At 48.4% G+C, this 71,038-nt stretch overlaps 1 protein-coding gene across 3 annotated transcripts; it reads left to right on the top strand.

Moving 5' to 3' along the window:
• Positions 1-20,552: 20,552 nt before the first annotated feature.
• Akap1 (A-kinase anchoring protein 1) lies at positions 20,553-53,582 on the top strand. 3 transcript variants are annotated; one of them, XM_041665000.1, is made up of 11 exons: positions 20,553-20,709; positions 38,864-40,455; positions 43,024-43,160; positions 44,513-44,639; positions 45,160-45,287; positions 46,964-47,141; positions 48,982-49,132; positions 49,516-49,583; positions 51,524-51,597; positions 51,912-51,974; positions 52,443-53,582. In XM_041665000.1, the coding sequence occupies exons 2-11, from the start codon at positions 38,895-38,897 to the stop codon at positions 52,515-52,517; spliced, it is 2,562 nt and encodes an 853-aa protein (XP_041520934.1). In that variant the 5' UTR covers positions 20,553-20,709; positions 38,864-38,894; the 3' UTR covers positions 52,518-53,582. The 3 variants fall into 3 exon arrangements, with proteins under 3 accessions (XP_041520934.1, XP_041520936.1, XP_041520935.1); XM_041665002.1 differs by having other exon boundaries at positions 43,027-43,160; XM_041665001.1 differs by lacking the exon at positions 20,553-20,709 and adding an exon at positions 21,229-21,365.
• Positions 53,583-71,038: the final 17,456 nt, after the last annotated feature.

Genomic DNA, 71,038 nt, shown 5'->3' on the forward strand with positions numbered 1-71,038 from the left:
GGGGACCCTGTCTAAAACACATAGTGAGCAGGCTGATGAGACGGCGCAGCAGGGAAAGGTTCTTATCTGAGGAGCCTATAAACCCGAGTCTGATCTCCAGGACTTACATGATGGAAGGAGGAAAATGACCCCTGCAACTTATTCTTTAATCTCTACACGTATGCTGTAGTATGTTTCCCCATCCCCAATAATAAAGAAGAGAAATATATTTAGAATAGATAATTATCTGTTGTGTTTGTTATATATGGGGATCTCTGAAGCTTGAGAGTTCTGTTTACCAAGGGCAATGGTACCTTGGAGTCAGGCATGTCCAACCTTTTAAAAAAATGTTATTATTTACTCTCTCTCTCTCTCTCTCTCTCTGTGAGTGTGGGTGCCTGTGTGACAGAGTCTTTCCTTATGGAGGTTAGAGGACAACTTTCAGGAGTCTGTCTTCTCCTCCAGTGTATGTTCTAGGGGATTGAACTCAGGTCAGCAGGATTTTTGCAGCAAGCACTTCTACCATCTAAGCCACCTCGAAAACCCCTGTCCAATCTTTTGACACTGCAACCCAAAGCTATCGTCGACAATGTTCACACTCCAATTGCTCAGCCAAGTCACAAAGAGAAAAACAAATCCTATCATGTTTTAGATAAGTTTATATATACTTTTGGGTTGGGTTGTATTCATAGCTATTTTGAACCACAGGTTGGACATGCTGCAAGTTGTCTTAGGGGCTGGTGAGAGATCTCTGAAGAGTAAGAACCCTGACAGAATGGAGTTGGGGGAAGGAGCTGCCAGGTGAGATCTAGGGACAGAGTAGAGGTTGACGAACACCCAGTTTCAACATCCTTTGTTTCCAGAGATTGCTCTGTGGCTCATGTGAAATTCCATGCTCCCCCCCCCCCACCTCTTTTAAAAGACGGCTCTCAAGTTACAAAATTTGTTTGAAAAACATAAAGCAGGCTACTAGGACCGAGTCCATCAGGCTCAATGTATCTTGCTTCAACTGTCTAATAGCGACACAGGACTAGTGGCTGCCGCGGTGAGCATTACAGTTCTAGATAATCTCAATCTCCACCTTCCAGTAGATGCAGACTAGAAGGCTGTATTAGTTTCCTATTGCTGCTGTAACAAATCAGCCCAAAATTCATGTCATAAAACATTGACTTATGCCAGGTGGTGGCAATGCATACCTTTAATCCCAGCACTCAAGAGGCAGAGACAGACAGATCTCTCTGTGAGGTCAAGGCTAGCCTAGTCTATAGAGGGAGTTCCAGGACAGCCAGGGCTATGCAGAGAAACCCTGTCTTAAAAAAAAAAATCAACATTGACTTAGAATTGGACACATGATGGCTCCCCTAGGAAAGCACTTGCTTCATAAGTGTGAAGACCTGAGTTGAAGGAGCAGAATCCACATGAAAATGCCTGGATAGTAGCATTGTAATATGCTTATAATTCCAGCCCTGAGAAAAGGGAGACCACAGGGTCCCTGGGGCTCACTGGCCAGCCTAGTTGGTGAGCTCCAAGTCACTGTCTCAAAGGAGATGGTTTGCTTTTTTTGTTTTGTTTTGCTTTTGTTTTGTTTGTTTTTTGAGACAGGGTTTCTCTGCATAGCCTTGGCTGTCCTGGGACTCACTATGTAGACCAGGCTGACCTCGAACTCACAGAGATCTGCCTGCTTTGCTTCCTGTGTGCAGGGATAACACATGTGCCACCACTGCTTGGCATGATGGATTGCCTTTCTGAAGAAGACTCTTGAAGTTGTTCTCTGGTATCTACATACACACACACACAAATGCATACACACATATAAACACATACACACACATACAAACACACATGAATACACACACAAATGCATTCACACATATGAATACACATACACAAATGCATACACACATATGAAACACACACAAATTCATACATACACATGAACACATACACACACAAATGCATACACACATGCGAATGCATACACACACATACAAATGCATAGACATATATGAATACACACACACACACACAAGAATAAGAGCAAAGAAGGAATTCAAATTCCATAAGAAGCTTAGGGGAAGCTGAAGATGCCATGTCTTGTATCATCCATAACTTTGCTGGTAGCTGGACCAGATACCTGACAGGAACAGGTGAAGGGAGACCAGGTTTCCCTTGGTGCAGCCTCTCATGACAAGGTGGGCAAGACAGAAAAGAGAAGTTCATGCCCTAGCCCTTAGGAAGGGGGGGGGGGCACTGCACTCACTCTCTCCATTGAGTTTCCCTGGGTCCCCAGCCCAGGGCTCAGTGCCAAGCATGTTCAGAGCATAGTTCATCTTCTCTGGGAACACCCCCACACGCACACCCACGGGTGCACCTCACTGATCCCCTAGGCGGTTTTAAATCCAGCCAAGCTAACAATAAAGCCTCACACTGTCACGGGGGGGGGGGGGGGGGGGGGATGGCGGGAAAGAGCCTGGCCAGAGTCACCTGAGCCATCAGACTCCCCACCCCCCCCCCCTTCCCCTGCTGTTGGGAAACCTGTCACAATCCTAGATTGAGCTTTTTCAGAAGTGACACCTCCACCCAGGCATTCAGACCCCTCTTCCTGTCCTTTACACATTACTGAGACCACAGAACACTGCCGGAGGCTACACTCTCCTAGTGTGCTTATCAGTAAAGAATGGAGCGTTTAACCATTAAAATGGTCGTGGAATAGAGAAATAAGGATAAATCAGGCAGAGTGGCTCATGCCTGTAAACCCAGTGCTTGGGAGTGAGGCAGGAGGATTATGACAAATTCTAGGCCAGCCTGGGATAGATACATTGAGACCAGGTCAGCCAAGGCTAACAGCAAAACTGTTTCAACTTCCCCTCCCCAAAAGAGGGAGGATTGAAAAGCCAACAAGATGTCTCAGCGGATAAATGTGTTTGCCTTGCAATCTTGGCAAGCTGAATTGGATCACGGGAACCCACATAAGGTGGGTGGAGAGAACCAATTCCACAAAGTTATCCACCTCCCAACATCAAGTGCACACAATAACAACATTTTTTTTAAGGGAAAATTGGGGCTAACACAGTAGAGTGCTTACCTAGTATGCGCAAAGTCCTGAGTTCTGTCCCCAGAACTACATAAACCAGGCATTACAGCCCTGAGGAGGTGGAGGCAGGAGGATCAGAAGTTCAAGAACATTGTTGGCAAGTTGGAGATCAACCTGGAATACATAAGGTCTTGTCTCAAACACACACACACACACACACACACACACACACACACACACACATGCATGCACATGCACACGCGTGTGTGCGCGCACACACACATACAGGAGTGGGGAAGCCATTAATAGCAACAATAAGTAAATAAACCAAAACAAAAAGATATAGCATTCTCTTGTAGTAATCCTAGTGAAATCAAACAGCATGTCTCTGACCAAAAGAATGAGCACTGAATGAGCAAAAACTACATTTGAATAAAAAAAAAGATTATAAAATCAACAATCACCTACAACAATAAAGGTCTCCTGGTCCAACTTCCATAAAACGGGCTTGAATGTGTTGTAAACCATGATCACGCAGAGAGTCCAGTGAACCACAGAGCACAGCAAAGTCTCATTGGGTTGTACACTGGAGTTAAAGCCTGATTTGAAGGGCCATAATGTGACCAATAATAATCTTGTCTGACTTGTTAGACTTCAGCACGGCTCATAGGAGATGGTTTAATGATCCAAGGCTATCTCACTGGTACCTTTATTATCTCTTAATATATGTCCTCGGAGCAAGGTGGGGGGTGTCTAAAAATGGTTCAGCACATCCAGGCCTCAGTGTTACTAGGAATGAAAGCCATGATCATCTGAGACAACCCGGCCAAGAGCACTGTCAATACAAGACACTTGACATGCTCACTGCTGTGGGATGTGCCCTCCGTGGGAAGACAGCCCACAGTGTGGGTGCTGCTGGGCTGTCTGGCTGGCAGGGAGAGCACAGAATCTGAGAAAGCAGAATAGCTGATGGTGATGAATTCATTGTTTAGTTACTAGGAGGCATGAAATGCATCTGGCGTGATGAGTCGCCAGGGGCAGGACAGATTAGTTATTAGCACCCAGGACATAGCTGAGTGGTACAGTCACCATTCAAAATGCCTTTGGGTGAGCATGGCGGTGCACACCTTCAGTCTCAGCACTCAGGAGACAAAGGCATGTGAATCTCGGTGAATTCCAGGCCAGCCAAGGTAACACCTAACACCTTGTTTTAAAAAAGAGAGCTGGGCGGTGGTGGTACACACCCTTAATCCCAGGACTCTGGAGGTAGTGGTAGGCAGATCTCTGTGAGTTCGAGGCCAGCCTGGTCTACAGAGTGAGTTCCAGGGCAGCCAGGGCTGTTATACAGAGAAACCCTGTCTTGAAAAACCAAAACCAAACAACAACAACAAAGGCAATAAAACCTTTTAGAGGGCTTGGGAGATGACTCAGTGGGTCAGTGCTTTCTGTGAAAGCAGAGGACCTGAGTTCAGATCCCTAGTTAGAATCCACATAGAAACTGAGCTGGCAGCACATGTCTGTAATACCACTGACTACTGGAGAGTCAGAGACAAGTAGACCCCAGGGGCTCCCTGGCCAGCCAGCTCACCAAAAATGGTGACCTCCAAGATCAGTTAGAGATGCTATCTCCAAAAATAAGGCAGAGAATGACTGATAAAGACACACCCAAATTATGCCCAAGTGCTCATACCACATGCATATACTCACCGCTCCCGCACAAACAAAAAAATTTCTGAACGATGCCAAAGATCTAAGATATGTGCCATTGGTCATAGAAGTGCTTCATGCTAACGGATTGCGCCACATTGTAGCCATTTGTAATCCTGCCAAGCCAAGTCTGTGAAACCCCTGAGTATGTTGGAACTTGTACGTGAGTGACCAATATTCCATCTCAGTGTGACTGTGGGACTTTGGTCATGGTTGGGAATGCAGACACCTTCCTTTGTAATGGGGACATTTGCCATCAAGTCTGATGACTTGAGTTTAATCCTCAGGACCCACAGGGTGGAAAGAGAGAACCATCCGCTGTAGGTTATCTTCTGACCTAGCACACACACACACACACACACACACACACACACACACACACACACTTTCATTAAATAACTGTAATAAAATTAAACTGTGGGGGGAATACTGAGAGTTAAAAGCATGAAGGGGAATGAGATGGGGGTAATTCAGGAAAGAGCAGAGGTTAAAGTAAAAAACATATGCAAAGGCCTTAGAAACTCATCAGCCTGGTCTACAAAGCAAGTTCCAGGACAGCCAGGTCTACACAGAGAAACCCTGTCTTGAACCATTGCCTCATTCCAAAACAAATAATAGAAAGGAAAAAGAAACTCACTAATTTGTAAGCTAATTAGAAATTTTATTTCTTTTCTTTCTTTCTTTCTTTTTTTTTTTTTTTAAAGCAAAGAATTTGATGCCACGGATGATGGTACATACTTTTCATCTCAGGATTTGGGAGGCAGAGAAAGCTGAATCTGAGTTCAAGGCTAGCCTGGTCTAAATAATGAGTTCTAGGCCAGCCAGCCTGACATGGTGAGAATCTGTCTTTAAAAACAAAACAAAACAAAAACAACTATAAACAACCACTAAAAGGAATTTGAAAGCCCCACATTCTTGACCAACAATATAGGGATGTATCCATTAACCAACACTAAGTTTTTCAACTTCATAGCTCATGTCTTCGGAAAGAATCATTGTCTCCGCATGCAGGGTAGTACTCCTTTCAAATCACCATTGTGCTTAGTTGGTCACCATAACTAGATGGTAAAACTTTATTGTTAAAGATATCACATGTTGCAAGACAAAGAAATCAGACTGAACTGGCTGGAAAATTTGTTTCTTCCTAGCTAGCTTTCACGGGGCTGGAAAGATGCTCCACAGGTCACTGGAGCAGAAAAGCCATTAATGGTTTTTTATAGCAGGAGAGCCTTCATCCTACTAACCTGCAGACAAGATGTACTCACTGGTGCATTCGTGCCATGAAGGTAATGGGTTTCTCTGTAGCTTTGAAGCCCGTCCTGGAACTAGCTCTTGTAGACCAGGCTGACCTCGAATTTACAGAGATCTGTCTGCCTCGGCCTCCTGAGTGCTGGGAGTATGCCACCACCATCCGGCTTGTCTAACTTCCGGATCTGATATTATTCTATTTATAGCTAAAGTCAATCTTTGCAAAAAATCAGCAAAGGCTGGTTTTTTTTGTATAATTTTAGTAAATGACTGAGTCCTCTTTCCTGATTCTTCAACCCTGTCCCAAGCATTCAAAGCTGCTATATGACACAGTGCCAAGGTATAATCATGAAACCCAAATTGTCTTTGCAAACCAGCATACTAATCCTCACTGAGAAGCTGGTCTTAGAAAATTTCAATACCTCTAGCCCTACTTCATTGTTCTATGACCCTAGCTTCCTCTCTCCACAATGTTCTTCTTTGTAACTGAGAACCAACTTCCAATATTGCTGTAGCTAAATATTTCCAGTCTTGTGGAATAATTCTTTTCTGAATTGCCCACTAATTTAACAGCTGCTTTGCAAAAAGGTGAATGCATACCATTTGAAACAACTGCTTCCTTAAATCTCCTCAAATCTAACATTTCTACAGGGTTCCAGTTAACTTCTGTATAACCTTGAGGGTGCATATCATCTGATGGTCATTCTTGAATGGTAACTGGATAAATTAAGGTTGGTTTTCTAACAACCTCGCTAACATCAACATCAACATCATAGCCATAAAGGCCTACTCTTTTTTTCCCCCCAGTGCTGAAGATGTAACTCAGAGTCTTTCACACACCAGGCAAGTACTTTCCTGAGCTACACCCCTAGTCCAATACAGACAACAATTTTGTATAAGTTAATTTTTTTTAAAAAAGGTAACTCTCTGTAGGCTAATTCCTGCATTCCTAAGGAAGGATAAATCTGCATCTTCACTCTCCAGTCACTGCCACCTGCTCCTGTCCCTCCAGCAGGTCACAATGGGAGAATCCCATCAGTCTCTTCTGACTAAGATGGAGATGAGATTCTGCTTCTCCCGCTGAGCCCAGGTCTTTGGTTCTTATGCCAGGCTGTTGTTTCCTTACATACATGTGTCTGGAAAGCTCTTCTTTCTGTTTCCGCATCCTATATTAAACAAGTCTACAACTTAGAATCAGACTCAGGAGAAATGGAAAAGCCCTGTGAGCAGGCACAGGATCCGTCAGGGGTGGAGTCCTGATGTGTACATTTCCCTTGCATTGCAGTTTCTGACCAGAGCATATTTACTCTGGAGCTTATCTGCAGGGATTAACGCTGAGTGTTTCGCTTAGTAGATCTCACCCTGCAGTTCATCTGACTTCTGTGTGGAACTTGGAATAAATACAGGTGTGTCCCATCGGGGACAGAGAGAAGTTCTGCAAGCCACTCTGTCAGCGTTGATCTTCTAATGCTTCCCCTTCCCGACCCTCACTTCCCCAGAGTCTCATGCTACTTCCCTGAACTAAAATTTCCTACCTAATTAAAAACGACCTTGAAATCCTTATCCTCCTACCTCTACTTCCCAAATGCTGGGATTACAGGTACGCACCTCCGCGCCCAATGTATGGTGTGCTGGAGATCAAACTCAGGACTTCCTGCATTCTAGGTAACCTCTCTACCAACTGAGATATAGCCCACATTTTTTTTTTTTTGCAAACCGTTTTCTTTTTTTCTCCCCTAAGCCCTTGTGCTGAGGATCACATCAGAGTCTTTTTTTTTAAAGATTTATTTATTAAGTATACAACATTCTGTATACATTCTGTATACAACATTCTGTATACATTCTGCCTCCATGTATGCCCACACATCAGAAGAGGGTGCCAGATCTCATTACAGATGGTTGTAAGCCACCATGTGGTTGCTGGGAATTGAACTCAGGACCTCTGGAAGAATAGTCAGTGCTCTTAACCACTGAGCCATCTCTCCAGCCCCCCTAATGTACAGTTTTTGAACTGCCATTCTCCCATCGTACAGGCTAGGTAACCACTCTGTCACTGAGATGCATTCCCCAGCCCCAATAAATCATTTTTCCTATATGCCCTTGCCTAATTGTCTTTTCTGAATTTGGTTTAAAAACAATAAGGAACATTTTTAATGGAAAAATAATAATTCTAAATCAATTGTCCAAATAAAAACATCTTATTTCTTTAGTTCTGGTCCTTGTTCATGTATAGAGACTTTAAAACTTGGACATTTAGCATTTCTGTCTTTCTAAAAATGTTCATGCAACCACATAGTGATGGCAATTGCACAGTATCCCATCAAGTACTTACGCATACCACAAGTCAGCTAACCAACCCCCCTCCTGAGGGGCATTTAAGCTGTCTCTTTATATTTAGCTGCTATAAAGAAAATGGCAAGAAGCTCAACATGCATGGATTTGGGTTTCCTTTCGCGTCAGTTCCCTTGGGCAGTTTTGTGGGAATCTGGTTATTGGGTCAAAGGATATGAACGTTTTTTTTATGACTCTTGTTAATGATTACTAAATTGCTTCCCCAAAGATTGAACAGATTTGTAGAGCACCAGCTCCCTGGCATAACCCCTGAGATTTCAAGCACGGAGGGCCAGATCTTATGATCTAGTCTGCTTCCCCATGGCAAACAACAAAGGGCTCCATTTTGTCAGTCACTGCCTTACTGGGAAGTCAAGAAACCTAGTCACGATAGAGCAAATCGTAGCACTGCCTGGCTGACTCAAGGACCCGTCTCCAGTAGTGTCCTTGCATCCCCTCTATTTCTCAAAGAATCCTGAGAAGTTAGAGCTTTTTGAGGAAATTATTAGTGGGGAAGGAGAGGGGGGAGAGGGAGAGTAGGAATGGGAGTGTAGATGCACATGCGCCATGGCCATGGCCCACATGTGGAGGCACTGCTGTTGCTAAACCCGGCCGTTAGGCCGGCTTGACCAGTGCCTTTACCCACCCCACAGACCATCTTGCTGGCTCTTATCTTACAGGTGAGGACAGGATGGGGAGAAAGACCTAGTAACTCCTAGTAACTTTTCCCAAGGTCACACAGCGCAGTGGTATTGAAGTGTGTGGTTTGAACTCTGTCACCTGCTGACTTAAATTTCTCACCACTGATTTCTGAAGTAGCCAGATACTTCCAAAGTCATAGCTATGTTGGCTGAAAATGAAATGTAACAGATTTGGGAGGTTGAAGATGACCACAGTGCTCTCCAGTCACTCCCACTAAGAGGTAGAGTTTGCCTTAGTGTGGGGAGTAAGAGCATTTGCTAGCATCCATGGTATAAAGTCACCATGGCCACATATATAGGTAGGACAGAGACAGGAGGATTGCTGGGGCTGCTGGCTGCTAGCCTAGTTCCAGGCTCAGTGAGAGACTCTGTCTCAATAAAATCAAGTGGAGAATGATACAGGACACCTAATGGTTTCTGCAAGCATGCTCAGTAAACATACATCATACATCGCATAGTCACATACATACACATACACAGAGAACGAGACCGAGAGAGAGAGAGAGAGAGAGAGAGAGAGAGAGAGAGAAGAGGAGAGGAGAGGAGAGGAGGGAGAGAGGGAGGGAGGGGGGAAAATGAGTTATGTATCATCAAGCGATTGACCCCAGAAGCCCATGGAGGTACCAAAATTCAAGGTATTGAACTCACTTTTATAAAATGGCCTCTTCTGTGCATGTAACCAACCCATACCCTCCCATGTGCATTCTAAAATTGGCTGTTTGAGACAAGGTCTTGTAATGGAGCACAGGTTGGCCTCAAATTCAAGGCGATTTTCCTACTCTAGCCTCTTGAGAAGGTAGGAATATAGATGGACTATATAGGTATGTTGCCATGTCTGGTTGTCACAGGCGCCTTTTATTATTTATTTTTGTATGTTTTGTGTAGTACATGCACAAGAGTGACTGTACGTGTGTGTGTGTGTGTGTGTGTGTGTGTGTACGTGTACATGGAGGCTTGAATAGGAATTTGACTGTTTTCTCTTCAGATCTCTACTGTATTACCTTGAGACAAGGTCACTGTGTCAGAAGCTTTTTATTTGAGCTAGGCTGGCCTGGTAATGAGTTTTGGAGATTTGCCTGTCCCCATTCCCCATGCAGCCACACCCCACCTTTTATATGTGGGTGGGTGTTAGGGATTTGAATTCAAGTCTTCATGCTTGTAGAGCAAACACTCTTAACCCACTAAGTCATCTCCCCAATACTTCACAAGGACTTTAAACCATTTCTAGATAGTTCATAATATCTAACATGGCATATGCTTTATAGTTAGTTGTTTTAGTACATTGGTTAGGGGAAAGAGTAAATAACAAGGAAAAATGTCTGTACAGGTTCAGAATAGATGACGTTTTGAGACAGGGTTTCACTCTGTATCCCTGACTGGGCTGGGACACACTATCTAGGTAGACTAGGCTAGCCTTCAACTCATAGAGATCTGCTTGCCTCTGCTTTCTGAGTACTAAGATTAAATGTGTGCATCATCTTGATGTGTAGCCCAGCCTGACTTTGAGTTGTTGTGGGATATTCGAACACTCTGTGGAGATATAGCGCTAAGATTAGTGTGATTAAAATCTGAACAGCTAGGCAGGAGGAATAGGTGGTACTTCCACAGACAGAGAGGACTCTGGGAAAGAGAAAGGTGCATGAGCAGTGTGGAGAGATGATGTAATGAGGGGGAATATAGATTAATGTAAATTGGTTAATTTACATTATAAGAGCTAGTGGGGCAAGCCTAAGCTAAGTTCAAGCTTTTATAATTAATAATAAGTCTCCGTGTCATTATCTGGAAGCTGGTGGTACAGAGAAAGACTCACTACAAATGGTACCCACTATAGAGTGCATACATGTAGCCTACTGTTCACAGTGTACAAAGGCAGGGCCTTTTAAAAGAGCCTCTGCTGTGCAGCAGAGCTCTTGAACAGCTGGTATGCTAGATTAAAAAAAAAAAAAAGCCTACCGCTCAGACTTAGCAAATTCCCGGAGCTGGGTTGGCAGTAAATGTACGCCAGTACCACTGGCGTAATTAGGCCCTCAGGGAACCAAGGAGGGTGGAGCCGATCACAAGAGCATCACAGTTTAATGTTTGGCTCATGTATCAGAGAACACTACAAGTGCACGGCTACAGATGCTTAGTAAAGTCAGACCCAGACAGAAAATCTCTGAGCAGATGTAGTATGTTTACAAATGTTCTTAGATGCTAAACAAAGAAAAGAAAGACAGACATAGGAAAAATAGTTTAAAAATAATAAAGTGAAGCCTTTAAAGAAAGAATAAAGTAATATAAAAAAGAATAAACCATGTAAAGATGGGAATACACAGGGTGTCTGGATCCTGTATGGCGCTTTGTTGACTTTGAATTTTTAAATGCTAATATACAGAAAACAAAAGCTGCTGAGAGACACTGGATTATGAAAACTGCTAGGTTAAAACAACCTATATATTTTAAGAATGTCTTAATTTCAAAGTGGAAGTCAGGAAATATATTGTTTTAGGGGAGAGGTTATGTTTTTTTTTTCTACAGAAAACAGAAAGTTATGGTTTTCTTCAAAATTGATAAAGATCAGATTTGGTCAGGGGAGACCACCTGAGGATCTTGGTTACATATGTGAGGGAAAAAGCCAAGATAGATTTCTGTAGTAGGAGACCACTTGTTTGTTCCCAGCTGCCTAGCCCCAAAATAACCACACAGAAACTGTATTAATTAAATCATTGCTTGGCCTATTAGCTCTAGCTTCTTACTTGCTAGCTCTTACATCTTAATTTAACCCATTTCTATTAATCTGTGTATCACCACATGGCTGTGGCTTACTGGCAAAATTCCATCTAGTGTCTGTCTCTGGTGGGGCTAATGACTTCTACTTGAATCTGCCTTCTCTCTCTCTCTCTCTCTCTCTCTCTATATATATATATATATATATATATATATATATATATATATTCCAGCATACAAGCAGGTAGAATGTTGTATAAATAACAAATAAATAAATCATAAAGAAAAAACAAGACTTTTCATGACAATGAGACACAGCTACTTCTGGCAGTACAAATTTACTTTAAAAAAGGATGATGAACATCAAAGAATCTCTATATAGAGTTTGCTTTTATCATGGAAAGTTTGCCATGGAGCAAGAAATCCTCCTTGCCTCAACTGCTGACAGTATGCTGTCCATATTGGACAAACAGGACACAAAAGAAAGCAATTGCTTAACTTTGCCAAGACAAAGTGGTACGGTCCTTCAAAATTCCTGCTTTATAGAAAAGTCTGTTAGATATTCTACACCTGTAGGTTGAAGATTGATCCCCCAACATTGCAGAGGAGCCTTGGGGTAACTGTCCAGACATCCAGATGACTCTGCAATTTCTTAGTTTTGGAAGCTTCTTGCTCTGCACTTCCTGTTTAATTAGGTAATATTATATTCTTCTTGGGTCTCTGATGAGATTGAAGATGAGATAATTTTAGTTTTACAGTTTTCCTTGATACAAAATTTAGAAAAAACTTCCATAAGAAACATAAAGTTTATAAGGTTGAGAAACATAAAATCTTAAATTGTTAATCTAAAAAGATATTTTAAGGTCTAATAAGATTAGGATGGTAATACAAGTGATGATAGAAAGTAGTTTAGGTATATAATTTTGGACTCACTAAGATAGCATAGATAACACAGTATTTTCTCTGAATTTGCCAAATGGACTGGATATTGTATGTGTAATTCTTACCTGATACTTGTTCTTATTGTATATAGTTTTATTATGTTAGAATTAAAACCTTTACTTTTTATTTAGACAGTACCTGAAATTGTTCTTATTGTATATAGTTTTATTATGTTAGAATTAAAACCTTTCCTTTTTTTATTAGACTAAAGGGGGAAATGTTATAGGATATTTGTATTGACGTGATTGGTGTAATAAAAAGCTCAACAGCTAGGCAGGAGGCATAGGTAGGATTTCTGGGGAGAGGAAGGAAGAGGAGGAGGCATTTAGGAGCAAGAGAGAAGCCAGGAGACACAGAGAGGAAACAGGAGGTGCAAGATGAAATAGAGGTAATGCCACATGATAAAACACAGATTAATATAAATTAGTTATTTAAGTTATAAGAACTAGTTAGGCATGAGCCTAAGCTATAGGCTGAGCTTTCATAATTAATAAGAAGTCTCTGTGTTATTATTTGGGAGCTGGCTGGCTAGCGGTACAGAGAAAAACTCACAACATTGAGTTCATAGTCTTTTTCTCTGCTTCAGTTGCTCAAGTGCTGGCATTTTCCGTGTACACTTTCTGAGTATTGTCTGTCCTCAGTTGATTGTATCCATGAATGTGGACCTTTGAGGATATGAAGGGCCAACTGTAAGTCACCCAATTTTCTTCTCTATATTGAAATCTCAAGGCATTCATCAGTCAGAATTTGGTGTATACAAACTCATACTTGTTTTTGTTTTTCTTCATATACATACATTCATAAACAACATATTGTTGGTTTTTCTTTTCAAGTTACATTAATGTGGTTAGAGAGATGGCTCAGTGGGTAAAATTCTTGTTCCATAAACATGGAACTGAAGTCAGCTCTCCCAGGACCCATATGAAAGCCAGGTATGGAGGTACACATCCATAAAGCCAGTGCCGTGTGACAGAGAAGGCCAGTCCTGGTGTGAGATCAGCAAGCCTAGCCAAAAAGTAAACCCCAGTTTTGGGGAGAGACCTCATCTAAAATAAATAAATAGATAGATAATGGCCATCAAGATAGCTTAGTTGGTAAAAGTACCCACAGAACAAGCCTGGCAACCTGAGTTTGATTCCTAGACCCCACAGAAAGGTGGAAGTAGAAATAAACTCTATAACATTGTCCTTGGACATGCATATAGATGCCATGTCAAGAATGCAAGTATACCAAGGCCAGCTGGCTTGGGTCTGAAAAGGCCTGGGATAAAACTGGACTCGCTGAACATAGCGGACAATGAGGACTACTGAGAACTCAAGAATAATGGCAATGGGTTTTTGATCCTACTGCACGTACTGGCTTTGTGGGAGCCTAGGCAGTTTGGATGCTCACCTTACTAGACCTGGATGGAGGTGGGTGGTTCTTGGACTTCCCACAGGGCAGGGAACCCTGATTGCTCTTTGGGCTGACGAGGGAGGGGGACTTGATTGGGGGAGGGAGAGGGAAATGGGAGGCGGTGGCGGGGAAGAGACAGAAATCTTAAATAAATAAATAAAAAATGTAAAGAAAACACAATAATATATAAAAAAGAATGCAAGTATAGACGCCATACACAGAGTAATCTTTTTTTTTTTTTGTGAAGGTATAGGAAGACATCTTAGTGTCAACCTCTGGCCTCCACATGTGCCCACACAGGTAATCACATATACATACACATTTGTGTACATGTTACACATACACACACAGTATGGGAGCTGGGGATGTAGCTCAGTTTATAGAATACTTGCCTAGCATGCATGAGGCTTTGACTTTGGTCCCCAGCATCCATAAACCAAGCAGGGAGTCAAACCTAAAATCCCAGCACTGGGAGGCAGAGCAAACAGATCTCTTTGGACCAGTTAGTATCAAAAGTGGCTTTCTGGAAGTTCCTCATCTTAATTGTAGGCAGAGTTTTCCTGTCCCACCAGCCTGCTTCCAAATAACCACACTAGCTGGGCAGTGGTGGAGCACGCCTCTAATCCCAGTACTTGAGAGACGAGCTCAAGGTCAGTCTGGTCTAAAAAGCAAGTTCTGGGACAGCCAGAGTGTTACAGGGAAATCCTGTCTCAAAAACCAAACCAAACAAAACTAAATAACAACACTGAGTCTTAATATTAATTATAAATGTTCAGTCAATTTACTCAGTTACTAGCTAATTCTTACATTTAAATTAACCTGTATTTCTTATCTATGTCTTGCCATGTGGCTTGGTACCTTTTCTCAGTACAGCATGCCCACCTTGCTTCTCTCTGCATCTGCTGGGGACTCCAGACCCTACCCTACTTTCTTCCGACATTCTCCTAGTCTGGGTCTCCTACCTGTTCTCTTCCTGCCCAGCTATTGGCAAGTGAGCTTCCTTATTAAACCAATCACAGCAGCACATAATCACACAGTGTAGAGGAATATTCCACAGCAGTTAATCTATGTGGTTTTTAAATGGTACCTAGTATCTAATTAGAGAAGCAGGACATAGCTGATAATGGCTGTGTTTCAAAAAGTTTTTATTTTGCCTGGTGATGGTAGCGTATGCCTTTAATTCTAACACTCAGGAGATAGAGGCAAGTTGTGTCTCTGTGAGTTTGAGGCCAGCCTGGTCTACAGAATTAGTTCCAGGTCAGCCAGGCCTACACAGAGAAACCCTGTCTTGAACCTACCCCCCAACCCCAAGTTTTTATTTTAGCCAGGTATTGTGTCTCACGCCCATGATCCCACACTTGAGAGACCAAACCAAGAGGGATGGTGTGAGTTTAGGCCAACCTGGCCTATGAATGGGTTCTGAGCCAGCCTCGGCTAGAAAGCAACAATAAAAACCATAAAACGAGCCATGTATGGCAGCACAGACCTATAATCCTAGTACTCAGAAGACAGAGGCAAGAAGATCTGTGACCAGCTCCAGGCCATCCAGGTCTATACAGATCATCTCTTCCGAATAATAAAAACTCCTGGTTACAATGTTTCCAAATGTAAAGTTCTAATCCCTAGGTAGTCACAATGTTTCAATGACATTTCTCTCTCTCTCTCTCTCTCTCTCTCTCTCTCTCTCTCTCTGTGTGTGTGTGTGTGTGTGTGTGTGTGTGTGTGTGTGTGTGTGTGTTTGTGGTGTGTTTGTGTTTTCTCTAGGCAGACTTGCAAAGGTTTCCATGAGGAGGTACTTTCTGGGGTGATGGTTTATTTATATTTTACTTGGATACATTTCTCCTTCCTTCCTTCCTTCCTTCCTTCTTTTTTTCCTTCTTTCTTTGACTTTGACATTATTATGCTGCCCAAACTGACTTCCAGCTCCCCGTGAAGCCAAAATCAAGGATGACCTTGAACTTCTTACCCTCCTGGTCCCCACCAGTGCAAGGTTCTAGGGCTCTGTGAATAGTAGGTAGGCATTCTATCAACTGAGCCACACCCCAGCCCCAGAGATGCGGCCATGCTTTAGATGAGGAGAGCCAGAGGCTGAGGACAATGGAAATTTGGCTGCCAAATGCCTGCTCTTATACTGTACTCCCCCACCTTTCCTGGGAACAAGGCACCTTGGCCATCTCACCCACAAGGAAGCTCAGGTTTCCCTGAGTTACTTGAGATTTCTAGATAGCTGTGCTGTAGCGATATTCAGAAGGCTATGCACAGAATAGCCATGCAAACTACCCAGCTAAACACGGCACACTGAACTACCCGGCTCCTAGCATTCAAGCAACTACACACTTGGCGTCCAGGAAGCTTAGGTAGCCTCCGGGAGGGTCCATACTGCTATCTTTCAAGAATCAAGGGAACCAGCTAACCGGCTTGCATGCTGTGATGGTTCTACCTGCATGAGCTTTGCCATCTTGGAAGGCTTATGTTAGCTTTAGGTAGCCTCCACCTGGCTAAGAGCACACCGATTTTTCTTCTCATGTTCCGGTTCCAAGCTGAATGCCCAGTGGATGAAGCTGAGAACAGTAGAGGAGTGGGGCTCTGGGGAGTGTCCTATGATGATACCTAGGCTAGCTACCCATCGACCAGGAGGAGGGGAACTGAGACTGGGAGAAATTCCCAAGAAGTAGTCAGTGATGGAGACTGGCTTGGGCTATAGTTATCTGAGGCCCCTTCATCAAAGACTCTTGTGCAAGAGCCCTTCCCTGTGAGGCCAAAGGGGAGGCAAGTCACAGCTTCCTTTCACCACCCACTGGCATCGCCTTTTCCTTTGATGAGATGGTCTCCAGGGGCTCAGGAGAGGAGGGCAGTGATTGGTTTATGAAGGCTACCATACCTGAGTTCAGTATGACACCTGGCTGGCTCAAAACAACAGGAACTTAACCGTCCCACACTTCTGGAGGAAAGTCTAAAATCAGAGTACATCCTGACAGCTGTAGAGGAAGGCTTTCCTGGTCTTTTCCCAGAGTTTGCTGGTCTGCTGACAATCTTAGGCATCCACCCCCGCCCCCTTTGTCTTTTGTTTCTTTCTGATGCTGGAGATCAAACTCAGGGCCTTGTATGTGCTAGGCAAGTGCTCTACCACCAAGGTAGAGCTCCATTCTTACGGGGAGTTCTTTCTGTCTCAATGGCGTTGGGACTCTGCTTATAAGGCATTCATCACACCAAGTGTGCTGAGTTAGGGTTATTCTTATAAGAACCCTAGTCCTATTGGAATAGACATGATCTCCACTTAGCCCCCGTCCTCTGTTGGAACAGAAGTGTGACCTCCACTCAGCCCCAGCAGCAGCCTGAAAACCGGGATGCATTTGGAAGCAAAGGGGTTTGGGACTTCAAAGCATCTTTTTTAAAGGACCTAATTTCCCCTCCCCTAAAACAGATTCATTTCTCTGTGTAAAACTGCTCCCTCAGGCCCTGCCTCTCAATCTGTAGTGAAGCCAGCTGGTTAATCAATGGGTTCTGAGTCAGAAAGCTTGGGTTGAAATCTTGACTTTGTTGCCGTGTGTGACTAAGCGATTTGAAACAGGAATACATTATAATAAGAGTTTTTGAGGTTGTTGGAGGATTAGGACCAAGACCTTTGCTCCGTGTTAGGGATTAAGTGTTGGGAGTACTAGTTACTCATGTGTGGTTAGAGTTCTTCCCCGATTCTTCTCACGGATTTCCTCGGGTGTATCCTGTGTAGACACAGGGGCTTGGGACATAACCAAATGTGTTTTCTCTGTAAAAGAACTGGGAGTGGGAAGAGTGGAGAGTGGGAAGGAGGGACTTCTTTAATGTATACAAGCTCACGGAATGTCTTTGTGAACTCTTCCAATGGTAGGGCATTTCTCAAATGTGACCTTGAGATTGGAGAGGCTGCTAAGAGACCAACTTTTTAAAAAAGGGCTTCACAAGGGACTAGGGATATCGCTAGGTTGGTAGAGTGCTGGTCTCCCATGCAAGAGAATTTTGTCCCCAGCCCAGGTCACATAAACCAGGGTTGTCAGGCACACCTGGAAGACCATCATTCTCCACATCAGGGAGAGATGTGCGGGGAAGGGAAGAAGACAATGCTTTCGATTTGATTTTTTTCTTCCACTGTGTGGGTCTTGGAAACTGAACTCAGGCCTCCCAGCTTGACAGCAGGTGCCTTTACCCTCTGAAGCATCCCATCAGGCCCACACACCCAGCTTTGTTCGTTTGTTTGTTTTCGAGACAGGGTTTCTCTGTGTAGCCCTGGCTGTCCTGGAACTTGCTCTGTATACAGGCTGGCCTCGAACCCAGAGAGTATCCTGCCTCTGTCTCCTGAGTACTGGGATCAAAGGCTTGCACCACCACCACCTGACTCACATTCAGCTTTTCTTTTCTTTTCTTTTCTCTTTTCTTTTCAAGACAGGGTTTCTCTGTAGCTTTGGAGCCTGTCTTGGAACTCACTTGGTAGATCAGGCTGGCCTCAACCTTACAGAGATCCTCCTGCCTCTGCCTCTTGAGTACTGGGATCAAAGACATGGGCCACCACTACCTGGATCACATCCAGCTTTTAACATGGATGCTGGGGTTCTAAACTCAGGTCTGTATAGCAAGCGCTCTTGCCCCTTTTACCTTTAAGCTCTCTCTCCAGCCCTCTAGTTTGAATTTTTCCTCCCTTTTCTTACTTTTTTCCTTCTCTTCTTTAAAATACCCCCACTTTAAGCCAAGTAGGGTGGTGCATAGCTAACATCACAAAACCAGGGAGGCTAACATGAAAAATCACAGGTCTGAGCCAGTTCGAGTTGCCTAGTTAAAAAAAAAAAACAAAAAACAAAAAAACCTATCTATAGCAAAGCAAAAGCGAAACATCCCCAAATACGTGTATAAGTGTGTCTGTTCCTTTTTGCATAATTTTATATAGTTGTATTTCCTACCCATTCTTCTTTTACCTCCAGGCTTGCACAGCCAACTCGGTTGCTATTTGCAAAGACAGAACAAAGGTAATGGGTCCCAGACAAACCAAATGTTTGCCTGCTATCACTTTCTTCATTCTTCATTCCCACAGTAACTCCAGTCAGAGGGATCATCATTCCATTTTCCTTTCCTTAACCCTAAAACATGAGTGAGTCTTGTCCCTCTACTTCCAACACCCTCAGAATCACTGGGTGCAGGGTTATGCATGCCCATGTATGAAGGCAAGCACTCATACACATAAAATCCTTAAAAACAATTTTAGGGGGCTTACTATGAGACAGGAGCTCAACTCTAGCCCAGGACACCTTGAAATTGTGGCAATCCTCCTGCCAAGTGATGCCTCATGAAATAAATGAGTTAGACAGTAGATACATGGAATTTTATTTACTCAGTAAGCATATAGTCTCTTTAAATTTTAAATTTACATTTGATCACCAGTGAAGGTTTTTCCAAGCAACGATTAGATTTTTTAGACAGGATTCTCTGTAGATTTGGCTGTCCTAGAACTCACTCTGTAGACTAAGCTGGCCTTGAATTCAGAGATATGCCTGGCTTTGTCTCCTGTGTGCTGGGATTAATGGGGAGTGCCACCACTACTTGGTTGGGACCAAGTAATGGCTAGTTCTTAGTATGGTATCTTTTTTATATTTTGTTCAAAATATGTGCATTTAAAGTACCATTTTGCCTTTGTAATGCCAACACTTGGGGATTTCAAGGTCAGCCTCAGCTAGCTTGCCAGGTTGAGGCCACACGAGACAGTCTCAGAATATCAAAGTAAAACAGCAAGAAACAAAAAGTGCCTAGGTTCAGAGCAGGGCTGCTCAGCGGCACCTCCATCCTATCCTATTGTCTGAAGGTATTGTATTTTCCAAAGTTGTTGGGGGAGGCGGTGACTCATGGTGACCCCTTCTTCGAAGGCAAACTTTCTAAACTATTTAGAGAAAGTCACTTCTACATCACTAAATTTGCGACAATGCGAAAGCAACTTGCATTCGAGTGCTAGCTACATAGTATCCATATTACCGAGCAATTTTAATGGCCTCCTTTTATACTCGCAATGCTACATTATACTCGCAAGGTTAAAATTCGAGACAAGGGGAGCTTTGTCCCCCGCCAGCTTCCCTGGCCTTTTCTAGGGGACACACCACCCGAAAGCAGGAGCCTGCCTGACACCTGGGAAGAGGTAGAGTCACCACGCGTGCCAAGTTCACTGTGCCCAGTACGCAGGCACCGGTAACCCCTCCGGCCCGCGTGCGGGACCCACCGCCTTCTCCCCCGCCCGCCCCGACTGCAGCTCCTCTCGCGAGAGCGCCGGCAGGGCGGGCCCGAGCGGTGCCGGGGTGTCAGTGGAGCGCCCCAAACCGCGCCCCTCTTGGCGCAGCTGGGAGAGGCGCGCGCAAGTCGGGGGGAGGGAGCGGCCGGCGTCGCGCACGCGCAGGAGGGCGAGCGGGCAACGGAGGAGGAGGGGGGCCCACGGAGACCCGAAGGCGAGGGGCGGGGCTTTGCGTCGCGCCGCGGGCACGTCGTTGCGCGTCCCCCAGTATTTAATGTCTCTGTGTTCGCCCGGCCTGGGCTCGCACGTGGGGGAGCGGCCGAAACGCGGCGCAGCGCTGCAGGGCAGGGCCGCGGGGCTAGGTGGGGGCCAGGGGGGCGGTGGCGGGAGGACTGTGTACCTAGACGGTCGCCCGGGAGCTGGTAAGTAGCGGCTGGCGCGGGCATCTGCCTGTCGGGCCCGAAGGGAGAGCGAGTTGGGGGGTGATGGGGAGCCTGGGGTGCAGGTGCAGGGTGCGACGCGCGCGCCAGGTGCGCTGGGGACTGAGCGGTGTGTGCACGGCGCCCGTTGTGAAGCGGGCGGGTCTGTGCCTCGGTGACCCGCGCGCCCCTTGCTCCTCCTTCGCCGTCGAGCGGGCTGCTGACAGATCGCGTGCGCTGAGCTTGGGGCGCCGCTCTGAGCCGCTGCTCCCCCTTCCCATCCCCCGCACGTCACTGGCCTCTAGGATGGAGATGAGGGACACAATTCCCCGGGCGCCTCTGTGCTCCTCAACTTTCCCAGTGCTGGCTCACCCTTTTTGGGTAGCGAACACGAGCGCGTCCCACCCAAGGTCGCCCAGCCTCGCTCGCGTTTACTTTTCAAAGGTCGTGTGTACCCAGTTTGAGCATGGAGGGGAGGCAGCGAAGCAGTCTCTATCCAGGACCCGGTGCCCAAGGCGGGAGAACTGGTCCTTGGGGACCGATCCCTTTCCTGGCTGAGGAATCGGAGTTGGAATTGGTCACTTTCAGAGCCTCATCCAACTTCTGGGCCCGGTTGATTCGTTCTGGGTTGGCCCGGCAGTTGTGGCAAACCGGAGCAGGTAGGCAAGGTTCTTGGAGTTCAGTACAGCAAACTATTGGAGCGAACTCTGCCTTCGCAGCGGGAGGATGGGAGGCAAGACAGGTCCCAAGCCTATTGGCGGTGGAGGGACCTTAAGAACCGAGTTAGCAAGTCGAGGTCTTGGGTATCTTTAAGGGGATTAGGGTTTGTGGCCGCATAAGCGTGTCCCGTATGGTGGAGGACCTTTGGCTAGAGGTGCCCTCTGACTTCTGGGCTGGGGGGAGTCCAGTGTCACATGTCACGCTCCATCTTCCTTGCCGTCTCAGGTCGGCGATCTGGAGGGACTTTGCCTGGGTCATAGGTAAAAATGTGCTTCCAGAGACCTCCTGGCCTGTAAGGGGCAGATACTCTGGTGCCAACTTCTTCTGTGCCTTAGGTTATGGCTTTTCCTGTTTCCTTTCCGCGGGAGGGAAGGTGCTAATGATATTGGACCTTGCAGAAGAGACATCTGGGAAGCCCTCTACACAACGGGACCTTTCTCCTCCTCCCTCCCCCCCCCCCAGGCAAATGCCTCGGGCAACTGACACTTTCTAAGCACACCTTGGGGCTGTGCTTAACACAAACCGGGTGGATTTCGCTCCAGGTGCGAGTGGAGGCTTCTCAAACCCAGTGGGAGAGGGTGTATGTGTAGGGCAATTAGTGAGGTTAAACTGTCGATCTTTCCCCTACTGAGGTTGAGGCTGCTTGGGGTTTAAATTTAACTCCTGCAGTGAAATTAAGGCTGCTGGACCTGATGTAACCATCTCTTTTGGTTTGCCACCTCCCTCTATATCCGAGTATTACAATTGACATGCAGGAACACAGTTCACAGAAAGTTATTGCTTCTGGGAGTTAACCTTACACGCTTATTAACTGCAAAATCCTTTCCAGATTAGTAACCGTGAAGTGTTTTGTTTTTTGTTTTGTTTTGTTTGTTTGTGTTAAACGTTTAACTTTAGAAAGTGAGGCTTAGAGTCTTAGGGCTACACCTACCCATTCCTCTCTTAAAGGTACAGAGCATCTAGAACTCTGTGAAGTTGTTCTATCGGCTTCTTCTGTTATTGGCATTTAAGTGGTTCACCTGCAGTTTATTTAGGACTTTTTCCGAGCCCAAGGAACAAGTGAAGTTAGGTTTGGGGAGCTTTGTGGACATGTTGTTGAGCCTTCTTTCACCTCTAACTTGTTTTGTAGGTTCTGGGTAATTCCTGGGTGTAGTCTTGTGAAATAGGAAAAATAGCCTTGGGTTAGAGGACCCTACGGGTATGCAAATCACCGAAGCCTCAGTCATTTTGCTAATTCAATAGGCCTTGTTCTGTAGGGTGTGCAGGTGGCTATCCAACCGCTTGGGTGAGACCTGCTCTAGACCTAGTGGGTTTGTGTCCATGTGGAGTTCCTTATGGGAGTCTCGCCCATCTCCCAGCTGTTTGTAGAAATTGCATTTACGGTTAGCCAATGCAGGGCGGCAGCCAAGATACAGCTATCTCTAATGTACATCGCCTGCTCAGACCCTGAAAGTAATGTATCAGGTTGCTGAGCATCAATACTTTAAAGCAATGTCTTGCTAACCGGTAAACCAGATTATACTTGGACCTGGCCCAGAGGCTGGTTGTAGCCATAGTTAATAGAGGAAAGTAGTTTTCACTTCCAGCTTCCCCTTTCTCATCTTGAATATGGATGGAGATCATATCTGAGACTTGGGACTATGCCTGGTATATGGCAAGCACTTCAGTATAGTATCCCTCTCTCCCGAGGAATCCCTGTGTTTGACTCAGTCATTTGATTATTTAAATATAAAAGCACCCCCTCCCCTAGCCTCTGACCTAGTAACTTGCTTAGAAGGAAAGAGAAGACAAATTGGTTTCTCCCATGCTTAGCCACCTAGCCCCCTGGGTCAACATGTCTCCATCAAACTGGCATTTTAAGGTTTCCGAGCTCATGTGCCTGGAGAGCTGCCCTGTTTTCCGTGGCCACTCCTTCCTAATCTTCCACGTGAGTCTGTCATGCCTAGGCCTCTCTGCAGCCCAGTCTTTTCCTGCTTGGGGGAAGTTTGTGTCTGGCATTTGTTTCATCCTAGGAACTTTATTATGGGGAGGTGCTTGGGTTCTGTAGACTCCATGCCCTGATGAAATCATCTCATCATATTTGAAAGTTGCTGATCTCTATAGTGGGGTGTGTTTAAGTCCTAAATCTTACTAACTAGGGCAAGTTCTGTTTCTCCTTCCTGGTGTAGTCATCTCCACCTTTCTCAAGTACTTACTTGGGCTTGAACGTAGGGGCCTTGTGCATGGTAAGTACTGAACCATTGAACTTTAGCCCCAAGTGTTCTTTTTCTTCTTCTTCTTTTAAACAGTCATGATAAGTGAAGCCGGCCTAAACCCACAATCCCCCTGCCTCAGCCTTCCAAGTGAAGGGATTACAAGCACACAGCACCACTGTTCACCTTTTCCTTACCTTGTCTTCTTCCTGATGGTGTGCGTTGTTCTAAGGCCTTGCCATTTGGATGCTCTTGCAGTTGTTGTAAACTTTCTGTTCCCTGTCCTGTCTCCTGACCACGTGTGTTCACTCAGCCTTGTCACTGAGGGCCATTTGCATCCAGAGCAAAGCAAGGTGCGTTCTGGAGGAAAAAGCCTACATGCTCAGGATGGGGGGCTGTTGCTGCTGGCCATGGCTGGCCAGAGTTCAGGGCCTCATGTAGCTCTCCAAGCTCCAACCAGCCTCCTGCTTCTGAGGGTCTGTTTTTTTCAGTTGGTAAAAGAGACTTGGTAAACTAAAGGCTTTAAAGGTATTCTCTTATGGACTGAAGAGAGAGAGGGAGGGAGGAAAAGAGAGAGAGCGTGTGTGTGTGTGCTCACACAAACACTGGTGATCTCGGGCTTATATCTAAAAAGTATTCTGATTGTGGGAGTTAGGGCAAAGTGCCTGGAGGCCTGGGGGCTGCTAGAGGAATGTGTTTGGGCTGCCACACTGGGCAGTGCAGGTCACCAACGTTTCATCACCATGAAAAGTTTTGGTTGGTGCAGGTCTAGAATATTCCTTGTCCTACTCTAAAATCTTAGCTGCCTCTGAAACACCACACGTTTGGGTTTTAGTGTTAATAGCTCACAACCCCAACCACTTGGGTGACATAGTTTTTCTTCCTATGGAAGGTTAAGAAGCAAGTTCTGGCCTATAGTGGGGAGGGGCGTGGTCCCTTAGGAAATAGATTGAGAAATGAATTTAGTGAGAGGCTTGGGGACATGAGCACTGAGGACAATGGTCGGACTTGAAGCCCTTAGCCATTTTGGTTTGAGAGCTTTGCTCATTACTGCATAGGGTCTTGTTGGTTTTCCAAGACCTGTCTGTATTCCTTGTCCTTGGCCTCCAAATGTCGTGTGTCACCACACCCCATAGCTTCCAAAAGGACCTGTGTGAAACCTCTCCGCTAAAGTAGTTTGAGTTTTTATCCTGTGCCTGTAACACATTTTCTTCCGAGGCCAGGTCTGCCTGTGTATCTCTGGCGTGAACTGTGTAGCCACAGCTGGCCTCAGATCATCCTCAGAGCCTTCCAAGTGCTGGGATTTCAGGCATGAGCTACTGTATCTGACTTCTTAGCAACTTAGCAATTCTTTATGTTAAGAGTTGTACTTTTACAGAGGCAATGGGGAAAGGGTGGCAACAGTGTTGCTCCTGAAATGTTGGTGTGGGATGAAGCTGTGGGGAGCGGACAGACGTCTGCTTAACTCATAGGGATCACATGGCTCACTGAAGGGTGGGTACCGCCAGAGTCCAGGTTGGTAGACTAATGAGTTTTATTGGCGTTACTTATAAGAATATGGGTGAGGGGTTATTTATAGGAGCAGAAATGACGCAAAGACATGTTTCATCACCAAGGCCCACCCCAGCACCAGTGACAGCTCGCAGAAGCTGGGAAACCTAGAGCACACTGCACAGCCTGCAGGCGGCTCAAGCAGGTTGGAGAGCATCCTTTCCAGGTGACTCTGGTCTGAATCTCTTCCCTGCAGCTGGTCTGGTTGCAGAGTCTTTGCAGCTCTCCTTCCAGTCTTCTTTGTGGCTCAGCTCTTTTCCCTCTGAAAGGGACTCAGCATTTTTACTTTGACAGGGAGGAGCCTAGTGACTCTGTTCGGTTTCAGGGAGTTCTCGAAGCTAGTTTTTAGTAGTTTGCATACCTGTTTACATCCCTGCAGGATGGAATGTTTTGATCTGGGAAGAAGCTTGTCAAACAACAGTCTGGTTCTGGGTCTGCTTTGTTTGGATCTTTCAAAGTAGCATTGAACTTAATCTTCCAAGTGTGCAGCATGTGATGAGCACCTATTAGAACGCTCTATATTAATTTGTTGAAATGGGGTCTTACTGGGTTGCCATGGCTGGTTCCAGGCTCCTGGGCTCAAGGGGACCCTCCACCCCCACCCCACTTCCTGAGTAGCTAGGACTACATACCTCTGTATGCCTAGGTAGATTTTTGTTTTGTTTTTTAAACCACACTGTTTTTATCCTTTAATCTCCCAGTTTAAGTATCTCTAGTTTGAAACTGAAATTCCCCAAAGAGGATAGGTAAGGTGACCCCCAGGACACTCTCAGTTTTGGGCTGGCTTTGGATGAGTTGATGTATTTTTTCTTCCCTGTATGGGTCTGTCCTTGAGACCCTATTTTCTGCCCCATGTTCACCCCCTCTTCCTCTTCATCCACAATGTGAAACTGGACTTTTCAAGAATGAAAAGTTCATCCCACAGACAGAGCCTGTTAAGCATTTATTTTGAGTTGGTTAAGCCTCATTACAACCCCGTGGAGCTATTCAGGTCCCTTTTCCTAGAAAACTAAAGTTTGGATCTTATTCTCTCAACCCTTTACAAAGCCCTGTCACCATTAGGGAAATGCACCTTTGAAATGCATGAGAAATTACTGAATAAGAAAGCCTCAGGGTCTGGGAAACTGAGCGGGTTGCAAGCCAACCTTGAAGTCACTCATTCCTTGGCTAATAATAACATTGCCTGTCAGACCTCACATGGAGGTCATGAGACCATCCCCCTGGCCCTTGGTAGGCTGTTACCCAAGAGAGGAGGAGACAGCGAGATCATCCAAGGCAGCCCCCAGACCTTTCTCTCCAGTCTTGGTCTCCTCTCCCACCTTGAGAGGGTGAGGCTGAGATTTGGCACTCATTTGGAGGCTGCTCTGGTCTGCTGTTCATCTCTTGTCGCTCAGTCAGTGACTTCTGACTTGTCCAGCTGCCCTGGAGAGCGACCAGCTCTTGAGAATAACCTCCCAGCTTTGTCCTTTGCTTTGGTGTGACCCACTCCACCAAGCTTGTGGTTATTTTTAGCAGGTGGCATCCTCCAGGAGAGTCAAGTGCATGTGGCTGTGTGTCCAGGACAGGTCCTATGGGGGCCACTGCTCCTAATCAGGGGAAGGAGGAGACTAAAGCCACCCTTAGAAACTACCATGGACTCAGCACTGGCCCAGTAAGAGGTCTCTGAGGTTGTCTTTTCTATTCTGGGCTTGGGACCGGACCAGGCAGGCATGTGACTGAGGCCGTTGTCAGTGAGCTAGGGAGATGGGTCAGTTACTGTCTTAGGAAATGAGGCCCCTTGACACCCCAGTAGTGAATTTCCTGGAAAAACGGATTAACCCCCATTTCCCACCCATCTCTGCCTTTTTAGTGAAGTTGTTCAAGCATTAGGGCTAACCACTACAAAGCACAGAACCTGAAACTGTGTTTTGTCCAATTGCTGGTGTCTTCTGGCTTTCATCAAAATACAAACACAGGCGGTGGCTAAGTGACTCCAGTAGGTGTGTGTGTGTGTGTGTGTGTGTGTAACCCAGGGACTTTTGCAGGTTAGGCTCTACTCTTGAGGCACATCAGCAGCCCACACACCCCCTACCCCACTAGGAATCCTTTTCTGGGAGGAAGCCACTGAGGCGGAAGAGGGATGAAAAAGGAGTTTGACAAGTTTGCCTTGTTCCTCATACTTTTCTTTCCGCTCTCCCCCTTCCTTCTTCCCTCTAACTCGGCTGCCAACTCCAGCCCATCTATCTGTTTCTGATTAAGAAAGCTTCAAGCCATATAAGGCCCTCTGTGGCCTATGGTTTATGTTGGCTGGAGAACAAGGTTGTTGTTGCAAGGTCTGGCTCAAGGACTAGTGAGAGCTTTTATGTGTGTGTGTGCGTGCATGTGTGTGTGTGTGCATTGTACATGTGTGCACCTACCCCTAGGGGCTGGACCCACTTGAGGGGTAGTGCTCAGGACACTGGTCCAGCAATGGCTCTCTAAGCTAATGTGCAGTGTAGCTGCGGGGCTTCCTAGCAAGGGTGCTTGCTGAGATTTGGGGTAACAAATAAATCAGTTTACCCAGAAAACACACTGTTATGTTTCTAGCCAGGGGCATCATGATTCTGGACTAGAATCTGGAGGCAGTTTATGAAGTAAGAACAAAGTACCCTGACCCTGGAGAACGGTTGCCCCTCTGGAAGTACATTTCCTTATTTATTTATTTATTTGCTTGCTTGCTTGCTTGCTTACTTTGTGAGTCCCATGATTCCTTGAGTTTAGCTTCTGTGGGGCATGTGGAGCCTGCCATTCCTCTGACTCTCTCTTGGCCTCTCCTTGCTGTCCCCTGAGCTAGCTAAGCTTACTCCTGCCCGAGGACTTTGGCACATATTTTCTCTGCCTGGGACTTTCTCTCCCTCTGCACCACCTTCATCCTGGCATGGCGCCCTACTGTTCAGCTCTGAAGCTCTGGTGGCCCTTTTTTCAAGAGGCACATTCTCTCACCTTTCTGTGTAGAGCTTCCCATCCCGTAGACTCCCCCTAGCCTTCTCCTGTCAGCTGGAGGGCCCACAAAAGACAAGGAAGCATTTCTTAGCCCTCCCATTACTTTTACGTGTATGGGGGATGTGCCAGGGTGCCTTAGGGCTGTGCTCTCAAGCAGTCCAGAAGCGACAGGCATATTACATCAAGTTCTTCATTGTACTGTCTTATCTGAAAGTTGAGTCCCTTCCCTTCCTCCACCTTTGCTGCCTTGGTATTGATACCTTTATTAAATGATGGGTCCTTCTGCGTTAGGGTGCGGAGACTGTTGCCATGATTCCCAAAAGCTCTATCAGTCAGCATGTTCTCTTTCTGATTTTTCACTGCTGTGTTAGTTTCAAGGTATCTGAAGCAAAAATGCAGTCAGTTATGAGAAAAGAGAGCATTGCAAGTTTGTGTGTGAGTGGATGCCGCTGCATATTTATCTTGATTAGCAAGCAGGACATACTGGGTGGTAACAGAGCATCAATACTGCTTGTATGTAGCCTAAGCGTGAAATTTCAGCTGGCATAGTGGCATATGCATACAATCCCAATGCTTGGGAGGCTGAAGCAGGAAGGTTACGATTTAAAGGTTTAAAGTCAGCTTGAGCTACAGAGTGAGATCCTGTCTCAAAAACCAAGACCCTAGATCAACAGCAAAGTCAGACACAGCATTGCTTATGGAAAGAGTTTTTTTGTTGTTTATTTATTGTTCTGGGGGTTGAATCCAATGCCTTGGCAGATCGAGCTGACTTTTTGACTGTATACAAAGTTTGCAAGGACAGTCCTTTGCTGTAGGACAATCCTGTAACTGATTGGTACAGGGCTTTCCCAGAATGTGCCAGACAGACCCTGGATAATTTATTCCCAGTCAGTTCTTTGTCCTAGAGCACCTGGGAAGCTACCTGAGGCCTTCCCTTTCCTCCTTCTTTATTTCTCTATGTATTATTTTTAGTGTGTGTATGCGTGTGTGCACACGTGTGTGTGTGTGTGTGTGCATGCATGTCTGTGTGAGAGTATCCAAGGAGCTGGACTCACAGGTGGTTGTGATCCACCTAGCCTAGGTGCTGGGACCTGAGCTCAACTGCTTGAGCCGACTGTCCAGTCTTTCTAGCTGTCCTGCCGACTTTTATCTGTTTCTGGTCTGCTTGTTTGCTTGCTTTTCCTCTTCCTTTAGAGAATGCTGTCTGGTTTTCTGCTGTGACAAAGTGAACGCTCTGTTCATCCCTACACCTTCTTTCTCCTTGTCTCAGTGTAGAAGTAGCATAATTTGATAGTTGCTATTCATAAACATTTTCTGAAGCAAAATTTGCAGTTTCTCATATTTTTTTTCTTTTCATTGTGTAGCCCAGGCTTGTCAGGTGTTTACTATCCTGCTGCCTCAGACCCCAACCCCGCCCCAAGTCCTGGCATTACACATATGCTCCCCCATGCCTCACCTTACCTGCTTTCTATACTTTTCTGCGTCTTTACTAGTTCCCCTCTTCTCCTGAGCCTCTGCCTTTATGGCAGGCTTTATTTCATAGGTTTGGAAGGCTTTTGTGATTAAGCACATCGGGTCCTCCTAAGAGTTCTGTGCTGCTCTGGGGATATAGCCCTTTCTTTTGGTTCTGCCTGTTCTTCCTCCTGGGAATTCTTTCCATCTGTTGTGTCCCTGGATGTGATACCTGCTCCTTCCTGGATATACCCCCATGTCTCGGAGGAACGCATCCTCTAGTACCTTACTGAGAAAGTGCGCACACAGGTGGGTGGCTCGCAAGAAGGACGCCGATGAGTGCAGGAGAGCAGGCCCCTTTGAAAGTGTGCAATGAGAGGATGTGACTGGATACAGGACTGTTCAGCAAGGACAGCTTAGCCAGGAGGTCCCTTCCACCGAGGTAACAGCAGGCACCTTTTGGGAGTGGTGATGGAGAGGCGATCTGCAGTTGAGCACCCAGGTGGTGGTGAATGTGGCCGTTGAGTGCAACCCAGCTCTCCTTGGCTCCTCAGCACCCAGTCTAAAGTCCCCCTTATTCCCACACAAGGACACTAGAACATCCCCGCCCGAGGAAATGGCACTCTGTTTTCTGCTTGTTCCTCCGACTGTCAGATACTTCTGTCTTTTGGACTAGTCAGTGGCAGTGTGAACAGCTCCCTAGGGAAGAGGTCATGGGTTTTGACTTCCAGAAAGCTAAGGGAAGTTCAGTTTCTCATTCATTTTTGCCCTTCACTGCCTGATACTTGGAGTTGCCAATAAATATTTATTGAATAAAAATTTTCCTCTTATGTCTTTGTGATTTCTTGGTTGCTGCCACTGCATTGGCTGTTGACCACACATCAGCATCTTTTCTTGTCTCTTGTGAAGACACACACGATCTTTTAGTTTTTATTTGCTGGTCTTGAGACAGGGTCTCTAACTGGTGATCCTCCTGTCTCAGCACTCTGGAGTGCTGGGATTATGATCTCTCAAGTATGCTTGTAGTCAGATCACTGCGCACACCTCCAGGGCAGGCCTATGTGGTACCTTCTGTGGTGAGGTGGGAACTCCATGTACCCAGGAGTACATTCCTGCATCATCGCCCCTCAGAGCCTGACAGAATTCACTTGTAAGGCCAAGTGATAAGAAAGAATCTAAGACAGAGTTAGGATGGCCAGGTTTCAAAACCACACCTCTTCCCGAGGTAAAGAACTGGGGAGGCCACTGTAGGAGGGCTGGAGTGTTTTCCCACATTACTAGAGAGGCCCAAGGCTGGGCCTGTCAGCAGAGAGAGGCAGGTGCTCTTCTTGTGTGGTGGTTCTCTTTATTACCAGGCTTTCTTTCTTTTACTTCTTGTGTGTGGTTGCTTTGCCTGCATCTGTGTATGCACACCACGTTCATACAGTGCCTTCAGGAGACAGAAGAGGAATCGGGTCCCCTGGGACTGGAGTCACACGGAGGGCTTTGAGCCACTGTGTATGTGGGGGTGCTGGGAATTGAACCCAGGACCTCTGCAAGAACAGCCAGTGCTCTCAACAGCTGAGCCACCACCTCTCCAGCCCTTGTTACCAGATTCTCTAAACCGGAAGTTAGTTAACTGCTGATTGGGCTGGCAAGGAAGACACCGTGTCTAGAATAGGAGTTTTGGCTTCTAGCTCTTCTTACCTGAGCTGCTTGGTTCTACTTAGTTTTCCTATTGGCCAGAGGTTTCACCAAGCAGGTCTTCCTCTTAGATGTTTTGTTAAGCTTCTGTCCTACTGTGAAGCATTTGAAAAAGTATTCCATGATGTCCTGATAGCTGGCCTACCTGTGTAAGGAATTAGAGCTACGCTAGGGTGCATCTGTCTGTCTCATCAGCCTGTCTGCCTGCCTGTTCTGGCTTGTTTGCTGTCCTGTCAGACTGTCACAATGGAGAGTTTAGGGCTAACCCTGGGCAGGCCAGCTAGCCCATTATGAGCTAATGTGGAATTTTGAGGTGCTCTCATGAGTCACAGCTTGTTTAGCCCCCCAGGGATGAAGGGAACACCAGCGCTGGGCTAAGACGGGCACACCTGAGGCATGGCTCCATCGCTGTGATCCTGGGCCCCAGCCATGCTGCTGTGGGAGAGTGTCCCCAGTTCACCATCACCCCCACCTCAGTGGCAAAAGTGCACTCTGCCAGCAAGGTAGGTGCTGGCTTCACGACTTTGGTCCGGACCTCTTGTGTCCTGGAATTTTCTGGGAAAACCCTGTGGTACTGTGCTGTCCTCTGGGCTGGGGCCACCAGCATGTAGATATTTAAATTAACTTTATGTAAGATTAGAAACTGAGTTCTTCAGTCCCATTTTTGTCATATTTCAACTGTTCAGTAAGCTCAGTAACGTGTGGCACAGTGGCTGACTGCCAGTGTTGGACAGGCGTCACCACATGGGGCTTGCCCAACGTTACCTCTGGTGATCTGCCCCACTTTGACCAGGCTGCCACTACCTTGACTATAAAGGTCACAGGCCTCCTCACCAGCTCTTTAGGTCAGCTGCTAGGACACCTTCAGGCTCTGCCCATACTCTTAAAGGCATCAGAACCATGATAATGCCATTTCTCCCCCATATCTATTGCAACTCATAGAAATCCCGGCCTTAAAAAGAATTTACTTATTTTATGTGCCAGAGTCTTTTGCCTGCATATTTGTACGAATACTGCATGTGTGCCTGGGAGGCCAGAAGAGGACAGCAGAAACCCTGGAACTGATGGTTATACAACTACTTATGTGTCCTGGGAACTGAACCTATATCCTCTGGGAGAGCAGTTAGTGCCTTTAACCATTGAGCCATCTCTTCAGCCTTAATCCTGGTCTTCAAAAAAGCTTTGGTATACTCTGTCAATACTTGGGTATAGGTGTGTGCTCAAGTCTGGGACAGCCTTCTCCCCGGACCTGAGCTGCTTCCTGGCAGAAGAACTCCTCCTTCTAAGCATCATGCACAGATCTGAATACACAAGTAAGCAAGGGAACAGCTGGCCCGAGAGTTCAGAAGATGCTGCTGATGGAAACTAGAGGGTCTTTTCCTTTGTAGCCAGGCAGGGAACCCTGAGTGCATGTTCTTCCTCCCCTGACTCCTACCCCAGGGAACTTCCCTTGCAAGCCAGCAGCATGCTGCTACTTTCCATACAGGAAATAAAGGAGCGCCAGCTAGGCTTTCGGTTCTGATTGCCTGTTGGGGGAAAGATTCCTTGAAGGGAAGGCTCATTTAGGGAGAGCTGGCTGTGCTTTGCTCTGGAGATGGAGCGGTCAGGGCACACACTTTCCAGGGGGATGTCACTGGGATGGTGGGAGGAATGTTCGAGTTCCAATCAAGAGGGCGTGTGGACAGCTGTCCAGAACACAAAGTGGTGTGGATTTACCCTCCAGGGCCAAGCCTACACTGGACTTGGGCTCTTGGCTCCTAAGCTGTTGTTTTTATGATTGACTTTCCTGTCAGTTCCATGTAGTCCCTTTCCCCAGTAACTGCAGCCAAAACTGACTTAATCACTAGAGCCAACACCATTCTGTGCCATTCCCAGGGATTGTTTCCTTGTTTAGAAGGCTCTAGACTGGGGTTACAGGTTTGTGAGCTGGTTTGTGAGTGAGGCCATTGCTTCCCCAAAGGCCATTCTGAGAAGCCACAGGTACTTGTGGAAAGAGAAGGGATCCTTTTAGAACTGGGAGTGAGCAGTTGAATGCAAACGCTGCAGGCTGTAGCACGTGCCTGCCTGCAGCTCTGTGTGACTGCTTGGCCACAAGCCAGCATGCATCTATTCCTGGGCAAATGGACCTGCTAAAAATAAGCAGGGCAACAGTTTAATTTCAACAGATTCAAAATAGCTGAGTGTCCTCCTCACCAGCCTAGGGCAGGTCTGTAAGCATCCTTGTGGGAGGCTTTCCCTGACTGCAGGCAGCCTGCCTCCTGTGGGGAGAAGCCTTGGCAGCTTCCAGTTGACTTGAGTGTAGAGTGTGGGTTCCTGGGCCCTGTTGTATTCAGTCCACTTATATCTCAGGAAGTCCAGGTTTAAAAGCCAAATGCCAGCTGGGTGGTGTTGGCACACATCTTTAATCCCAGTCCTCGGGAGGCAGAGGCAGGCAGATCTCTCTGAGTTTAAGGTCTGCAGAGCGAGTTCCAGGACAGCCAGGGATACACCGAGAAACCCTGTCTTAAAAAAACAAAAACAAACAAAACCCAAAACCCAAATGTTTGGGACAAAGAGCAGCTAACAGGCTTTGTTAGGGAAGGAAGGTAGTGGGAAGCCTTGTGAGGCTGAAGGTGTGTGTGTGTGTGTGTGTGTGTGTGTGTGTGTGCACGCGCATGCGCACATGCGCGTGCACATTCCTACTTGGACTGTTGGGAGGTCGGTGCATCCTGTGTCACACACACACACACACACACACACACACGTCAACCCTTATATGTCAGACCATGTACATTGGGGATAGGGGAGTACCTTTTATAAATACCCAAAAAGGCTGTTTGACTGCCATGCTACTGGCTTGGGGTGAGGAAAAGAGAGGCTGTTTGTTTTCTTGGTTGTTAGGAAGTGGAGCTGGTGGAGGGGCATCAGTTGCCTTAGAGAGCCCCCTGTGGGTGCCTCCTGGTACCAGACATGCTTAAAAGACAGCTAGGTTTGCCTTCAAGGCCTTTGGGCTCGTAGCTGCTGGTCCCAGGGGCTCCTTTCTTGGTGGACAATGGCTGCTGCCCCACCCACTGTCTTGGAAGCAGGGACAAAGAATCCCTGCTCTCTGTGGGGTTGTGGGGGAAATCCTTCACTCTAGGTCTAGGAAACACTCTAGGAAACAGCCCCGGGGAGAGGGGCTTTGTCCTGAGCGCTCACCCCCTCAGCAGTGGGTCTCTGGGCTATGGAGCAGTGGGCATTGTGGATCTCTTTTGGGTTCATTGTATTGGCTGGTCTCAGGTTAGCACAAGAGAGGGAGACTGGATGGGAAATGTCACCACAACTGCTTTCTTGGGTTGTCCTTTCAGCTGAAGTCCTACAATAGAGTTATCTGTACTGGGTAAGCTTGAGGCTTAGAGCTTCAGTCTCTGGGAGTGAGTCCAGCGGGAAGGGAGTCTTAAATAGGCCATGGTTGTGCTAAGCTCAGAGCAGCAGGAAGGTGCTGGTCCTCGGCATTCTGTCTGAGCTAGGACTGGGGACAGCTGGGGAAGCGATGGAAGGGAGCCCTTGGCGTGGTGGGCCTTGGGTATAGTGTGGACCAGCCAGGCCCTCGACTAACGCTGGATCGGAGGGCTTGCTGTTGGGCCACTCTTTGTGGCGTAGCTAGCTTCTTGGGTTTGAGGAGGTAAGAGTGGAGTGACCTGTAACAGAGAAGGTGGGACTGTGGGCTTCAATTTAGTTAGAGAGGGGGCAGAGCCCCTCTCTACTGAACTGGAAGCCATTTCTGTCTTAGGTACCAAGCTGTCTTGGCTTTCTCCGCGTTAGAGGGGAGAGCTGCTCTCTGTTGGCATGGCTGTGGGTTTGTTCTCTTTTTGTCGACTCCGTTCCACTGAGTCCTTTTCCTGAGGCCAGAGAACTCTAGAAATTCTGTAGGAGTTACAGACGTGAGTCCTGCTGGGAAGGATTGCCTAGTAGCAAGAGGTCAGACATAGAAATGTAAGGCCATGTTCAGACTCCAGTGCCGCTCCTGTCAGCACGCGCCTGCTGGGCACCGCCTTCCTGAGTCTGGGCTGTGTGCTCCTGCCTGCCAGGTACACCATTTCTCTCCTGAGCAGTCTCGTTACTCTTACTCCTTTGTATGAATGACACTGATGGTGGATCCAGGGAGTCTTATCTTGCTGCTGTGTTTTTAGTGTGTGGAGGATGTTGCAGATCAAAGGTTCTCAAGCTTGACTCAAGACTGGGATCACCTGGGTTTAAAACCAAGCAAAACTGGTATTGATTCTTGGATCTCAGATTCTGATTGAATTGGTTTGGGTGCCACCTTGGCCTCAGGCCCTAGAGAACTTCCTTGAATCTGGGTGTGGTGGCTCACACTTGTTACCCAGTGATAATCATAGGAGTTGAAAGACTGAAACGGGAGAGTTGAAAGTCCAAGGCCAACCTGGGGTACCAATAAAACAAAGTAAAAACTTCCTAGAGAGGGAACTGGAGAGGTGGCTCAGTGGTTAAGAGCACTTTCTGCTTTTGAAGGGGCCTGAGCTTGGTTCCTAGCACCCACAGGTGTCTCACAACCACCCATGAGTCGATTGCCATGGAATCTGATGCCCTCTTCTGACCTCCAAGGACATCAGGCACACATACATACATATATTCAGGCACAACACTTGAAATACATAAAATAAATCTTTAAAAAGCTTTTTTGGTGACATGTGTGAATGAGAAAAAAAACAAAACAAAAGGAATAAAATAAAATAAAAAGAAATAAAAAGGAAAGGACATGACTGCTCCAAGGTTTGGTAGAGGAGAAAGTTTATTGTGGATAAAAGGGAGATTGTAGGTGGAGGCCATCTGGGAGTGGACATGACCAGGCTGAGCTGGGCCATGAGGGAGAGGGAAAGGGAGAAGGAGGAGGGGAACTCGTTGCAGCAGCCAGGAGGCCAAAGGTACAGGAGGGAAGGGTAACCAAAATGTCTGGATTATATGTAGGGAAGAGCCTCTGAGGGAAGGGCAGCTGGAGTGTTCAGGGTGGGGGTGGGGGATGCCAGCCCTGTCCTGTGACAGGTAGGCAGTGAGGGTTGGCTGGGAGAACCTGGTGGCCTTAGAAGTTGTAACAAATCTACTAAAAAGACCTTACTAGTAATGAGTTCACAGTTGGGTTATGCAAAATCAGTTTGCAGAAACTGCCTTTCTCCTCCACCTGAAGGCTTAGTCTGAGTCGGTTTTCCACACCCCAACCCTGATGGAGGAAGGTCATTGGCTAATAAAGGCACTGCCCTGGCCCATTTTATTGGTTAGAGGATAGGTGGGAGGAGTAAACAGAACAAAATTCTGGGAGGAAGAGGAAGTGAGCTCAGTCTCGAGAGCTTTCCTCTCAGGAGCAGACACCTGAGAGAGACGCCATGCCCCGCTCCCGGCATGAAGCTCCGACCCAGGATGGACTAGGCTAGAATCTCCCCGGTAAGCGCACCTTGGGGTGCTACACACAGATGATTAGAAATGGGCTAAATTAATATGTGAGAATTAGCCAAGAAGAGAATGGGCCAGGCAGTGTTTGGAGGAATACAGTGTCCGTGTAATTATTTCGGGGCATAAGCTAGCCAGGCTGCCGGGGTGCTGGGGATGCAACCCCACCGCCTCTTATTACTACACAACCCCAGCTATGCTTTGGTTTTCTTCATTACAGTGTTTTCTGTCCATGCACAATTTCTGTAACACCAATACAGCCAATTAGTGACGGTTCTATGGTATATTTAGTAATCATTGCTCTGAAAAGGGCTAATTCCAACTTGTGTCAAACAGTAACCTTGGTGGGTGTTCTGAAGGGCCTCTGCCTATGCACAAGTATATTCGTTTTATGTTGTTTGTAGGGTATGCTTATAATGTGCCAGGCTATTACTGATGCTCTAAAACGGTAGTATGCATTTCTCCTTTTTTTCACTGCACATCTTCCCTTATGGATCAGCTGCCAAGTAAGATGGAAGCTAGGTTCCCATTCCTCAGCTGCATTAGCCGAGTTATCTAGCCACCCAGGTAGTGATAGGTTCCAAACGAGGATGGATGGGCAGGTTGAGGATGAAATGATACAGGATGGAGCTGTTCGAATCTGAAGCCACAATAGCATCATACAAGTTTCCTGTATGGTGGGGTGTTTGCAGGTCCCCTGAGCCCTGGCCACTGCCCAACCACTTTACAGTCTCCTTGCTTTGCCTTTCGAGGCTCATCTGAACAGCTGGAAGGGCTTTCTGGAATGACCTCTTTTCCCTGCACTTCACCATCCCCTTCATTTTGGGGTATCCATAGTGTGCCTAGAACTTTCCTGGGGATCTTGTTAAAGTACAAACGTGACTGAGTAGGGCTGGGCCTCTAGCAGGTTCTGGGGTGTGGGTAGCGGCTTTGGTCTGTAGACCACCCTTGAAGAAACGACAGTCCTAGAAAGGTGTTCTCAATCTCTGCTGAACATGAGAGCCAGTCAGGGAGTGCTGAGGCGTTACATTGTCTCTCTCTGCAACCAAACACAAACCCATGTGCAGGTGTAATGTACTGGGTCAGCGCACAGTCCCCGTACCCACAGTTGGTTGTGAGCGCACAGTCCCTGTACCCACAGTTGTTGTGAGCGCACAGTCCCCGTACCCACAGTTGTTGTGAGCGCACAGTCCCCGTACCCACAGTTGGTTGTGAGCGCACAGTCCCCGTACCCACAGTTGTGAGCGCACAGGCCCCGTACCCACAGTTGGTTGTGAGCGCACAGTCCCCGTACCCCAGTTGGTTGTCAGCACACAGTCCCTGCACCCCAGTTGGTTGTCAGCAAACAGTCCCCGTACCCCAGTTGGTTGTCAGCACACAGTTCCCGCACCCCAGTTGGTTGTCAGCAAACAGTCCCCGTACCCCAGTTGGTTGTGAGTGCACAGTCTCCATACCTGCGTTGGTTATCAGTGCAAAGTCCCCGTACCCCAGTTGGTTGTGAGTGCAAAGTCCCCGTACCCCCGATGGTTGTCAGTGCACAGTCCCCGTACCCCCGATGGTTGTCAGTGCACAGTCCCTGTACCCCCGATGGTTGTCAGTGCACAGTTCCTATACCCCCGATGGTTGTCAGTGCACAGTCCCCGTATCCCCGATGGTTGTCAGTGCACAGTCCCCGTACCCCCGATGGTTGTCAGTGCACAGTCCCTGTATCCCCGATGGTTGTCAGTGCACAGTTCCTGTACCCCCGATGGTTGTCAGTGCACAGTTCCTGTACCCCCGATGGTTGTCAGTGCACAGTTCCTGTACCCCCGATGGTTGTCAGTGCACAGTTCCTGTACCCCCGATGGTTGTCAGTGCACAGTTCCTGTACCCCCGATGGTTGTCAGTGCACAGTTCCTGTATCCCCGATGGTTGTCAGTGCACAGTTCCTGTACCCCCGATGGTTGTCAGTGCACAGTCCATGTACCCCCAGTTGGTTTTGTTTTGGTTTTTGAAACAGAATCTTACTATGTAGCCGTGACTGGTCTGGAACTCATTATGTAGACCAGGCTGGCCTTGAATCTGACAGCTGTTCCCAAGTGCTGGGATTCAAGGGGTGCACTGCTGCTGTGCCCAGCTTTCTATACTGCCTAACTGGCTTCTGTAACATCTCTTCTTATCCTCATTTTCCCTAGGCATAGATAGCTTCTTCACCTCGCCTCCAAGATGGCAATCCAGTTCCGTTCACTCTTCCCCTTGGCGTTGCCTGGAATGCTAGCACTCCTTGGCTGGTGGTGGTTTTTCTCTCGTAAAAAAGATCGACTCAGCCGCAGCGATGAGCAGATGGAGACACTGAAGGTCGGCCCTGCCATCAAGGACCGACTCCCCAGTGAAGAGGCTTGTACTAAAGTCCTGTCTGTGCCCCTCAGTGTTGCACAGCCTCCAGAACCGGAACAGCTCTCTGTGGGCAAGTCTTCTATAGAACCCCCAGCCTTGCCAAGGACACGTCAGGTTCGCCGAAGATCCGAGTCCTCAGGCTGCCTCCCCAGCAGTGTAGACACCAGGTCGCAGCCATGCAGAGATGACAACTCAAAGGTGGAACTCTCCCTGATGGGGGACGAAGCCAAATCTGTTCCTCTTGGATGTCCCCTTCTCCCAAAGGAAGTGCCCTTCCCCTTGGAAGCAGTGGAAGGGTATAAGCAAGATTCTGCCTTGGGCAAAACACCTGGAAGGGGCTGGCTGGGCCAGTGTGCAGCCTCTGGAGAGAAAGCAAGAGAGACAGGCAGGGCAGAGGGGACTGGAGACGCTGTGTTGGGGGAAAGTGTACCAGAGGAAGTCCTGTTGTCTCAGGAATGCATCTCAGAAGCCAAGAAAAGTGAAGTTCCAAGCCTGGCCCCCTGGGGAGGTGGAGGAGAAAAGGTGAGCAGTGGCCCCCCACAGGTGACTGAGCTTGCAAAGAAGGAAGAATGTGTTGTTGGGAAGTTGCCAGGTAGCTTTGCGGAGCCAGTTCACTCAGAACCGGTTAAAGATGAGGACGTGTTGGTACCCCAGGTCAGAGGTAGCAATACTTGGAACAGAGACCTGGCTAGTGAGCAGGTCAAAGAGGAGACCTTGCCTAAAAATGATCAGATTGAGCAGGCTGCTTTCCAGATTATCTCCCAGGTGATCTTGGAAGCGACCGAAGAGATGCGGGCCACTACGATGGGCAAGACAATGGCACAAGTGCATCCAACCCCGGCCACTCAGCCTCAGGAGCTGGAGGAGAGCTCTGTCCCAGCCAGCCAGGAAACTGGCCTGGGACAAGACACCCCAGATCCTGCTTCCGGCACAGACGCCACTGCCAGCCCATTAGCAGAAGCCTTGCCACCAAAGACCTATGTGAGCTGTCTTAGCAGTCCTCTGTCAAGCCCCACCAAGGACCAGAAGCCAAAGAACTCTGCACATCACATCTCCCTGGCCCCCTGCCCAACACCAGTTCCCCTCCGGAGACAGTCTCTGGATGGGGCAGTTTCCCCAGGAAGAGATGACACTTTTGTCACCTGTATGTCCAACAACAGGCAGGGTGTCCTTTCAGTGACCACCTCGGGGCCGTGCTCAGATTCTTTGAGTACTTCGGGGTTTGAAGACTCTTGCACAGAGACCAGCTCAAGCCCCGGAGACAAAGCTGTCACCCCACCACTGCCAGATAGTACTGAGCCCTTCAGCAATGGGGTGCTGAAGGAGGAGTTCTCAGACTTGGGGACTGAGGATGGATGGACCATGGATGCAGATGCAGATCACTCAGGAGGTAGGAGGACCTCGGTGCTTTCTTGGTGAATCTGGGAGGGCTCCCGTTATTTGCTAGGCAAAAGCTACTGGTCACCCTTCCCTTCTGCCACGTGGGCCACGAAGTGATGCTGCCCATCTCTATGTTATCCAGACACCTGCACAACTGGGCACCTCACGAGGTGGTGGGTACTGGAGAAGTCAGGAGACCATGAGGCCCCAAGGCATTGAGAGTTGTCCATGGGTTGTCTAGCCAGGGAAGCTCCCCCAACCTTTAGAAGGGACCAGGGCTGTTGGGTTCACCAGCCAGCCTTAGTGCCTCTTATTTAGACACCCACTCTTTGGTGGGCCTCTAAGGGTGAGGACCCCTTAATGGTACCTCCCAAGCTCCAGGGATGGGTGAGCATCTCTTAATGGTTGACTTCTTTTACTCACGTGCTTGTTCCATGTCTCCACCTGCTCTCCTCCAGAAGCCCTCGCGGGGTAAGTTCCCCCAGGACAGCCACAGCTTTGAGCACTGGTGGGAGGCTCGCGCTGTCTTGGGGTGTTGCTGTGACCTCCTCCTGCAGAGCCTCAGTCATCCTTTTTCTGTGCATTTGCAGTTCCACCCCGGGAAAGAGGGCACTTTGGTAACGGAGGGTGCACTGGGTTTTTCGAGTGCTGACCCCAGCGTAGACAGTTCAGACCGCTAACATACAGGTCAGCAGCTCCTGACCCTGCTCTGCAGCTCCCCAGGGGTCCTCTGATTCTCTCCCAGTGACTTCCAAGCTGTTCATGGCTTGTTTGTTCCCAACCGTTCAGTTCCATCCAGAAAGCTTGGGAATTTTTCTTGGGTGTTTTACTGCTTTCATTAGAATCTGGGGGGGGGGGGCACCACACTTTGGATTTTGTTACCCCAAGATGCTGTTGATTGAGACCATGATGATTTTACATAGCTCTAAAAGAAAGCAAATTCTGACCATTGTAACTGTGGGAGGCCAGATACTGTAAACTACACCCCAGTGCTGGAGTGTTAAAATGCTTAGATAAAAAAATTTGCATCTTAAAATGTGTAAAAAGAAAGGTTTTTAAAAACATCTCGAGTAAAGGAGTTTCTATTTTCCTGATGCCTGTTACTGTAATGAACTCCTCAGCCTTGTTCCTGCTCTGGACAGATTATAGAAGCTGTACAGAGAAGCCTTGAGGCTTCTGAGCATAGCAGGAGACCATAATCCGTGGGTGGGAGGGTCAGGGTTTCCCATTGGTCATAGCCTGAGGATAGAGCACTGGTGTTCTCAGGTTAGCCTTAACCCTACTTTGTGCCCTTCCCCTGGGGCTGAAGCTCAGGGGGCCGGGAACAGGACTGCCTGGCTGAGGGAGCTGGAAACTGGTCAATGAATGCAGTCCGCTGAAGGCCTAGTATGGTTCTGAGTTACTCCTGGGAGCCATTGAACTGCAGGTATTGGCCAGTCCTGTTCTTTTGGCTAAAGGCCAAGGGCCTTGTGGCAGTAAAACCCCAACCAGCCTGTTTTGCTTCCAGAAGACTGGCCAAGTAGTTTTCTTGAGTGTGTAGGTAGGTGGGTGGGGTCCGCCTCAAGCCTAGTGTTGCGGGAGGTCCCTTTGGAGGTGACTCTTCTCTTTTTCACCTAGGGGTGGAGAGTTCCATTAGGCCTTAGTCTTTTATATCCAGATTACATGGCTTGCTTGGAAAAGTGTTAGTCCTGAGTTTGGGGAAACCCGGTGGAAAAAAGCCCAATTAGTCGGCTCTCAGGAGTGATCCATTTTAGGCCATTAAGTTGGTATTTCTGTCAGAACAGAGTCTCTTACCTTGCACTGATGGTCCCTGGTGCTTCTTTGGTCTTGTCCTCTTCTGCAATGGTCCTTTTGTCATGTCCTGGGAAGAGTTGAACAGCCAGAGTTGGTTTCAGAGTCACAGACCCTTTGCCGTGCTTACCAGGGGCTGTTTGAGCCACCTCATATCCAGAGTTTCACAAGCCAAGCCCAGCGGGGAAGGGAGGAAGCTCACCAGCCTTTGTCTACACCTGGCAGAGACCAGCGGGCCCTGATCAGGACTGCGAATGGGACCCTCCGTAGGCTATCACTGTGACTGCCAACCTACCCCAGACCCCCCATTCTCATATCCCTAGCCTGGGCCTGAGGCCTTGGAGTTCCTTGACCTGAGAGGCCAGGACACTTGGAAATGGAGTAAGGCGGTCATGACAAGAGGGTCAAGGCCTGCTCCTGGACCCGTGTGGATCTGTGGGTCATCTTGTTAGCTTCCCTCTCCGCTCCACCATGTATATGCCTCTCCCTGGGCACAGAGTGTGTCTCTTCCTAGCTTACTACGTGTGAGTCTGACCCAGCAGCTGTGGCTAGGCACGGCTGCCAAATAAGCCAGCAGGACTGTTAAGTGACAGGCTAAAATTAGGTGTGTGGGGACCCTAGGCCTCCTTTCATTGGGTTTTACTGAGCTTTCTAGTCTGTGAGCTGCCAAGCTTGCAGAAGGGAGGTGTGCAGGGCTCCCCAGTATTGGGGATTTGGGAAGCTGTGATAGTTAGGGCTGAGCTGGAGTCTCTGTGTGTGTGTATGTGTATATGCCGTTTCCTCCCAGCAGGTTCTGACGGGAACAGCATGGATTCAGTGGACAGCTGCTGTGGGCTTACAAATCCTGACAGCCTCCAGAATGCCCAGGCCAGCTCCAACCCTAAGAAGGTGGACCTCATCATCTGGGAGATAGAGGTGCCAAAGGTAAGGGTGGTCACATTCCTTTAGGCCGGATCCTGTGGGAGGTCAGAGTTCCCTTAATGCCAGGTTTAAAGAAGGTCTGTGAATTTGACGAGCCAGGCTGGGAAGCTGCAGACAGGCCATCTGACATTGGTTCTAGCTCGCTCGCATGCTTTGCTAGTCCTCCAGGCTCCTGTGTGGGCTGCACTCAGACTGCTACCAGCTCTGCACTGTGAAGTGTACCGATAACGGAGGAGAACTTAAACTGCTGTAGAGAAAGGAATGCCCAGAAGCAAAGGCAGGCCAACTCTGGCCCGCCTGGCGGCAGCTGGAAACACACTCATTCCTTCTCACTTCACACTCTGGTTGTTAAAACCAAGATTGTGGTGTTTTAATTAATACTTCCAAATGGTTAACCATTTTGATTTTCCTGTGCTAGTCTTTACATTGCTTTAACTGCATTATTCATTGTATGAGCATTGTTGTTTCCCCAGTCCCCAGTGGTTTCTAGCCCCTTGCTCTTAGAACTTAACAACGAATTAGTGTTTATCGCTGGGACTCAGAATTGGCAGACTGCTTACTCCCAAGGCACTTGGCTCCGTGCTGAGCTGGAGACCTGGCTCACTCTGAACTTTGAGTCAAGACTCCTATGCTGACCCCAGGCTGTTGGCTCCCGTGGTAATTTTTCTTCCCCAGTGACCTTATTAGCAATCCTGCCCTCAGTGGTCACAGAGGGCATGGTAAGGCAGGCTCTGGGTGAAGGGACCATGTCCCTTGCTACCCTCCAAGACTGGGGTCGTTTAGAATAGTTGTGGAGCTTGTCTTACGTCATGCTTAAGTCTGGTGTCTTCTGTTTGCCTTGAACTCTAGTGCACTAGGCCCTCGGACATGCTGTCCCTCCGCAGTGGGATAGGAGCCTGAGTGTTCTTAGGCTTCCATTGTCCCACCTGTTTCTTTGTCTGTGGCCACTAGAGGGGCAGGGATGTGAGGAATTAGAGTTGACACTTTTAGCAGTGAAGCTTTGAGTGAGTGTGTGTGTGTGCATACATGTGTGAGTAGGAGGGGTGCTGTTTCTTTAATGCTCTGCATCTTGACCACATGGCTGTGATGAGATGCTGAGTCCCAGGCCTGACTGCCCACTTGGACTGCTCAGCAGCTGTGTCGTCTTGGGTGGGCTCCGAGCGTGTCCCGGCCTATTTCTCTTCATGTGTAAAATGATCATGTCTGTTCTGTAGGTTCTATGGTTGAACCTAAGTGCTTAGAACAGTTCTGAGAAGTAAATAGGAGCTTGACTTTACACAAAACAAGCCTAGGTCTTTGGGTAGCGAGGAGCTGGGTTCCTGTTTTCCTCACCTCTCTCCCTCTCTCCCTGGAAGCACTTAGTCGGTCGACTGATTGGCAAGCAGGGTCGGTACGTGAGTTTTCTGAAGCAGACATCTGGTGCCAAGATCTACATCTCCACCCTGCCTTACACCCAGAACATCCAGATCTGCCACATAGAAGGTCAGTGCTGTGTCTCTCCTGTACTTAGCTCCGCGTCCAGGTTGCACTTGTCCATTTGGAGTTTTAGCCTCTGAACAGAAACCGTAGGTTTCTAGGTAGAGTGCACACTGGGGACCCCTTCAGGCTCTTTCAGTTCAAGTGCTTGCTTGCAGGAGACACTGTTCCTCTGCACCATCTCTCTGTCTGGCCAGGAGGAGGATGGGTGCCCAATGGTATGGCCAGGGTTCTGGGGCACAGTGTGTGTCACCCAGATTTCCCTCACAGAGCTCAGGTACCTTCTGGCCAAAGCCATTCATGCCTTTCCCATCTGCCAGCTTCTTTTTGTGTTCAAAGCATGGGTCAGATTGGCAAAGGTCAGAGGTGAGTGGATTTAAATAATTTTATTCCTAAAGCGGAGCCAACTGTTTGGCACCTTAGAAACCCTTGCACATTAGAATCCTATGGCGTGGCATGTGGGTAGCTTTGTGCTTGCTGTCACTTGGCTCTTACGGTGGCTGTGTGTCTTGTCTCTTGCCCTTAGGCTCTCAGCACCATGTAGACAAAGCTCTGAACTTGATTGGGAAGAAGTTTAAGGAACTGAACCTCACTAATATCTACGCACCACCACTGCCTTCGCTGGCACTGCCTTCCCTGCCGATGACGTCTTGGGTGAGCACGTTCGCCAGGATCCTACTTCTTGTCCCTTCCCCTAAACTTACCCAGTTGAGAGACTGTTAGCACATGGGTCAAACAGGCCCATGGGTGTGTCCATGCTCAGCCCTGCCCTCTACTCAGCTCTGTTGTCAGCCGGCATGTTCTCTGAAGACAGATACTGACCAGAAACCAGGGCCTTTTGACCCCACACTGGGAGGACTATATTTTCCTGCCTCTTGGTCATACTTTCTTTTTTCTAGGCATTTGCCTGAAGAAGTCTGAGCTAGGAGACTGGATGTGGTCTCCTAAAAAGCTGAGGCTGTGCCTACAGTCACTGCCTATTACCAGAGGCCCTGGGTAGGATCTGCCAAGAAAGATTTTGCTGAGACTTAGATGGGTCCTTACGTCTCTCTAGTCAGCTAGGCTAAGTATGAGTGGCCCTGGTGCGGGATTCCCTCCTCTTCATCTCTCCAGGGACTGCCTAGACTGTAGTTGGTCAATGCAGAGTCCCCAACCTGGAAGTCCTAGAATTTAGAGAAGCTGTTGTCTCCCAAGCAGTGAGCAGGCGTGCCTCAGGCCTTCGGTGGGGCGCCTTGTTGGGAGTAGATGCTCAGAGTTCTCTTGCCACAGACTATTATTGCATTCCACAGCTGGGCTGAACAGGCTGCTTCAGGAAAATTGCCCCTTTGGGTTTTGTCTAGGACGGAGGTGTTTGAGCTGTCTTTCCCCACCAGAGACCCTTGTGCAGTGGGGGGTTGTGTGGGGTAGTGTTCCTTTCTTTCTGGGCATTCAGGAGTGGGCTGGCCCCACTCCATGCTTTACTCCTGAATCGGAGGTTTCCCAGGCACCTTGTCTTCTTAAATAATGGAGTGACTAGTATATGTGGTTTCCTCCCCTCCTATTCTGCTTGCTCTCTGGGACTGGGAAGGAGACTCCAGGTGCTGTGAAGTCTGCAGGGCTGGGAGGACCCACAGAAGTCAAAGGAAGCTCTTGGGGCCACCAGGCAGGAAGGTGCAATTCAAACCCTCCTGTGTGCAGAGCCCTGCTCCACTACCTTAGCTTAGCATTGGGGAAAATGGTGCCGGAGCACAAGCCAATCAGAGAGCACCGGGGCCTCTGCTAGGACCTTTCACAGGCGGCCTTAGAGCTGAGCCCACCTACAGACCCCACCCAAAGAGAAGAGATGAGGGGACATCTGTGGGGGTTGAGGAGAGCATGATTTAGGGGCCAGGTAGAAGGCACCGAGGAGTAAATAGGACGCCAGCTCTGCAGACCTTAGCAGCGGGCCTGTACTTTCTGGAGTCTGCTGCAGGTCTCCAGGGGCCTGAGGCTGCCCACCCGCTGTTCTCAGGCGTGTCCTGAGCAAACTGCTCACTCCCATGTTTGCCTTCCTAGAGTCTTACATCAAAAGAACTAAGGGCAGGCATGCTCCAGGGTTTGGACCCCTGCCCAGCCTGTGTGAGGACACAGCACTACACATACAGTTAGTTTGAACTAGGGAGTCCCCCTGTCTGATCCTGAGGGGAGGCTGCCTCCATTGGCAGGTCTTGGTATTACAGCACAACAGCCAACAGAGCTCTGCTCTCTGCGTGCCAGGGCTGTGTCAGCCCACAGACTGGCCCTGGGTCCTCGGGGTATATCCCAAACATGAGAGGAACTGATACAGTGTTGGCTGCTTCTTCCTCCTCCAGCTCATGCTGCCTGATGGTGTCACTGTGGAAGTCATCGTGGTCAACCAGGTCAATGCCGGGCACCTGTTTGTACAGCAGCACACACACCCCACCTTCCACGCGCTGCGCAGCCTGGACCAGCAGATGTACCTCTGTTACTCTCAGCCTGGCATCCCCACCTTGCCCACCCCAGTGGAAAGTAAGTGCTGCCAAGACAATCAAGGAGAGTCCTGGGTTCTGGTCAGGCCAAGACATGTAGAACAGGTGGGTTGCCCATTCCACACTTGGTCTGGACTAGGAAAAGACTGGTTGGGACTTCTTCAAATGACAACATCCCTGAGTTCTTGCTTTGTCATGGAATTGTGCTGGGTTGAGTTTTCTAGCTAGGAGCATTTCCACTGATGACCAAAGGAGTAGGATGGGAGTGACATTTTTCTCGTGGACTCAGATCGTAGCCCCAACACTTTGTCTTCTTTTTGATTTTTTTAAAATTACATTTATTCATTTTATTTGTGAGTATTTTGCCTGCATATATGTATGCGTACCACACGTATACTTGGTGACCATGGAGATCAGAAGAGGGCTTCAGGTCCCCTATAACTGTAGTTAGGGATGGTTGTGAACCACCATGTGGGTACTAGGAGTCAAACCCAGGTCATCTGTAAGAGCAGCCAGCACTCCTAACCATGGAGCCATGTCTTCAGTCAGGGCTTTGTGTCTTCTAAGTGGGGTGATACCAAGTGGTACCCAGGCTCGCCACCAGGAGTAGAATGATAATGCAGTCCATATCACATAGAGCACTTGGCATGTATTTGTCACCTGTGCAGTGGGTTGTTGATGCCATGTGGCAGGTTAGGAAACCTTCTCTGAAACGAAGGGACTTGATCAGACAACGCTTGAGCAGGGGCTGGGATGTAACTGGTACCTTTGTTGCTTTTATCATTGGGGAGGGAACTAAATGTCAGCATTCCTCTTAGTCTCTTTGTGGGCTTTGAGACATGAGGAACATTTTGAAGTTATCTGTTGCTGTTTTGCTTGTCCCCTTTTGGAAGAATGAGGTTTTCATTTTCATCAGGTTCTCCAATGCCTTAGTGAGAAGTGCAGATCAAGCTGGAGTCTAAGGGTGACTGCACCGGGGCTTCGCTGTCTGTCAGGACCAGGCACAGTCGGCTACTGGAGCTTCTAGGGGTGTTTCTGTGACCTTTATACCATGGCTGCCCAGCTTGATGGCTGCCTGGAGACACTCTGTACTTCCTGAGGCTGAGGCTAGATGCTGGGAGCTAGAGACAGACCTAGGATGGATGCCCTTCTGGTCAGGCTCTCCATCAGAGATGCTGTGGACTGGAGCAGACTGGACCCTAGGTGCTGGACCACTAAGCTCTGCTGCACTTGGCAGTTCTTGATTCTCTTGGGGACTTTCCTTAGGCACAGGGGCTGGGGAGGTAACTCAGTAAAATGCTTTCCAGGATGAGTTTCATTTATTTAAAAACAAGAAAAAAGGTGTGTGTGTGTGTGTGTGTGTGTAAGTGTGTAAGAGAGAGAGAGAGAGAGTGCGTGCGCACCAGCACAGGAGGCAAGGATAGGCAGAATCCTAGGGTTCACCCTGCCAGCCATCATTTAAAAGACAAAAACAAAGGAACAAAAAGACACAGTCCGGAAGGGTGACAGCTAAGCTGTCCTTGCCCTCCACATGTGTGCACAGACACACAAAGGCCAGTCCTCACCACGTTTGCTTGACTAGGTCATGTGCTAGTTTCAGGCTGCAGTAGATTTCAGAGTCATGGACCTAGGTGGAAGGCCTTTCAGGATTTGTTAGCTTTGGGAATATACTAAGCAGGATTTCCCATGTTCTGGGTTTTCCCTTGTTTGTCTTTGGCTCTGGGAGAGGCTTTATGAAGGATGCGTACTGTCCCTGCCCAACTGCCCATGGAAATGCATGCCTCTGCCCATGTGGGAAGGTGGGGAGCAATGACCAGGGTAGCCCTCACAGCCCTGCCCAGGCCAGTTGTGTTCCACACGCTTGTCCTCCCGCCCTGCAGTAACTGTTATCTGCGCTGCCCCTGGTGCGGACGGGGCCTGGTGGCGAGCCCAAGTAGTGGCCTCCTATGAGGAGACCAATGAGGTGGAGATTCGCTACGTGGACTATGGTGGATATAAGAGGGTGAAAGTCGACGTGCTCCGGCAAATTAGGTGAGTGGGATTCCTCGGCTAGTCACCAGTCACCCTGCATGGCATGGGGTGCATGGCTCAGTTCTGCCCAGCTTCAGGTGGGGCTGGAGTCTCCCTCCTGCTGCCAGCTTTGTGTTAACGGAGTCAGGTGTAGAGAAGCACGATGACCCGCCCCAGCTCCACATAACTAGAGGCTGGTCTGTGGGAGAAGCCCCAGGTGCCAGGCATCAGAAGTGAGAGACTGTGACTTTGGTAAAGGAAGGGCCTCCGAGTCAGGCTTGCCGCAGTTTCCCGCCTGCATTCGGGGGTGCACGTCATCCTGGCTCGTAGGCTGCTGTGCTGAGTGGAAGGTAAATTCAAGTACTGGTGGTCCATGTTGAACCCTCCCTTCCTTGCCTTTCCAGGTCTGACTTTGTGACCCTGCCATTCCAAGGAGCAGAAGTCCTTCTGGACTGTGTGGTTCCACTGTCAGGTAACAGGCGGGGCCCCCAGCTGTGGGTTGGGCACTGGTGGGCACCGGGCTTTCTTGGAGTCTCCTTCCTTCTCATCTGGAGCCTGTGTAAATATGGTTGGTGCCAGGTCTGGACTGGGGCCCAGGATCTTGGATTTCAAGCAAGTCCCCAGACCATGCCAATACTGCTGTGGCCCTTCATCCGGGGTCTGCTGCTTTGCATTTTACCCAGTACCAGCTTGAGGCTCCAGGGAGGTACTTTAGAGCGTGGTCTGGGCAGGAGTTCAGCACGCTGCTTGGCATGATCACCGCTCCTTAGGGCATGGTGGGGACTGTGCTGACCTGTGTGTCTGAGACTGGAAGCAGTGCTGGAGGACGAGTGCAAAGAGTGCTCCCATCCCTTAGCCCGACTGTCCTCTGGTGTGCAGGGCTAGTGCTCCATCCCTTAGCCCGACTGTCCTCTGGTGTGCGGGGCTAGTGCTCCATCCCTTAGCCCGACTGTCCTCTGGTGTGCGGGGCTGGTGCTCTATCCCTTAGCCTGACTGTCCTCTGGTGTGTAGGGCTGGTGCTCCATCCCTTAGCCTGACTGTCCTCTGGCGTGAGGGGCTAGTGTTCCCATCCCTTAGCCCGACTGTCCTCTGGCGTGAAGGGCTGGTGCTCTATCCCTTAGCCTGACTGTCCTCTGGTGTGTAGGGCTGGTGCTCCATCCCTTAGCCTGACTGTCCTCTGGCGTGTGGGGTTAGTGCTCCCGTCCCTTAGCCCGACTGTCCTCTGGAGTGCGGGGCTAGTGTTCTCGTCCCTTAGCCTGACTGTCCTCTGGCGTGAGGGGCTGGTGCTCCCATTCCATAGCCTAATTGTCCTCTGGTGTGAGGGGCTAGTGCTCCCATCCTGTAGCCTGACTGTCCTCTGGCATGAGGGGCTGGTGCTCCATCGCTTAGCCCGACTGTCCTCTGGCATGAAGGGCCGGTGCTTGTCTTTCAGGGTAGCTGTGAGTCACATGCGTACTGATGTAGAAAGTGGTAGATCACAGCTTCTCTGGCTGTTGGTAAAGGTCTTTAATCCATCCCCTGTCTCCCAGGCAGGCCCTTCAGATCCTGTTTTCTAGAGAGCAGTTTCAGTGCTCTAGACATACCGCAGTAGAACCAGGCATGGTGCTCCACACTGGCCATGTTAGTGCTCAGGAGGCCAAAGCAGGAGGATGACCATGAGTTGGAGGCCAGCCTAAGCTACATATACAGCAAGAGTCTGTCTTACAACAAAAGGGAAACAGAGCATTACAGCCAGCCGAAGTCCTGTCAGAACACTGGCAGGCTGTGTTTCGTCCCCTCCTTTCTCGCCTGCCTTTCTCTCCGTCCTGTCCACCTAAGCAATCTGGCCAGACCCACCAAGATAGGCCCTCTTTTATCGCCAGGTTCTTCTACACCGTGCAAGCTCTTGTCTCCAGCTTGTCACTTCCTGCCTGGGCCATGTTCTTGTGTGTCACTTTTGTACGCCAGCCCAGTAGAAGGCACCTCGGCATCCTGCCTATTAGAGGGTGGCCGCCCATAACCTGGCCAGCTGCTTAGATTGGAGTGCCGCCTGTGCCCCGGTCGGAGCCGGTTGGCCTTTGAGGATCAGTCTTGGCCTGTAAAGTGGACGGACGTACCCTCCTGTCTTCTGGGGCATTGCTGGTTTGGTGAAGGTGCACACACTTGTTTGCATAGCTGGCCCCCAGATAAGTGGGAGTGAAGCCTGCTTGCTTTGAAGGCAGCCTTTCTGTCTGCACTATGCCTTGGGGGATGCATGCAGCTGGGGCTTCTCTGTTCGCCCACCTGCGTCCGAGAGGCATAGGCTCTGCCAGCAAGGTGGTTCTCCTAGACACAGTCCTGAAGTCTGCAGCATCTGGAGTAGCCCGCAGGTGACAAGATTGTTTTGCCCCAGTGAGTATCTGAACACTCCCTTCTCTTTTTCTTCTCTTCAAGATGACGACCACTTTTCACCCGAGGCAGACGCAGCCATGAGTGAGATGACAGGCAACACAGCACTGCTGGCGCAGGTGTGTGGTTGGGGCAGGAGGCTGGCAGACCAGCCAGGCGCTCAGTGGAGGCTCCTGCCTAGGGCAGCCAAGTGTCCAGGTTTCTTGAGATCTGACATTTAAATTCCTTCTGTCCTATGGCCATGAGCCTGGAGTGACTGCAAGCTTGAAGCACATAAGCCAGGCCTGGCATACTCCTATGACCCGAGCACTCCAGGCTGAAGCAGGGGGATTTAGAGTTTGAGGCCTGCCTGGGTTACATAGTAGAACTTGCCTCAGGTCTTAAAAGCTTTCATGGTGTAGCCTAAGCTGTTTTCCACCCCGTGCCCCTCCAGGTGACACGCTACAGTACGACTGGCCTTCCTCTGATTCGGCTGTGGAGTGTGGTTGGAGATGAAGTGAGTCTGCCCCTTTCCACCCTGTTTGCTGTCGGCAGCAGTGGCTAGCTGGGAACTTGTTCTGGCATTGTGGACCAGTGACACAGGGGACACTGGGTTCCATGGTTCGGTGTAGTGATGTTAGTGGCATGTAGCCGATGGAAGCTAGAAGTGCTGTTGAACCTGTCACTTTTGGGACAGCCCCTTCCAACACAAAGTACCCTTAGTGCCAAGCTGGGGAGATCTGTTCTAGACCCCCGTGCCTTTGTCCATTGCTCCTATCCTACTGTCAAGGCTCAGGTTTCTTGAAGCTGTTAGAATCCTGTGCCAGAGTAGCAACAACATGTAAGAAAGAACCCTGCTGTAGTTACGCCCTGGGTCTGCACCCGTCCCTGGCTGATGACTGGGGACTTGGGTAGGGGAACCCTCACTGTCTTGAGACCTAGCCCCAAGGTGCCGTGCAGAACTCTATAAAACTCTGTTTTCCAGGTGGTGTTGATAAACCGGTCGCTGGTGGAGCGAGGCCTTGCACAGTGGGTGGACAGCTACTACGCCAACCTTTGACCTCGGCCCCCTGAGCTACTTCAGTCTTTTTTGCACTGTTTAGATTGGGCTTGGCACTCAGGACAGAGATTTAACATCAGAGTAACAAACATTGTTCTCTGGAGTCTTCTTTCCCCCATTTTATAGTCCTGCGGAAGCGTAAAACCTTAGGATGGGGTTCACCAGCCAGCTGGCTTAGCCCGGCTGGAGGCTGTTTGAAGGAAGGTCTCTTAACCAGCTTGTCCTGCTCCTCTTCCATCCCCTCTCCCCTCCCAAATCCCACACACTTCAGCAGGCAGGCCAAGGCGGGTGTGGGGCTGGCTGAGAGGGTCTGTTTCAGAGTCTTTATTCAGGGAATGAGACTTGGACCGACTGGTAGGATCCCTCTATAGCTCACATGGATGAATTGACGGCGTTTAGCCAGTTTTTATATACTTCCTCCAGGTCTCTAAGGAGCTCAGACTTTTTTAAACAAAGATGTAAATATGGAGCAATCGTCACACCTGACCCCAATGAGTGGGGAGAGGGGAAGCTATTATCTTGCCAAGCCTGGTTGTAATTTGTAATCATTTTCTATTTGTGCAAACTCTGTAAATATATGTTTAAAAATGTAACATTTTGTACAAGACACACTGGAGAACAAAGGGAACTCAAAATTCGTCCACATTCTTCACCCGGAAATAGAAGTCCATCCCACAGAGTGGGACTGCTGCCCCTGCTGCTCCAACCGGGGGCTCCTACTGCCCCTGCTGCTCCAGCGGGGGGGGGGGGGACTCCTGCTGCCCCTGTTGCTCCAGCCGGGGGCTCCTACTGCCCCTGCTGCTCCAACCGGGGGCTCCTGCTGCCCCTGTTGCTCCAGCCGGGGGCTTCTGCAGTTGCCTGTGCACAGACAGGAAGCTGTATGGGGAGATTGCCATTTGGGGATTTTTTTTTTTTTCTGTACACATTTATTTAAAAAAAAAAAACTCATGAATTACCTTGCGGTGGTGTGTTTGACTCTTTTATAGGCTGTCTTTAGCATTGTGCAATTTAAGAATAACTTAAGTATCTTGGACTTACATAAATCTTGAATTGTATAAACTACAACCTTGAGTCTATTTTTCTTCAGTGGTGGCAAAGATTTGGGGTTGGGGACTGAGGAGGATGATTGTGGTCTACAGAGGGTCCAGCTGTCGCTCTCCAAGGACCATGATAAAAGGACCCAGCTCTTCCCCTTCATTTTACACCACCAGGTGGTGGCCAAGCTTCCTCTGGCTTCTGCATCCAGAGAGCACAGGGTCTGGTGTAGGGAGAGGACATGAAAGGTGGTAGAGAGAGAGGCACAAGCCTTCACAGTCCTGGTGACACCAGAGTGCTTCCATTGGGATGGGCAGGGTGTTGAGACAGGCTCCGTGGGACAAAGTTACAGGATCTGGGGAGGAAGCCGACTCTTGGCCTCTCAGATCTTAAGGTCTTGTCCTTGGAGGATGGTTCCTTAAGACATGGTTGGGAACTGGGGAGGAAAAGCAGGTCGAAGGGCTAATCATGAAGAGTGTGTTCTCTTCAGTCACTCAGCAGAGGCGCAGGTTTCTGCAGTTTTCCAAACAAGCTCATCGGATACTCCTGTTACTAGTGGGATTACATCAAGGAGCGTCTTAGCATGAACCAGAGTGTATGGGAGAAGAGACCTTGACTTCTGGGGATGGAAGGCTGGGCTGCGATGTTGTACTTTGCCCAGTTCAATGCAAGTGTTAGTGTCCTCTGAACACTGAGAGATACAGGAGTGGCTGGTCATAGCAGAGCCTGGGTTCAGGGGTTATAGCGAGTACAGCTTTGGTTACACCAACATCAGCATCCAGCTCCGGAGAACTTAAGTCATTTGTAGCCATCCCAGGCTTATAATAAAACAAGATTCGGCACCACAGATACAGAATACTTCCATAGTAAGCCAAAGGGTGAATGCTTTTAATGTGTGATGAACTAGAAAGAAAAGATCAACCTCCGTTGGCGATGTCATGGATAGACAATTTGACTCTCTTTGTAGCCTGGCACTGTTCAGTAGAAATACAACCTGACTCACGAATGCGGTAAAAATTTCCCAAGAGTCAACCAAAAAAAAAAAAAAAGGAATTTTCTTTTTTATTTTGGATTTTCAAGACAGAGTTTCTCTGTGTAGAACTTGCACTGTAGATCAGGCTGACCTCAAAGAGATCCACCTGTTTCTGCCTCCCAAGTACTGGGATTAAAGGTGTGTGCCTTTATTATTATTAAAGGGTGTGGCCTTTAATAATAATAGTCAATCTTACAAGACATATTTTGATCCAACTGCTTGCTGTCTTCACTGAACACCTGTCTGACACAGCTACTCCCGAATTCATTTGACGCATCTTTCCTCTGGGCTGGGGTTTTGTTTTGTTTTCAGGACACAAGCACCTTAAATGTGAGAATGTGCGTGTCTTCTCAGCCTGCTGGGCAGCATTGTTTGGCTGGAACTCTCTGGTTAACTGGGTGTCCCTTGCTAAGAGTTCTATCTGCTCCACAACAGAAACGTGACCTTCAGCCCTTTGGGACTTAAGTGTGGACGCTGGGTCCCTTCTGACCGATTGGGAGGTAGAAGTGGCATGCATCATAGGGGCAGCAGTTACAAGAGCAGTTCCTGCTTTCCTCTTCCCCCTCTGCTCAGTGTCGGCCATGTTTAGCTAACCCTTGACAGAGGTAGGGGCGAGAAACAAAATGGTCATAAGTCACATGATGGGGTTGTGTGTCGTGTGTTCTGCTCTAGCTCAGCCTGCTTGGTGGTGGTGGTTTAGGCACCTGTCTTAGCCTGTGTTCTATGGCCATGAAGAGACCCCATGACCACAGCAACTCTTATAAAGGAAAACATGTAACTGGGACTGGCTGACAGTTTCAGAGGTTTGGTCCATTCGTGTCATGGCAGGAAGCATGGCGGCACTCTGGCTGGCATGGCACTGGAGAGGAAGCTGGGAGTTCTCCATCCACACTGGCAGGCAGCAGGAAGAGACAGCCACTGAAACCCCCAAACCCACTCCCAGGGACTCCAACAAGGCCACACCTCCTAATCCCTTCAAGTGATGCCACAACATTCAAATCTATGAGCCTATGGGACCTTTCCTATTCAGGCCACCATAGCCCCCAACAGATGGTCAGTGCAAACGCCAAGTGGGAAGACCCGAGTTTGGATCCCTAGACCTCACAGAAGGCTGGATGCTGTGTGCATCTGTAATCCTAGTGTGCCTACAATGAGAGGAGGAGACGACAATCCCCAGAGGCAGCCAGGCTGGCATGGCAGTGTGCAAGCCTACCTGTCAGGGTGGAAGATGAAGACCAACACTTGACGGCGTCCTGTGACCTCCATACATATGCTGTGACATTAGTGCATTCCTGGACACACACACCATACAATAGCGCGCTCTCCACACACACACACACACACACCATACAATAGCGCTTTCGCTTTCTCCACACACACACACACACACACACACCATACAATAGCGCTTTCGCTTTCTCCACACACACACCATACAATAGCGCGTGCTCTCTCCACACACACACACCATACAATAGCGCGTGCTCTCTCCACACACACACACCATACAATAGCGCGTGCTCTCTCCACACACACACCATACAATAGCGCGTGCTCTCTCCACACACACACCATACAATAGCGCGTGCTCTCTCCACACACACACACCATACAATAGCGCGCTCTCTCTCCACACACACACACACACACACACACACACACCATACAATAGCGCTTTCGCTTTCTCCACACACACCATACAATAGCGCGTGCTCCCTCCACACACACACTGTACAATAGCACGCTCTCTCTCTCCGCACACACACCATACAATAGCACGCTCTCTTTCTCCACACACACACCATACAATAGCACGCTCTCTCTCTCCATACACACACACCATACAATAGCGCGCGCGCTCTCTCTCTCTCTCTCCACACACACACATTTTGGTTTTTTGAGACAAGATTTTTCTGTGTAACAAGCTCTGGATGTCCCAGAACTCACTTTGTAAATCAGGCTGTCCTTGAACTCGCAGAGATCCTCCGGCCTCTGCCTCCCAAGGACTGGGATTAAAGATGTGTACCATTGCCACCCAGCTTTTAGCTATGCATTGTATTTTTATTTATTTTTTTTAAAGATTTATTTATTATGTATACAGTGTTCTGTCTGTGTGTATGCCACCAGACCAGAAGAGGGCGCCAGATCTCATTACAGATGGTTGTGAGCCACCATGTGGATGCTGGGAATTGAACTCAGGACCTCTGGAAGAGCAGCCAGTGCTCTTAACCTCTGAGCCATCTCTCCAGCCCCTAGCTATGCCTTTTAAATGAAGGTGAATGTTAACAAACTTGCCAGGTTTGACTTGGGCATTAATCTCTTCCACAAACAAGGGCCAACTGAAGATTCTTCTTACTGTCTCTTTACAAAGACAATGCTCTAAGTGAGAACTTACCTGTTTCTCGACTGAAGCAGGCCTAGCTGACATCTGGTGGAGACAGACGGCCATGGTAGAGAAGCCCGGGTGCCCTGGGCAAGGAAGGCTGGTCCTGCCTGCCTGTGCTGAGATGGATGGAGTTCTTGTCTCTCTCTGGTCACCCTGGCAGGACAACAGGAAAGGTGTTCTGACTGTTCCTGTGGGTTTCTCCATCAGGAGCCTGGACCATCACAGCCCTGGGGAAGTACTCAAACTTTGATAATGAGCAAGGGAACAGACTCTGGATCATTAAAATAAAGAACCAGGCTCAGTGACTTGTGCTTGTGTAGGCCCAGTTCCTTGGGAATTTTGGCACCCAAGCACCCGCAGAGAGCAGAGCCTGAATCCCAGAAGACATGGATTCAAGGCCACACTCAGCTGATTCTGAGCCTAGTCCCTCGCTTACCAGAGGTTACCAGGACCCCACAGGGTAATGTAGAATGGCCTCCAGATAGGCTACCACCATCTCTTAGAATCACTGGCCCACGTTCTCAGAGATGCTTCCTGAAGGCTGGGTTTGTCTCAGCTTTGTGGCCCCTAACAGGCTTGGCATACATGCACAGGAAACATCTAATAGGGGCGACTCACTTAACAGTTTCAGAGGTTCAGTCCATTGTCATCATGGTGGGGAATATGGCGGCGTGTAGCCATACATGGAACTGGAGCTGAGAGTGCTCCATCTAGCAGGCAACAGGAAGTCAACTGAAAGTCACACCGAGGAAGCTTGAGCCAAAGAGACCTCAAAGCCCTCCCTCGTAGTGACACACTTCCCCCAACAAGGCCACACCTCATTTGGGGACATTTTCTTTCAAACCACCACACACATTCCCAAGTGCTGAGAGCATAGGATGGCGCCACCATTAGGACCTTCCTTTATGGGGGGCAGGCGGGCATCCCCAGTTTCTTCTTTGAAACAGTATTATTTCGTGTAGATGGGTGTTTTACCTGCAGGTCTGTTTGTGTGTCCCACGAGTGCCTGCCTGGTGCCTGAAGAAGTCAAAAGAGGGTTGTCGGATCCTTTGGAACTGGAGTTACAGATGGTTGTGAGCTGCCGAGAACACAAACCTGGACCCCTCGGAAGAACACCCAGTGCTCTTAACTCCTGTCTCACCTCTCCGGTCCCGCCCCCAGCCCTTTGACGTGTAAAGGGTGAATAATGGACATGCATGGTCTCCTATGCAGCCCTGACTGTTTCTGCTAACTAGGGGACCATTGCTGCAGGAGGTCACAGTCCTTCAGACGGGCTCACATTAGAGGCTCGCGCCGTTTGCTTTAGTTTACTTACAATGCTTGCAGCGGCTGGGTCCTAGCACAGGCCCACGGAACCAGAAATCCTTAAGAACGGGACTTTGAAAGCTACATTTTCTTGGTTGGTACTGGGGCACGAACACAGACCTTCACACGTGTTCTCCCGCCAGGCTGTATCGCTAGTCTTTGTTTTCATTTGGAGACAGTTTTCCAAGCTGGCCTCGAAACTCACTCTGTAGTCTGGGGAGTGGAGGCAGGCCCTGAGCTTGCAACCCTGCCCTTTCCTTTTGATTTATATTTTTTTGTTCTTTGAGTCTGAGTTTCAAACTCCCTTCAAACAGGAAGGATGACCTTGAATTTCTAACCCTCCCACATCTACCGCCCAACTGCCAGGACTGGGATTACAAGTGGGACCAGTAGAGCCAATTTATGTGGTGCTGGAGAACAAACCTAGGGCTTCACGCAAGCCAGGGAGGTTCTCTAGCAACAGAGCCGCATGCCCAGGCCTCAGTTTCTTCTGAAGCAGGTATGTCCCCCCCCCCCCCCGGGTTGAAGCAACATGGAACCCTTGGTTGCTCTGGTGACTTGGCTTGTGGTTAGAGTTAATTGCTGTGTAATCTGGGTGCTGTTTCTGCTGTCTGCCATATGTTCGGTGTTATACCTTAGGTCAGATGTTTCTGGAGGACAGTTACCAAAGGTTGCACAGTTTCTAAACGCAAAACACCCAACTTCCTGTTTTGTTTCTACTACATTGGGCAGGACGTAGTTTGTAATAATCCCATTCTCCTGTAGTTTTTCAGACGATGGAAAAAGGTCACTTAAACAGTAAAAAGCCTGCCTTAAAAAAAAAAAAAGGTGTCAGTCAGTAAAGGAGAATATGTTTTTGAAGTTTTTGTACTGGAGTGAGTCTCTGCAATGCACAGGGCAGGTTGCGGCTGTTGCGATCTCTAGCCACTAGATGGCGCTACAGCATAAGCTACTGTAGGTCTCCCCTCCCTTGGCCTCATCCCTATCTGAGCACAGAGGTTCTCCTAGCGAGGTCTTATTATTGAACTTATTAGGAATTCAAATTTCCAGCTAGTACCCCAGACCTACTGAACGAGAACCGTGTAGCATTCTGTCCAGGTGGTTTAGTTGAAGACTTGCGTTTGAAAGCCGCTGTCCTAGAATCAACTTTGGGGTAGTTTGGGAAGTATGCCCCTAGAAAGCCAAGAATGCTTGCTGGGGTGGGGCGAGGAACCCGGAAACGCCGAGGGTGAGGAAAGAAGGGTGGAGGGTGGAAGAAGGTCTCTGATGCAGGTATAGTTAATGCCAAGGAGCTGTCCAAAACGGGAAGCTGATATGGACTGGGTAGCAAGGTAGTGGGCTAAATGCAAGTGGGGTCAGGGGGAGTGGTGGAAAGAAAGCGGGGTCTCTCTAAAGGGACCCCCCTCCTCTAGGGCAACAGATCGTGAGATAGCAGCTGGAATTCTGCCGGGAGCCCTGGGGGCAGTTTGTGTCCTCATTGTAGCCGTACATCTCAGCCTGTTCTGAAATTTCACCAACCTACTACTGTGTTAATGGATTGAAATCTTGCCACCCTCCCAAGACGACCCAGGAAAATGGATGCTCAGAAATCAAAAAAGAAGCTGGAGACAGGGTGGGAAAATCGCTAGTGAATTAAAACCTTATTTTTGTCTTTTCGATCCCACCTGTCCCCTCAGGGAAGGCCAGTGCAGAATGAATTCATATCTTTTTTTTTTTTTGACACTGACAAAAATTCCTTGTGCAGGTCGCTACCGAGGCTTCAAAGGGGTGACATATCATGCAAATAATTTTTTTTTCAGCTGTGATGTATACAGTTTTTTAGTTTGATTTATTTTGGGTGTCAGAAACAAAATGGAAGTTAGCTATTTAAAAATGAGCGTGGCTGGCTGAATAAATAAATAATATGCTCTTGGCCAGGGCCTGCCAGCACCTCCTTAATTGCCCATTGATTCTCTAATTCTCTGCGCTTTACCATCTACGGAATTAAGAGGCCACGGAGCATGGAGATGTCTTTTGGCACAGATGAAAGAAGCAGGGGGTTTCGATGGTATAGTCCTTCCTGGGAGCAGAAGCGGCTCAAGAAGGAGAGCCTGGTGTCTTCCCTGCGTCCTTCCCGAGCTCATGGGTCATCACCTTGACTTTCCTGCCACGAGTATGTGTGTTGTGTCCAGAAGCCAAGAATGTGGACTCTGGTATGACACCCGGAGCAGCAGGGACTCTGTCCCTCCTGTTGGTCCCTGGATGCAGCCTCCTCCAGCAGTTGCTGCTATTCAGAGCTTTCAAACTAGCCGGATAGACCCAACCACAGGCCCGGGAATACCTTCTTTCTGCTAGGGGAGACTGTCCTGAAAGCTCCCTTCTGTCCCATTTCTGGAATGGATGCTGTGACCAGCCAGCCCCCCCCCCCCCCCCCGCATTTCCTCAGAAGTAGCCTGACACCATCTGTCCAGCCTCCTCAGCTTCCGGACTCCACTTCTCTCTCCAAGTCTCTGCAAGCTACAGAAGCCCATGCTCTCATCTCAGGCGGTCCCCAAGGACCTTCTCCACAATACACACCTCTTTAAGATTCTTCCCTGAGGCGCCCTTCTCTGGGGCCTTACTCTCAGCACTCACCCCAGATGGGGTAAGGACAGGACCCGCCAATTGCTTCTCTGTAGAACATCATCTGCTTCCATGGGCTCTAGGGTGGGGATTCGCCTCCGCTCTCTGGGTCCATAGGGCTCATCATGTCTTCCACCCTGGGGACACAATGCCAGTTACCTCTACCTGCCCCGTTACCCCGAGTCTCCATGCATGTCTGTTTGGCTGTTGTTGGGGTCCTCATCAGAACATCTGTGCTGGGCTGGGGGCCAAGGCAGGGATACCCGGCAGGAGCATTTGCCTTTGGGCCCTCAGCTGTCCCTCCTCTCTGTCTCCATTCCCTTTCTATCAGCATCTTCCTTGAATTAGAATTCTCTCTCTCCCACTTATCAAGTCAGCATCGCGCCTGCCTGTCTCCTCCACTGTCAACATCCCTGCTCCCTAGTCTCCCGCAGCCAGAGCTCCGAGCCGCCCCTCTCTCCCTGGCAATTAGGATTCCTTCCCCGGCTCACGTCGGAAGTCTTTGTTCTTCTCCCTGAACATTCAAGTTAATTTCTACTGACTGTTTATTCAGCCTTTGTACTGTCTGGCTTGCTACTTACTCAAGAAACCGGGCCCTCTGAGGCAAAGCGTGGGGATGTGGGGGACTCAGAGCAACAGTTTAGGACAGGAAGGAAGACACTTCAGAGGAGGAGGGGGCCAGAGAGGAATTCTCAGGGTCCTGGAGACCAGGACTGGGATCTGAGCCTAGGGAGGGGAGGGGAAAAGGAGACTAGAAAAGAGGAGGGGAGGAGGGCGTAGGTGAGGGCACAGAAGAGCTGGCGTCAACTCTCAGGCCCCACTTCTTGTGTCCTGGGGCATATGTGCTTGTAAATACATAAGGAGACAGGTGCACCCCAACTTACCTAGAGACCTGCTGTGTGGAAAACAAAACAAAACAAAACCAGCATTAGCCCTGCAGGCTTGCCCTCCATGCTAGCCTTTTGTTCTGCCAAGCGGTTGAGAATTTCAGAGGGGGTCGTGGGCCAGCAAAACATCACGCTCTAGAGATACAGGAGAAGGGATCCCATGGGAAAGGGCACTGAGCAGGGAGGGGATAGGGAGCCGAGTAGGGAGGGAGAAGGTTGGGATGGGTGGTGGATGAGGGGAGGTCTCAGGACCAAGGACCACGCGAAGGTCCTGTGCAGTTAGTTGCTGGCTGGCTAGGAGACGCTCCTAACTGAGGATTGTGCTTCTGGGGGCAGCCCCAGCCCTAGTCCTTTTTAGTTTTTTTTTTTTTAGTTTTTTTATTCTGAGAGACATTATTGCTTAAGTCCCAGACTATAAACAGAGACTCTCCTGCCTCATTCTCCTGAGTAGATGATTTTGTAGATACTTTCAACTGACCAGGCTGCAGTCTCTGTCTCTGTCTCGCTGTATATAGGTGATATAGATATAGATAATATATAATATAGATATAAATATAGATATTATATGATATAGATATAAATGATATATAACTATAGTTAATATTATGATATAGATATAAATAATGATATAGATCTAGATTATATAAGTATAGATTATATAAGATATACATATGAATATAGGTAATAAATGATATAGATATTAGATGATACAGATATAGATATCAATAATAGATGATATAGATAATATAGATGATATAGATATGGTCCTACTATGTAGGCATGGCTAGGCTAGAGCTTTCTATGTAGACCAGGTTGGCGATGAACTTCTCCTCCTCCTCCTCCTGATTCCTGAACACTTGAATTACCTGAGCATGCTATCACGCCTGGCTACAATCTCTTGAAAGTGCAGTGGAATGTGTTTGTAGGCTTGGTTGACCTTGAATTTTTAATCTTCCTGCCTCAGCCTCTGGAGACTACAGGTGTTTGCCACCAAAAGCCCTGGGTTCTGTTCCCAGCACACACACACACACACAAAAAAAGTGATGGAGGATGTCTTGGGGTTTCTATTGCTGTGATGAGACACCATGACCAAAAGCAAGCTGGGAAGGAAAGGGCTTGTTTGACTTACATTTTCATAGCACTGCTCATCGCTGGAGGATAAACATCAGGACAGGAACTCAGTCAGCGCAGGAACCTGGAGGCAGGAGCTGATGCAGAGGCTACACAAGAGGGCTGCTTACTGGCTTGCTCTATGGGACTTGCTCAGCCTGCTTGAACCCCACCCCAGATTTATGTATGTATGTATGTATGTATGTATGTATGTATGTATACAGTGTCCTGTCTGCCTGTTTGCCTGCACTCCAGAAGATGGCACCAGATCTCATTGCAGTTGTTTTCTAGGAACTGAACTCAGGACCTCTGGAAGAGCAGCCAGTACTCTTAATCTCTGAGCCCTCTGCCTGCCTGCCTTCCTTCTTTCCTTCCTTCCTTCCTTCCTTCCTTTCTTCTTCCTTCCTTCCTCCCTTTTTTCCTCCCTCCCTCTCTCCCTCCCTCTCTCCCTCCCTCCCTCCCCCCTTCTCTCTCTCTCTCTCTCTCTCTCTCTCTCTCTCTTTCTTTTTTTCAATTTAAGACAAAATTTCTCTGTGTAGCCCTTACTGTCATGGAACTCACTCTGTAGACCAGGCTGGTCCTGGACTCAAAAAGATCTTCCTGCCTCTGCCTCCCAAGCTCCTGAGTGCTGAGATTAAAGGCTTGCACCGCCACAAGTGCCCTGCCTCAACTTGCTTTCTTATGGAACTCAGGACCATTAGCCCAGGAATGGTACCATCCACAAGGGTTAGGCCCTCTCAAAGTAATCATTAATCAAGAAAATGCCCTACTGGCTTATCTATAGCCCAATCAGGTGGAGGCATGTTCTTAATTGAGGGTTCTCCTCTCAAGAGACTAGCTTGTGTCAAGTTTACATAAAACTATTTAGCACAGTGAATAAACTTTTTTTTTAAATCAAGATAGGGTCTCTCTATTCAGCCTTGGCTGGCCTGGAACTCACTGTTTTGACCAGGCTGGCCTTGAATTGCTAGAGATCCCCCTGTCTCTGACTCTGGAATGTTGGAATTAAAGGCATTTGCCAACCCGCCCAGTGAAGATTTTTTTTTTTAAAAAAATAAAAGTATAATGGATTTCTTCCTTTTTTTCTTCCAAGAAATCTTTCCAAACTCCATTATGAAAAATAAGCAAAATAAATATTTTATTTGTATAAATTTACATGTTTGGGCTAGGGGTATAGCTCAGTGGTAGAACTCTTATCTGATATGCATGAAGTTTGACCTCAGCCTACAGCAAATAAAAGTTAAAAATCAAGCAAAGTTGTATGTTGACGTGTATAGGAATTCACCCATAAAATGAAGATTATTGAAACAGATGAAATTTGGATTCAATTCGATGTGGTGGCCTGGATTGAAGCTGAGAACGGAAGGTCCTCCATGGGAAGCTGTACAAAGTGAAATCCCTTCTTAGCAGCAGGAGGGGCATGTCTCTCAGTTCTGAGGGCAATGCTAGGAGAAAACAATGCTGGGGAAACTCACTTAGAAGCTGCCATTTTCCTGCAGATAGAAATCACTACGGAGAAAAGCTGTCTTCCCAAGCCTTTATGGCGTCCCTGAATAGACTTCACAAATGGGCAAATAAAGATCCAAGGCCCTGGCTACAGAAGGCAGGGAGCTCCTTCTGTCCACAAGTTACTGCTACCCTTTGTTTGCTTTGATCTCACAATATTGAGTGAAATCTTGCCTCTCGCAACCAAGTCATTGGAAATGGCATCGGGTTTGAACGGCTCCTTGCACTGTGGTCTCAGGCTCCTTGAGCTTCTAGAAGGATGGAGGGGAGTAGATGCCATATCAGCGCAATGCAAGTCTGTAGGTCGCCCTTTGTTAAGGACGTGGGGCGTGGGTTTTGGTCTTGTTTCTTGCAGTTTTAAAATAGTTCTCAAAGATGGCTTGTTCTGTTTTTTTTTTATATATATATTTTTGTTTTAAGACAGTCTCAGGTAGCCCAGGCTGGCTTATCATAAACTTACTGCTTAGCTGAGGATGACGTTGAACTCCCGCTGCTCCTGACTGCTGAGATTACAAGTGTCTACCTCCCTGCCTCTGAGCTATAGCTCTAGCTTCTCTTTAATTTTATAATTAAAAAATTATTATTGGGAAGCTAGGAACTGGAGCACTGTAGGTGTTGTCGGCTGCTGCATTGCCTTCCACCTGGAGACCTCCAAGTGGAGAGAGACAGGAAGGTGGAGCCAAGGTTGGGGGCGGGGCCTTCGTATCAGTCAGTCCCATTATTAGTGTCCTTGGTCCACAGACACCCAAGCTACCTCTGTCAATTTTTTGTCTTAAACTTGCAACCAAAAGAAAACTAGATTGGGAGAGCAAGGGAAAGGAATGGCTGGGAAGGTGCTGAGGAAGCGTGAGGATCGGGCTCTGGATCCTGGGGGTAGAGCACACCAGCACCCCAGTGGAGCCGAGGGAGCCCTGCCGGCCAGCCAATATAGCTCCAGATGAGTGTGGTACCCTGTCTCTGACAACAAAGTGCATAGCCGGGTATCGCAGCGCAGCCCTTTTGTCCCAGCACTTAAGAGGCAGAGGCAGGTAGATCTCTATGAGTTCAAGTCCAGCCTGGTTTACATAGTGCGTTCCATGTCAGCCAGGGCTACATTGAGACCAATCTCAATACAACAACAATAATAAAAATATGGAGAGGGGCTGGAGAGATGGCTCAGCGGTTAAGAGCATTGTCTGCTCTTCCAAAGGTCCTGAGTTCAATTCCCAGCAACCACATGGTGGCTCACAACCATCTGAAATGAGGTCTGGTGCCCTCTTCTGAAGTTCAGGAAGAATATTGTATACATAATAAATAAATAAATAAATAAATATCAAAAAAAAAATATAGAGAACAGTTGAGGAAGACAGCAGACGTCCTCCATATATATGTACACACATTTGTGCATTCATACACACACACACACACACTCGGACACACAAGAACCAGTTTGTATACTGGGAGCGGCAGGTACTTGAGGACCAGCCGTTCTCAGATTCTGGGTTCCTTCCATGCCTGAACTTGTGGTTTTTTGGCGTCTGGAGCTCAGAGTGTTCTGCTCTTGGATCACTCCGCAATAGATTCCCTACCTCAGAGCATGTGACTGCAACCTAGCTCTTAATAAATCAGCCGGGAGCTGGCGCCCGGGCAAGAGCCTCCGCCGTACATCATTTTTGTTTTCCTCTTGGGGAGAACAACCATGCTACAGCAATAACCTGCCACGTATATGTCTCAAAGCCCTATTTATATAGCCATATGGATAAACATATATAAATAGGACTCTGGGATAATAGATTAAGGGGTCTGCTCATCCATTGAAGACTTATGAGGCTTTCAGGACCGAATGGCGGCCTGATTCAGTAAGAAAAATGGGTCTCCAGTAGAACGTGCCCGAGAATCCGATGAGCCTGTAGCCCAGGAGAAAGCCCATCGATGGAGAGGTGCGAAGGGGCTGCAGCAGGAATGGGCTGGGCAAAGCCGTGAACCCTGATCCGTCTTCTCAGCTCGGCTGTTTTGCGGGGTGACCTTGGGAAAGTCATTCGCCTTGCTTGAGTTCCTTATGTACAAGTGAAAATCTGGACCCATTGACTGCAAAGCCCCTCTCGGCTGTCATGGTTAAATGACGCTGAGGTCTGTGGTCACCTTCTTTGGGTGGGAAAGATTAGGAAAGCTCAGTTAATTGTCATTTTCTGTAGTTCTTGACTACTCACTGGCATGACTCATGGATCTCCTACCTTCTGGAAGCTTCCATAGACAGGGTCTGCATCCTCTAGAAGCCAAGTCCCTGGGGTCGACTAAATAACAATAGCCAGTACTGTTACTTTTTGGGGTCTGAGCGACCAGGGCATGGTACTTATCACTTGGATCTATAGACAGTATTTCCTATTGGCTAGTAGTCAGGCACCGTCCTGCGAACACTATAGATGTCATCTCAGTTTGTTCCCGAAGTGGGAACCATTGTCCTTAGTTACTGGTGACAAAATCTAGAGGGGCCCAGACTGTTGTCCCAGGCCACACAACAGCGGTGGCATGAACCAGTACATGTGGGCAGAGTTTGTCCCCCGAGTCTGTACCCCACATCATGGACTTGGGGTTTGCAAGGGCATGCACTGGGGCTCCCAAAGGTAAACTCAGGCAAGAGCTCCACTGTGAGCAACCAGGCTGCTCCTGGGCATTTCCCAGCCTGTCCGTGTTTTGGGGACTGGCTACAGAGAAGACACACACTTGCTGTTGGGGGATTTCTTTCAGTTTTTCAAAGACAGCTTTTTTTTTTCCTTGCAAAAGTCTATTTACTGGAGAGCCTTACAGGACCCAAGATAACCAGGCATCGGCCATGCTTCAGTGAACCCCAAATCAAAGATGGACTAGATAACCCGTAGCTGATGCATTACCTTTGAGCATTTCAGGCCCTCTCTGGTGGATGAGGCCAGGCTTTTGCGAGTCGATGAGAACGCATTTCTCCTGGGGTGTGGGGATGCAGCTGGCGTCAGACCAGGCACTGTAGAGGGAGCAAATGGGACATGGGGACCTAATCCTGGGGCCCCTTTCTAAGACTGTGGATTCTGTGACAGCTCGCTTCCTCCGTGACCCACCCTCATCACAGGGTCAGACAGTGACCCACACCAAGCACCTGCCATGCGCTGAGCCCAGAGCTGAAGTTGGTTGTGCTCTCTCCTGGACGGCCCTGCTCTTGCCTCCACACGACTGACTGGAAACTGAGGCAGGGAGGTGAAGCAGTTGGCTTCCACGCCTCGCCTCATAGGAAACTGAGCTTCACCTGGCTCAGGCAGGCTCAGGGCATGTGGCTGGTAACATCACTCTCTGATGCCTCCAGGACTAGCCGACACAGTTGTAGGAAGTCAAAACGCAAGAACTGTTGTTTAGAGTATTTTTCTCTTGAAAACTGGAGCACACGTGCATGCCTACGTGTGCACATTTGTGGGTGTGCGTGAGCCGGGACCAGAGGTCGGCAGAGGCGTCATCCTTGTTACCTCTCCACCTCATGTAAAATGTTGGCTTATTGTTGAGTGTCTCTGTGTGCACATGCGTCCTCCTGCCACAGCCTGCGTATGGAGGTCACAGGGCAATTTTGTGGAGCTGGTTCTCTTCTCCTACCTTTAAGGGGCTCCAGGTATTAAGCTTATGTTGCTAAACTTGAAGGACAAATGCATTTACCCACTGAACCGTCTTGGCCATCCCCACCTATCTCTCACTGAACCTGGTATTCACTGAATCAGACTACTAGCCAGTGAGCCCTAGGGACCCACCCTCCCTTCTCTGCCTCCCTAGTGCTGAGATGGTTTCCCCACCCACCTTGTTATCTGAGTGCTGGGGGGTCTAAACTCAGGTCTCGACGGCAAGCACTTTGTTGACTGAGCCGTCTCTCCACAGTCCTTGTTTTATAATTATTAAGATTTTTATAGAGCTTTATTTTAGTTTTAGGTATGTATGCATCTCTCTCTGTGTGTATATGTGGAAGTGAGTGCAGTATCCATGGAGGCCAGAAGAGGGTGTCAGATCCCCTGGAACTGGAGTTACGGATGGTTTGAGCTGTGAATGCTGGGATCAGAACTTGGGCCCTCTGAAAGAAAGAGAAAAAGACTCTCTTAACTGTTGCCCCGTCTTGCCAGCCCTTGGGCGAAACATTTTAAAAACATGTACCCCTGCAATCACTAGCTAGCTCAGGCTATTTCTGACCTCACACTGTCTTCCCATGTCCCTTCTAAGTGCCCATACCCCCATAACAACATCATGGCTGCTATTATTACTGTTTGATTTTGCCTGATCAAGTTTCATATCAATGGGATAATACAATGTGTATTCTTTTGTGTCTGGCTTGGTTGCTGGTACGTGGCATCTGTGAAACCTATTCAGGGTTTTACAGAGAGCAATCGTCTTTCTAAGCTCTGACAACATAGAACACGCATTTAGACTTGTAGTATGAATGTGTGTTCAGATCTTGTCAGAGGCATCGGATCTCTAGGGGCTGAAGCCACACACAGGCAGTTGTGAGCCATCCAGCGTGGGTGCTGCAAACCTTGGGTCCTCTGGAAGAACCCCGTGTGCTCTTAGCTCTCCAGACTTGTCACCTTCTCAGTGCATGAAAGCAACATTTTTGAGTCAGGTCACAGCTTTGTTTTATCTTCTAAAGTGTTAGAGTTTGGAGAGGCTGTCTGTGGAGGCTGGGCCATGGGCTGGTACCCACCAGGATCACCTCTGGTAGAAACAAAATCCTCCTCCATGTGAGCCCCCCTTGTCTCAGAGGCTGCAGAGTCTCTCCTCGCCAGCCTCACTTGCCCAGGCAATTTAGCTAGTTTATAATGAAGTCGTGAAGAGAGGGACTGTGAGGGAAAGAATGAGGCAGAGGGAGACAGGAGGGAGGGCGTGGCCACCTCCGTCAGTGACACCCTGTGCACCTTCGGAAAGACATGTGGACAGCCACCCTTCAGGCCTCTTTGCTCCCATAAGCCCAGGTGCTGCCCTGGCCTTGTTTATTGTTCCAACAGCCCCTGTGGATTTGCTGGTGTTCACTAGCCCGCTGTGTCTAGTTACTACTCATCCTCTCTCATCTTCTCCACCCTGCATCCATAAGGGAAAATGCAGAGCAGAAGAGGTCACCCGCACAGAGCCTAACACACACACAGTTTCTAAGTGCATCTCCTACAACATGACACTCCACACTGATTCCGGAGGGGATAGTCAGGAGCCCCGAGGCTTTCTGATAAGGGACATCTCCATTGTTGGCTGTTGGCATGTGCTATGTGTACAGGTAGGTGTACACATACAAGTGTGTGCCTGTGAACACTGCTTCAGGACACTGCTCACATTAAAGACTAAATATGATAGGTGTCTTAGGGTTTACTATTGCTGTGAAGAGACACCTCGACCATGGCAACTCTTCTTATAAAGAAAACCTTTAATTGGGGTGGCTAGCACACAGTTTTAGAGGTTCAGTCTATTATCATCATGATGGGGAGCATGGTGGCATGCAGGCAGACGAGGTGCTGGAGCTGAGAGTGCTACATCTTGCAGGCAACAGGAAGTCGACTGATTGTCACACTGAGGGATGCTTGAGGCAAAGACACCTCAAAGTCCACCCCACAGTGACACACTTCCTCCAGGAAGGCAAACCTCCTTAGAGTACCACTCTCTTTGGGTGCCCATTTTCTTTCACACCATCACAATAGGGATTTAGTGAATGGAACCCCGAAATTATCCATCAGTGACCTGACTTTGTTTTTGAGTCAGATCTTGATATGTATCTCAGGTTAGCCTAGAGTGCATAGCAATCCTCTACCTCACCCCTAGCTGACTCCTCCCGCCCCCTCTAATCCCAACTTGAGGGGTGGAGGCAAGAGGATCTGGAGTTTAAAGACAGTCTCAGCTACCTAGTGAGTTCAAAGCCTGGGCTGCAGGAGACCTGTTACAAACAAACAAGCAAACAAAACCCCTAACGTGAGACGCGGGGTAAAGCCATTGGAACACGTGACCACATTCTTTGTTCACATTTTAAAATTTTTTTTTCGAGAGGGGGGTCTCACTATTTAGACCAGGCTGGCCTTGAACTCAGAGATCTGCTTGCTTCTGCCTCGAGTGCTGGGATTAAAGGTGTGTGCTGCCACGCCTGTCTGGGTTTTTTAATTCATTCATTCATTTGGTGCATGTGCCATGGCTCCATACGTGGGACAGCTTGAGGGCTTGGTTCTCTCTTCCTACTATGTGGATCTTGAAATCCAACTTAGACTGTGAGGCTTGGTGGCAGGTGCTGTACCCCCCGAGCTAGCTCACAGGAAGAAGTAAAATTGGAAGGTTCTCACATGGCATACTGGGTCTCATCATGGTGTTTCCATACGCATGTTCTCATTTATTTCCCCCCTCCACTACCTTGTTGTTTTGTTTTTTGAGACAGGGTGCCATGTAGCTCAGGATGGACTTGGACCTGCTCTGTAGCTGAGGCTAGCCCTAACCTCCTGATCCTTGTGCCTCTACCTCTAAACCCATGTTCTTTATTGGGATTTGCAGAGGCTGCTTTCCCTCTACTTCCTGTTCTCAGACTGCCACTCTCCAGGATATAATACAAGAAGTTCAATGCCTTTTGTTGGTTGGCAGGGACACTGGAGTGGGGCAAGGTCCCCAACTCTGGTTCTTTGTTTCTCTCAGGTTGGCATAGGAGGTGTCC

Source organism: Microtus oregoni, unplaced genomic scaffold (assembly GCF_018167655.1).
Source record: "Microtus oregoni isolate MIOR12 unplaced genomic scaffold, Mior012 000015F_ref0000493, whole genome shotgun sequence".
NCBI lineage: Eukaryota > Metazoa > Chordata > Mammalia > Rodentia > Cricetidae > Microtus > Microtus oregoni.

Bases quoted from the DNA above. Each gene is read 5' to 3' on its own strand.
- Akap1 (XM_041665000.1), top strand. From the start codon at position 38,895: ATGGCAATCCAGTTCCGTTCACTCTTCCCCTTGGCGTTGCCTGGAATG. The intron at 40,456-43,023 runs GTAGGAGGACCT...GTTTCCTCCCAG, and splicing joins AGATGCAGATCACTCAGGAG to CAGGTTCTGACGGGAACAGC. The intron at 51,975-52,442 runs GTGAGTCTGCCC...TCTGTTTTCCAG, and splicing joins GGAGTGTGGTTGGAGATGAA to GTGGTGTTGATAAACCGGTC.